The 72089-nt window shown below is 29.0% G+C and overlaps 6 protein-coding genes across 9 annotated transcripts; all 6 read left to right on the top strand.

The window, feature by feature from the left end:
- The first annotated feature begins 22870 nt into the window (after window positions 1-22870).
- On the top strand, window positions 22871-24312 carry LOC124920322 (phenylacetaldehyde reductase-like). Its single transcript, XM_047460787.1, has 4 exons — window positions 22871-23039; window positions 23135-23499; window positions 23577-23926; window positions 23999-24312. Exons 1-4 carry the CDS (start codon window positions 22907-22909, stop codon window positions 24153-24155), a joined length of 1005 nt encoding a protein of 334 aa, XP_047316743.1. The 5' UTR covers window positions 22871-22906; the 3' UTR covers window positions 24156-24312.
- Window positions 24313-29350: 5038 nt separating this feature from the next.
- On the top strand, window positions 29351-30705 carry LOC124912398 (phenylacetaldehyde reductase-like). The gene is made up of 4 exons (XM_047453015.1): window positions 29351-29570; window positions 29674-30035; window positions 30126-30388; window positions 30549-30705. The coding sequence occupies exons 1-4, from the start codon at window positions 29351-29353 to the stop codon at window positions 30703-30705; spliced, it is 1002 nt and encodes a 333-aa protein (XP_047308971.1).
- A 6392-nt stretch (window positions 30706-37097) lies between these two features.
- Window positions 37098-38350, top strand: LOC124912388 (phenylacetaldehyde reductase-like). The gene is made up of 4 exons (XM_047453005.1): window positions 37098-37230; window positions 37329-37693; window positions 37772-38034; window positions 38194-38350. The coding sequence occupies exons 1-4, from the start codon at window positions 37098-37100 to the stop codon at window positions 38348-38350; spliced, it is 918 nt and encodes a 305-aa protein (XP_047308961.1).
- A 9593-nt stretch (window positions 38351-47943) lies between these two features.
- Window positions 47944-48657, top strand: LOC124912380 (NAC transcription factor 29-like). Its single transcript, XM_047452995.1, has 2 exons — window positions 47944-48073; window positions 48155-48657. Exons 1-2 carry the CDS (start codon window positions 47944-47946, stop codon window positions 48655-48657), a joined length of 633 nt encoding a protein of 210 aa, XP_047308951.1.
- Window positions 48658-50416: 1759 nt separating this feature from the next.
- LOC124917566 (F-box protein At5g49610-like) lies at window positions 50417-54088 on the top strand. 4 transcript variants are annotated; one of them, XM_047457983.1, is made up of 5 exons: window positions 51064-51719; window positions 52484-52679; window positions 52860-52977; window positions 53101-53797; window positions 53834-54088. In XM_047457983.1, exons 1-4 carry the CDS (start codon window positions 51683-51685, stop codon window positions 53767-53769), a joined length of 1020 nt encoding a protein of 339 aa, XP_047313939.1. In that variant the 5' UTR covers window positions 51064-51682; the 3' UTR covers window positions 53770-53797; window positions 53834-54088. The 4 variants fall into 4 exon arrangements, with proteins under 4 accessions (XP_047313920.1, XP_047313939.1, XP_047313933.1 ...); XM_047457964.1 differs by adding an exon at window positions 50417-50588 and having other exon boundaries at window positions 51546-51719; window positions 52484-53797; XM_047457977.1 differs by having other exon boundaries at window positions 52860-53797.
- Window positions 54089-63253: 9165 nt separating this feature from the next.
- On the top strand, window positions 63254-66883 carry LOC124920321. The gene is made up of 5 exons (XM_047460785.1): window positions 63254-63408; window positions 64234-64548; window positions 64627-64828; window positions 65711-65939; window positions 66460-66883. The coding sequence occupies exons 1-5, from the start codon at window positions 63307-63309 to the stop codon at window positions 66686-66688; spliced, it is 1077 nt and encodes a 358-aa protein (XP_047316741.1). The 5' UTR covers window positions 63254-63306; the 3' UTR covers window positions 66689-66883.
- Window positions 66884-72089: the final 5206 nt, after the last annotated feature.

Below are 72089 nucleotides of genomic sequence, written 5' to 3'. Positions count from 1 at the left end.
ATTTGTGAAAACATATATGTAAATAAACTAAGAGGAGTTAATTATACTTAAAAGCATGACTAATATGTTAACTCCAAAAAAAAATAAATAATGAGAAGAATGTATTGAAAAAGTTTGTACCTTACCTAATGAGTCAGAAATTGTAAATTTATTCATTAATAAGACAATATAGTTGAAATAATATTTGAACATCTTTTTATCTCATTTCACACCAAATTGAAAACTAATAAAAAGATGCTTAAATATTCATATAAGTTCCAATGTCCACCTTTTTACAGTAAAAAGCTCCGGACACGTATTTATATATATAAATAAAGGACAATAAATTATACCTTTTCTAGTTTAGCGGCAAAAAAATGTGGATATACATAGCCTTTTAGAGATACTGAGTTCGAGTTTGTCATGTTGCAAGTTCGGTTTGTCTAGTTAATAATAATAAAACATAAATATTTCGTCTAAAAAATTATTTAGGATATCTTGAAAATTGACAAATTAATTCTCGAAAAATTTAAGTTTCTTACCTCAAAATCTATATCCAAAATTATTTATATATATATTATTTGTAATAATGTCTATTATAAAATAATTTAATTGTATTCTATTAAATTATTATAAAATTGTTATATTTTTTTATAATTTAATAATAATATTTTATATAAGAATACAAATTTACATATTTTATATTAATTATAAACTATTTATTTAATAAAAAAATTTAACTTAAAATAGAAATAAATTTATAATATACAAAGTTTAATAATTTTATTTACTTATCTGTTTTTAAAAAACTATAATTTAAAATTAATTTAAATTGTTGGTTAAATTTGATTCCTTATTATTAGTATTTTTAATTTAGAATTGTATATCTATATTATATACATGATAAATGTTTGAACTACTCTTTTCATAACAGGTTATAATTATATAATTAATTAATTAAATTTAATTAATTTGTACAAAATAGTTAATAAAATTCATGACTTCACAGTTCACACCCACAAGTTAATACAATATAATTTTTTTTAATAAAAAAGTTTATTCTTATTAATTTATATAGAGGGTTACAAATTAATAATTAAAATGACCAGTGGTTACAATCTCAATTATTTTTTGGTGGACTATCTGGTTGAAGAGAAATCGTCGAATTTTCACTGATCGTAGTCGTCTGATTCGTATCATTCATAATGTTATTATTATTATGTTTTCTGAGATTCATTCCGAAAATGCGGTAGAGTCCGTCGGGGGAGTTAATTGTTTTTCTCGAGGAGTTACGATTTCGATAACATATTGAGTACCGACATTTTTTATTTTTAGATTTTTGTTTTTGTTTTTGTTTTTTTATATACTTATTTTCTCATGTCATATTTTTTCCCTTCATTTTGAGGAGGTCGTTCTTCTGCTCAAACGATTTTCATCAATTTTAATATGCGTGTACCTTTATTAAAAAAAATACGGGAAACATAGAAAATGACAATATTACATCTTTTATTAAAATTTTTTTACATATTTTTCAAGATTCAAATTTTGCACTTAACTACGGATGACCATGCCGAATAACAACTCACTATAACTCGATATACTTCATTAATAATTCTACATCTTTACTGAATTAACACCCAAAATGTTCAGCTTACACCTAAAGATTCAATTTTTTTTTTGAAAATATTGTAACCTCTATAATCGAAACATGACCAAAAGCCAATAATAGATCTCAACATGTCCTTGATTCAATATCTCATTCATATATTTTTAACCACTAGTATCTAATTTGTTAAAGACTTTTTAAATTTACCCTCACTTTGGTAAGCCACCAACTAAATCTCAATCGAATCTCATCTCATGAGGCAAACCACCCATACTAAATATCAATCTCATCTCATGACATCACACACCTCTTATCCCTCCTCAAACCAATCATCAATCCTCATCTTGTGACTCACATATTTTCATATGCCTCTTTTATCCCCTCGACAAACTACCTACCAATCTTAGTCGATCTCTTTTGACTCGCACTTTTCAAATGTCTCTTTATTCCTCGACCAACAAACCACCCGATCGAATCTCATCTCATAATCTCAAACACTTTGTCAAACCAACCATCAATCATTATCTTGTGACTCACACTTTTTCATATGTATCTTTATCTATTGACCGACAAACCACCCGATTGAATCTCATCTCTTGATCTCACACACCTCGTCAAACCAACCATCAATCATTATTTTGTGACTCACACTTTTTATATGCCTCTTTATCCCTTACCAACAAACCACATGATCGATCTCATCTCCTGACCTCGTCAAACCATCCATCAATTTTCATCTTGTGACTCACCTCTTTTCCACCGTTAAAAAAGTGTGTCACCATCTTTCAAATATATAATTCATGTGCAATACATTATAAGACAAACTTGACATTAAAAAAATGACAAAACATAATAATAATAATAATAATAATAATAATAATACACAAATATTTTGTCTAACAAATTATTTAGGACATTTTAAAATTGACAAATTAATTCTCTAATCTTTCAAAATAATCATAATAATATACATATTAGATAACTATAAAAATTCCATCAAAATTCTATATCCAAAATTATTACATTAATTGCATAGATAATTTATTAACTAAAATACTAAGGGCATATTTAATACTTAATCCGCAATAAGAAAATGAATGTTTGGTTTTCCATTCAAGCTAGTTTCTACGTATATGCTTAGTTGATACATATATACTTAAAAGATTATTTTTAATTGTCTTATTACATCAAATAAATTTATTCGTAATATTTAATTATTAAAATTTAAAATATTTTAACAAAATAAAAATATCTATTAGCTTGTCATTTTGATATGTAATAAGAAATTCATTCATAAAATAGATTAAAATTACATCTTTAGATCAAATTAGAATAAAAAAAATTAAATATAAAACTTATTAATTATTATTTTTTCTCTTTTTACTTTTTTTTTAGGAAAAACTTAGTGTCATTTCATTAAAAAAACAAAATATGAAAAAATATACAAAAATTTAAGATCAGATCTAGACAATTTCTAGATTTGACAATAAAACAATAATTGAATTACAGACAACAACAACAATCAATTAGCGCCTATATCGTTTTTACTTTTATTCTACTTGTGACTTTCTTAAACGAAATATTTCATATCTGACAGAGCTTTCTATTCTCTTCATTCCTTTCAATTCCTCTCTAGGATTGAATGAGTGCATTTCCATCTGAAATTATATCTCTCCAAATATCTTTAGTGATTCTACTTCTTCCACTATGAGTTCTTGAATTTCATTCTTTCCAGATATTGTAGATTATTGCTCCAAAGTAGCATTTCAACACACTTACATAGAAGGATCTTGCTTTTACTTTATTCTCCATCCACTCTTGGATTTCTTCCCATATTTCTGGAAAGTTGATGATGTTCATGTTTGCAACATACCTCCTCCAGATTTATATTACAAAATAGCATTCCCTAAATAAATGCTTTATGCTTTCCTCAACTCCCGAATATAGGACACAGTCGATATCAGGAATGTTTATGTATTTTCGAATTCTGTCTTTTGTTGTCAACATTTTCCTGTATACCAGCTAGAGAATAAATTGGTGACGAGGAATAATCTTTGGAGACCATAGCACATTATGTCAATCTACCTCATGTTCTCTTGTTCTAACAATTTCCCATGCATTTCCTGTAATGAACTTCTCATTCTTTTCTGTTTTCCAGCATATTTCATCATTTCTTTCATTGAGTTTCTTCTGCCTCATTAGGTTTAGGATTCTATCACCTTCTGGAATACGCCTTAAAAGTGAATCACATTTACCTTCATAGACATCTCTAAATGAGTACTTGATATATTCTCTTCAAACTCTATTTTCTTGTGTTTCTTCTTTGAATATAATGGGAATATTATCCAACCAAGGATCATGCTAAATTAGTACCCCTCTTCCATTTTCAATTGTGATTTTCACCATTTGAAATATATCTTTTTTTTTTTGTTTTTAGGATCTTCTTCAGTTAACATGTCATTCTTTCATTTTAAAATCAACAAATTAATTCTCCAATCTTTCAAAATAATCATAATAATATACATATTACTTATTAGATAACTATAAAAATTCTATCAAAAATCTATATCCAAAATTATTACATTAATTGCATAGATAATTTATTGAGGACATATTTAATAAGTAATTTTTTACTCCGCAATAAGAAAATGAATGTTTGGTTTTCCTTTTTAGTTTTTACGTATATGCTTAGTTGATACATATAACCTTAAAAGATTATTTGTAATTGTCTTATTACATCAAAGAAACTCATTAAAATTATTAAAATTTTAAAATATTTTGAACAAAATAAAAATATCTATTAGCTTGTCATTTTGATATGTAATAAGAAATCCAGTCATAAAATAGATTAAAATTACATCTTTAGATCAAATTAGAATAAAAAATTTAAATATAAAACTTATTAATTATTAGTTTTACTTCAATTAATTACAAATTATTTTTATACATATTGGATTAATTAATTTATTTATATATTTTGTAATTGACTAATATACACTAAAGAAAATATTGGATTTGCGACAAAATTTATCGACAGAATTTTTGACAAATATATAATTTTTGACGTTTTTTCCCTATAAATAATTATTTTGCAAATGTGTGTCGCTAATACTTCGACAGATGGATATTTAGTCGGAAAGTTTTTACGACGTTTTTTTCTATATATATTTTTGCGACGGTATTTCTGATTACATTTTTTCTATTCCATTTTGCGATAGTCTACCACGTTATTTCTGACGAATTTGTTTTTGAAATTTTCTACAAAATAATTATTTTTATTATTTTTAGCACATATTTAATTTTAAAATATTTTATAATTTATTTTATTTACCAATTTTTTTATATTATTCACAAATAAATTAGAATAAATTTAAATATAAAACAAAATAACATGTTACATAACTAATCATTCATTATCACAAATATTATTATCAATAATTCATTATCACTAAATACATTCAAATTAAATTGTAAACCCAAAGTCATTAAAACTAAAACATATTTTATAATAAGTCTTATATCAAATGATATTTTTGAAATTATTTATATAAACACATTAATTCTTTTAGCACAAAATATATCAACGCGACTTATCAAAACTTCGATCCTCAAGCACATATCAACGACAAAAGAACTAAACTCGAAGCTACAATATTTTCCTGTTGTTCCAACATACCTGCAAAACAAAACAAAACAAAACAAAATTTTGTAATGAGCATCACTTCATTTATTCATCAATTAGATGAGCATATTTCAAAATGAGGCACCTCCATTTTGAGCATAGCCATCATACAAGATCAAGATCATGTATTAAGTTTCAAACCTCAAATCTTGAGATTAAGTTGTTCTACCTAGCGAGTCCTTGGGAAGTAAAAGAACATGGTCCACTAATATGCACAACCATCGGCATCAGTAGGAAGAACAACATGAAATAAAGTTTGTCTAACTATAATTGAACATGCAAATGCAAGGATAAAGTCTACCTTAAAGAGTCTTCATTCGAGGGGGAAAGAATAACTACTTTCGTTCGAGGTAAGAAACAAGATGTTACCATCTTCTCTAAGAGCTCATCAACATCATGCAAATAAATTCCAGATTGATCAACAACTATCTAAAAGTTTTTATTGTTGTCGGTAAAAACAATTAATTTAAAGAGAAATTTCAATAAAACTACTTAACCAAATTAGAACAAGAAATCATTGGAAACTAAAAAAAAACATTATAGCATCACATACCAATAAGACAACTTAGACCGATAACTACAACTTGTGATGATATAGATTGTAACACCTCCAACAGGCTAAATTGTATGACAAAAGTTGTTTTATAGCTTGTTGGACGTGTTACAATCTATATCATAACAAGTTGTAGTTATCAGTATAAGTTGTCTTAATGGTATGTGATGCTATAATGTTTCTTTTTTTCAGTTTCCAATGATTTTTTGTGCTAATTTAGTTTAAAATAATGTCGTTCGATTTGAAGAAAGAATTATCAAATATTAATCACTTATCTAATCGTGTTATTATCAGTTGCTAATCAACTTTGTTGGATGCTGCGCAAGACGAAATACTGGAAATAGAAGAAGATTTTCAAAAGTTTGAGCATTGAAGGAGTTTGATAGTTTATTCTTTGTATTTAGGAATATTATTGATACAATCACAAGGGGAAAATGAATGTTTTTTTTTTTTGGTATTTTCTTTTCAATTGATGAAAAAAAATTCATGGAAAATAAAGACATTTATTTATTTGTGCAAACAACAACACTTATCATTTTTTAATATTCATTACTATTTAAAAAATTACATATATATATTTATTTATTTTGGAATGTCTTTTATATATTAATTTATTCTGGAATGTAAATTATATAATTTTAAAAAATATTTATCATATAAAAGTTTAATAAATTTATTTAAAATAAATTTTATAATTAAAAAATATTTATTAATTTATAATTTCTTAAGTTATTAATTAGAAAAAACAAAATATTATATTAACATATATGAAATTATATTAGTTATTTTTAATAATTTTATATGATTATTATATTATTATTTCTTAATTTTAAATGTATATGTAATTTAAGGATAATAATGTAAAAATTAAAATATTATATTTAAAATATTAATGAATTAAAAAAATTATATATATATTTATTATATAATATTTAAAGTATATATTAATAAATATTTTTATTATTATATTTATTGATATTGATTAGATTTTAATAATTATTTATTGGCAATATAACCAACAAAAACAAAATTTAAAAAAAAAATGATTTTATTGAAAGTACTTGAGCTTTTGTTTTAAAATAATTTTAAAATTTATTTATAAATTTAAATTAGTTTTAAATATATATATTAAAATATATAAATATAATAACATTTAAATAATTTATATGATGTTATTTTAAATTTAAAAATTATATATATATATAATTAACAATAATATAATAAATTTAATTAAAACTAATTAAATTTTGTTTTCATATAACTTCATGTATTTCTTTAATTATTAACATTATAATAAATAAATAGAAAAATTACTTTTATATATTTATTTATTTTGGGATGTAAATTATATAATTTTAAAAAATATTTATAATATAAAATTTTAATAACTTTATTTAAAATAAATTTTATAATTAAAAAATATTTATTAATTTATAATTTATTAAGTTAATAATGAGAAAAAACAAAATAGTATATTAACATATATGAAATTATATTAGTTATTTTTAATATTTTTATATGATTTTATTATATTATTATTTATTAATGTGAAATGTATATATAATTTAAAGATAATAATGTAAAAATTAATTTATTATATTTAAAATATTTATGAATTAAAAAATTATTTATATATATGTATTTATTATATAATATTTAAAGTATATATTAATAAATAATTTTATTAATATATTTATTGATATTAATTAGATTTTAATAATTATTTATAGATAATTATAAAAAAATTTATAAAGATATAAATAATTATTCTTATTTAAAGTTGTTTGGAGAGATGCTTTAATCAACTGAGCTAATAGATTTTTGTTTGAAAATAATTTTAAAATTTATTTATTAATTTAAATTAGTTTTAAATATATATTATAATATATAAATATTATAATATTTGAATAATTTATAATATTTTATTTTTAAATTAAAAAATGATATAAATAAAATTAATAATAGTATAATAAATTTAATAAAAATATATTAGTTATTTTTAATATTTTTATATGATTTTATTATATAATTATTTAAAGTTAATAATGTATATATAATTTAAATATAATAATGTAAAGTTAATTAATAATATTTAAAGTATATATTAATAATTTGAAAATAAATATTATAGATTTAAAAAATCATATAAATAAATTTAATAAAAATTATATTTATTTTTTATATTTTTATATGATTTTATTATATAATATTTAAAGTTTATATTAATAATTTGAAAAAAAATAATTGTTTTTTATTGAGAGATGAAATGTATACTTCCTGCAAAACCAAATTAAACTTTTATTTTAAAATAATTAAAAATTTATTTATTATAAATTAAAAAATATATTTAAATATTTATAAATTAAATATAATAATGAAATATTAGTTTTAATATTTTATTTAAACAATTAAAACATTTAATTTAATAAAAGAAATTTTAGTATTTTAATTTTATACTTAGTTTTTAATTTTTTAAATAATTTAATATTATAAAATACATATTTATTAAAAATAACAAAACAAATTATACAATTTATTATATTTTATTATTTTTTTTAATATATATTTAACATAAACTATTTAAAAATATTTAAAAATTAGTCATTATCTGTTTTAAAAAAAGTAAATATATTTTTAGATATATGATTTTAAATGAAGTATGTGTAAATTATATTAATTAAAAAATATTTATTAATTTATAATATAGAAAGTTTAATAATTACAATAATATTTTTGAATTACATTAATATTTTGTAAATCTATATTTTTTATAAATATATTTTTGTTATTTGACAAGGTAAGGTAAAATAAAGACATTTATTTATTTATACTATCTTAATTTTGTGTTTAAAAAACAATAATTATCAATTTTTAATATTCATGACTTTAATTTTTTTTTAAATAATTAATTTAATAAAATAACATATCAATATAATAAAAATTCAATTAAAAATAAATATCTAGTAAAATAAATCCTTCTATATAATAAATATCTCATATTTTAATTAAATAATTCCATATATATATATTTATTTATTTATTTATTTATGTATTTTTCAAAATTTCAAAAATATGATCTAAAATAAATTATATAATTTCAAATTTTATTTATTAATTTAAATTAGTTTTTAATATATATAAAAATATATAAATATAATAATAAAAATATATATTTTCATATATAATTTAAAATAAATTATATTTATGGATAAATTATATAATTGTAAAAAATATTTATTAATTTATAATTTAGGAAGGTTAATAATTATAAAAACTAATTATACAATATTATACAATTTATTATTTTTTATTACTTTTCTTCAATATAAATTTAACAAAAATTATTTAATTATATAATTTAAAAAATAAGTGAAATATATTTTTTTGATATATGATTTTAAATAAATTATGTGTAAATTATATTAATTAAGAAATATTTATTAATTTATAATATAGAAAGTTTAATAATTTTATTTATTTGTTTTTTTTAAAACGATATAATTTTATTTATTTGTTTTTCTAAACTCTATAATTTAAAATAAATTATTTAAATAATATAATTTTATAAAATAATTTTTAATTTAAGTAGGTTAATAATAAAAATATATATTTTCATATATAATTTAAAATAAATTATATTTATGGATAAATTATATAATTGTAAAAAATATTTATTAATTTATAATTTAGGAAGGTTAATAATTATAAAAATATGTGAAATTATATATTTTAATTTTAATTTTAATTTTAATATAATATTATTAATTGACATGTATTTTAATTTTAAATATATATTTTAAGTTATATTTTAATTTATATATATATATATATATATATATATATATATATATATATATATATATATATATATATATAGTTTTCTTAATTACAAAATATTTTTTAAAACTATATATCTTGTCAATATTTTTGTTATTTTAGTTTATTTTTTATTTTTTTGTGTACTGTATTATTTATTCATTATTACAATATATTAAAACAAATTATTATTTTTAAAATATTAAATAAATCAATAACAAAATAATATTAAATTAAATCACTCAATAAAATCAAATAATTTGTTTTTATGTTAGAATTTTAATATACATCTCTTAAAATATTTTTATTATTCAATTCAAATTCAAATTTGAAAATGATATTGTTAATTGATATGATGAAAATATAATATTGATATGTTTTATAACAATTTTTTATTTTTATTTTTATTTGTTAAACTATTTATTTATATTTAAGACATTCTTCTTATGTTTATAAAAAAATAATTATTCTAGTTTAATTAATTTAAAAAGTTAGGAAATTGTTCACTTATTTTATATAAATTAGTTTTCTTTTTGTTTATAAATTATTTTGTGTAATATATTTTACTTATTTTTTTACATAACATAACCTGTGAATTAAAATTAAAAATAAAATATTCTTAACTTATATTTTTATAATTTAACATAACCTGCATTATATATTTTTTTGTAACATTAACACAATTTAGTCATTAACCGAATAATAAGATATTTTCATTAAACAATAATTAATTCTTATAAAAAATATAGAGGTGTCATTTATAACAACAGATTATTGTAAATTGATCCTGTTTTACAACCAAAAAAATCTACACAAATTTGAAGGTAACAAAAGAGGGAGGCATGTTCAGTTCAATGCAGTTATGCAGTTCTCAAATTGTAACAAATCATATAATAATAACAATAATAATAATAATAGATGAGAAAACAAAACTCAAACCTGGAATAGGATCTTATGATTAAGAATCATTAGACTTTGAGTAGAGTCTCGATGACTTCGAAAAAGAGTGGAGCTATTTCGGGGTGTTGGAGTTTGAAATATAATTGAAACTGTTAGGGTTTATGAGAACCAAGAAATTCTGTCTAAAATCACCTATCCCTACGATGGTGGAGTTAAAATTGACAACTAATGTTATTTATTTTTGCAAATTTAGACACTAGGTAAAAAAATTTACAAACATAACATTATATAATTTCAGTTTATCTAACCGTTTAACATTTTCTATAAATCTTACATTTTTAGTTGTTCCATCATGTAAAATTAAAGGAATGTTAGTAACTTTTCTATTTTCAGTCATGCAATTTAAGTTTGTGCAAATGTGGAAACTAGCACCACTATCTATAATCTAAAATGTTTATCTTTATAGATATTATGTACATTTAAACTACATGCATTAGTGAAATTACTAGTAGGATACATACTTTCATATTAGTTCTCCTTTCCCTTGTCTTTTACTTTTTCATCTCCAAGAAGTCCTTTCATGACTTCTTTAACGACTACAGCGATTTCAGAGCTATTAAATTTATCAGAAGAGGAGCTCTCTAGTTGTTCTTCACCAAACCAGAATGGAGTATTGGCTGCGTTAACAAAAACTTTAGCTTTTGAGTCACAATTTCCTCCCCACCAATTAGGGTATCCTATGAGTTTAAAACACCTTTCTTGAATGTGGCCTTCAGTTTTACAATGTGTGTAATACAGTCTTGATGACCCAATTTCTTTGACATTTTTCTCTTTTTGTATCCTCCATTTTTTTTATTTCTATCATTGTTTTGTCGTTTCTATCGTTCATAATAATCTCTTAATAAAATAGCAAAACTATATGGTTGATGATTCATCAATGAATGAACCTCTTTCTGTCTTTCAATACTTTGTATTATTGCATAAGTCCTGTTTAGACTAGGTTTATGATCCATTAGAAGGATTTGTTATCTTGAATTATTATAGTATTCATTCAATACCATTAAAAATTGTTTTAACTTGTTAGCAGAATCTAGTTGGATCACCAATTTCATCATCAATGATTGAACCTCTTTTTGTCTTTCAATACTTTGTATTATTGCATAAGTCCTGTTTAGACTAGGTTTAGGATCCATTAGAAGGATTTGTTGTCTTGCATTATCATATTATTCATTCAATACCATTAAAAATTGTTTTAACTTGTTAGCAGAATCTAGTTGGATTACCTATTTCATCATCCTACAACAACATGGTGTTCTTGGATCGTAATCACAACATGGTAAAGGTTCTAGTACTAAAAGTTCATCCCATAATTTTTTGACTTTTGAATAGTATTTCTCAATGGAAAGTGTACATTGTCGAAAATTGCTTATAACTTTTTAAAGATGGGAAGCTTGTGGGCCATTACTTTCTTGATATCTTTCTTTGACATCAATCAATAAATCTCTTGATATGGTTGTGGAAGAATAATTTGTTTTGATTTCTTCTAAAACCGTATTCAAAATCCACGATCTTACCAAGAAATCAACCTTTCTCCATCTATCGAAGCCGTCTGCTTCTTTTGGAACAACAAGTGAACCGTCAATAAACCTTAACTTCAACTTGGCTTCAAGGGCTAACCAAAGACCAATAAACCTTAACTTCTACTTGGCTTCAAGGGCTAACCAAAGACCACTGCTCCATCCGATGTAGTTCGATCCATTGAACAGTACTGTTGTGCAGATAATCGCTCCTGTATTGTTTGAGTTACGAATCTTAAATAGATCATTATCATGTCTCTTCTTTCCGGTCATCTTTCTATCTGGTGAATCGGGCGAAAAGTACCTATTGTATTTTGTTAATGACGAATCCGACGATGAGGATGAAACACTAGATGTATCATTTACCGCTTGAATATTTTCTTGATCTTCAAGAAAATCCCGCTCTGATACCATGAAATCTAATCAATTGAAAAAGTCTTGACGTTTCTGATATTAACCAAAGATGAATTAAGAATTCAGAATGTATTCACGATAATAGACAATTAGAACAGTGTTCCTTAATTATATAAATCTAATTTATACAATGATCCTTTAACTATATATATAAGTATATATAAAATTTTATTAAATTTTCTAATTTGACCTATTACAACTCAATAACTAAACATTACATAAATTATATATAATTCTTACATACATAAAGTAACTCACACTTTAATAAAAGTTGGGACATGACATTTCACTAATTTATATGTTTGGAATAATTTTTTACTAAAAAATATTTATATTTGTTCGTCTGTTCTATGTCATGTTCTTGTTTTTTTAAATCATCTTTTAGAGCATGGTTTAATCCTTACGCTTAAAATACCCCTATTTCATTCAATGTCTTATTTAAAAATATATATTACACTATTTGTTAGGACTCATTATCCTGACTCAATTTGTTAGGGTCGTTATTTAGGCTCTTTTGTTGCGTTCGTTTTCGATTTTTTGGGAGCATTTCAAGACAAGACTAAGATATGTCCAGTTATTGGAACAACGCGAGACGGGCCTTGATTTAGAAAGATGAAGGACCCAAAAGTTTAAGTCTCCAACATCAATTTAACTTCAATTTAATGTAATTTTAAGTGAAAAATTGTCTATTAAATTACACTAAGGTGTGTTTGGATGAGTTTAACTGAAATTCAAATTCCAATTCTACAAGAATTCAAATTGAATTACAATTGAAAAATTTATAAAATTATAATTCAATGTTTAATTTCTATGTTTGAAAAAGAATATATATAATAAAAATAATTTTAATATATATTATTTATATTGTTAAAATATTGGTTTGGCACAACCAATCAAGATAGTTCAAGTGTTAAAACTTTTGTCTAGGGTTTGAATTTTATCAAAAAGAATATTTGGTCCGACATGTTAACGTTTTAAATAAAAAAATTATGAGTTTGACATTTTAACTTCTTAAATAAATAAAAAAAGATCGGTTCAATATATTAACTTTGTAAATTCAAAAACAAAATATTAGTTTAACAAATTTGTTTCTTAAATTAAAAAAAATAAAAAAATATATATATATATATATTCAAAATGTTAACTTATTAAATTAAAAAATATATATATCAGTTCGACATTTAACATCTTAAATTTTAAAAAATTATCGATTGATCACGTTAATGTTACTGTAAATGATAAAATAATATAATATTTTGTTTGAAAAAAAAAATATTAAAATTATAATTCCGAACTAAAATGAATTGAATTGAGAATTATAAAATTATGTTAGTTTAAATTTCACTGCGATTTTATTTCTAATTCAAATTCATAATAGTAAATACTCTATCAAACCTAAGAATTTTTTAGTTATGGAGCATACACTTATAATAAACTCTACATGGTTAATTAGAGTTTATTGAGTTTTCTTTTTTTGGTTTTGGGTTTGGGCCTGACCAAAGTTATTTAGGTTTATTACCTGAATGTTTACCCTATAAATATGTGATTATTAAGGGTTTACATTGGTGAAGACAGAATTCTAGAGAGATAAAGTGTGAGGCAAAAACTCTGTATTCCTTCTTCTTCTTCATAGTAAATCTGGTGGTGGCTGAAGTAGATGTAGCTCAATTAGAGTGAACCACTATAAATCTGTGTGTTCTTGTGTTCTTCTTTCTTGTGTTTTTACAGATTGTTTTCAAGCTGGTAGGATTTGGGAGATACAAATCCTAACAACTGGTATCAGAGCAGCTAGGCTAGATCTGAGCATTGGAAATAATGGCAAGTGAGAATAGTATAGGACATGGGATTGGAAGATTTGATGGGACAGATTATGCCTTCTGGAGAATGCAGATTGAAGATTATCTCTATGGAAAGAAGCTTCATGTTCTTTTGAGTGAGAAACCAGAGAAGATGGATGAAGCTGAATGGAAACTCCTTAATAGACAGGTTTTGGGAGTTGTCCGATTGACGCTAGCCAAGACAGTTGCTCACAATGTAGCAAAGGAAAAGACCACCATGGGTCTGATGAAAGCTCTTTCTGATATGTATGAGAAACCATCTGCTAACAACAAGGTACACTTAATGAAAAGACTCTTTTATTTAAGAATGGTTGATGGTACTTCTGTCACTACTCATTTGAATGAATTCAATACAATTGTGAATCAATTGCTATCTGTTGAGATTGATTTTGGGGATGAAGTTAGTGCCCTGATTTTGTTAGCATCTCTACCAAATAGTTGGGAACCTATGAGGGCAGCAATTAGTAATTCAGTTGGAAATGCTAAACTGAAATTTGTTGAAGTTAGAGATCGTATTCTTGCTGAAGAAGTTCGTAAAATTGATTCTGGTGAAACATTCAAAGGTTATGCTCTGAATGTGGAAAACAGGGGAAGAGGTAATGATAGAAATTTCAACCGAGGTAAGAGCAGATCTATGTCAAGGAGCAGGAGGAGTCAGTCCAAGTCTGGGAGGACATTTGAGTGCTGAAATTGTGGTAAACAGGGTCATCTGAAGAGGAACTGCAAAGCACCGAAGAAAAACGATGATGATAAAAATGATGCAGCCAACGTTGTTACAGAATCTGTCACTGATGCGTTACTTCTGTCTGTTGATAGCCCGGTAGATTCATGGGTTTTGGACTCAGGAGCGTCTTTCCACACCACTGCTCACAAAGAATTAATGGAGAATTATGTGGCTGGAAACTGTGGGAAAATTTATCTCGCAGATGGTGAGCCACTGGATATTGTTAGCATTGGTGACATCAAATTGAAGATGGCAAATGGTTCTGTTTAGAAGATTAATAAGGTGAGACACATTCCAGGTTTAATGCGCAATTTAATCTCTATTACACAACTTGATGAAGAAGGTCACAATTTCAATTGTGGAAATGGTGCGTGGAAGGTGACTAAAGGAGCAATAGTTGTTGCTCGAGGTCACAAAACTGGAACGTTATATACGACTTCAACTTGCAGAGAATCAGTTGCTGCTGTAGTTGATGAGTCGAAGAACAGTGAGCTGTGACATTGCAGGTTGGGCCATATGAGCGAAAAAAGGATGAAAATTCTTTTGAAGAATGGGCAGATTCCAGAACTGAAGTCTGTTGAACATCAGTTATGTGAAACCTGCATTCTTGGAAAACAAAAACGAGTGAGTTTCTTAAAAATTGGGAAGGAGCTCAAGAAAGAAAGACTAGAGTTGGTACACACTAATGTGTGGGGACCTGCACCTTTTTTTTCTATTGGCGGATCATACTACTATGTGACTTTTATAGATGATTCAACAAGAAAAGTATGGGTTTACTTTATGAAGCACAAGTATGAAGTATTTGCTATTTTCAAGAAGTGGAAGGCTTTGGTTGAAAATGAAACAAATCAGAAAGTTAAGTGCTTGAGATCCAACAACGGAGGTGAATATATCAATTCAGATTTCAAAGAGTATTGTGCTGAGAATGGGATCAGTATGGTGAAGACTGTTCCTCGAACGCCTCAAGAGAATGGAGTAGCTGAAAGAATGAATCGAACATTAAACGAGCGTGCTAGAAGCATGAGATTGCATGCAGGGCTGCCTAAAACCTTCTGGGCAGAAGCTATTAATACTGCTGCCTATTTGATAAACAGGGGACCCTTTGTTCCTCTTGAATTTAGAATTCCTGAAGAAGTTTGGAGCAATAAAAAGGTAAACCTTTCTTATTTGAAAGTGTTTGGATGTTTATCATATGTTCATATTAATGAATGTGATAGGAGCAAGTTTGATCCAAAGTCTAATTAATGTTTTTTCATTGGTTATGGTGATATCGAGTTTGGTTATCATTTCTGGGATAATCAAAATCGGAAGATCATTCGTAGCAGAAATGTTATCTTCAATGAACAAGTTCTCTACAAAGATTGTGTTGGGAATACATCAGATGGTGATTCCAAGTTGGAAGAGACTGGTACAGTCGATTTGAGACAATTTTCAGCTGAATATATACCGGTTGTCGAAGAAGAACAATGTGTTGTTGAAGATGAAATCGTTGAGAACATGGCCCTAGAGGTAAATCAGCAAACACCGGTTATACAGTTGAGAAGATCATCAAGGAATCGAAAACCAGTTGAGAGATGGTCTCCATCTCTGAACTATATCTTGTTGACAGATAGAGGTGAACCTGAATGTTATGAGGAAGCAATACAATCTGATAAATCGATTAAGTGGGAGTCTGCTATGAAAGATGAGATAGACTCTTTGATGTTGAATCAGACTTGAGAGCTCACTGAGCTACCAAATGGAAAGAAAGCACTTCACAACAAATGGATCTTCAGGATTAAAGAAGAACATGATAAAACCATGAGGTACAAGGCAAGATTGGTTGTGAAAGGATTTCAACAGAAAGAAGGTATTGACTACAATTAGATCTTCTCTCCAGTAGTTAAATTGATGACAATCAGAACTATTTTGAGTTTGGTTGTGAAAGAAGACCTTCATCTTCAACAAATGGATGTCAAAACTGTTTTTCTTCATGGTGATTTAGATGAAGAGATTTACATGCGACAACCAGAAGGATTTGAAATCAAAGGAAAAGATGAGCTTGTGTGCAAGCTTCAGAAGAGTTTGTATGGTTTGAAACAGGCTCCAAGGCAATGGTACAAGAAGTTTGATAGCTTCATGAAAAGTAACAATTTTTTGAGGTGTGAAGCTGATCATTGCTGCTATATCAAAAGGTTTGATAAATCGTACATTATTTTTCTTCTCTACGTTGATGACATGTTGATTGCTGGAGCAAGCTTGTATGAGATTAACAAGCTTAAGAAAGAGTTGTCTGAAAAGTTTGCAATGAAGGATTTGTGTGCTGCTAAACAAATCCTTGGGATGAGAATTTTCAGGGATGAAGAAGTTCTCAAGCTTTCACAAGAAGAATATGTGAAGAAAGTTCTTAGCAGGTTTAACTTGTATGATGCAAAACCAGTTACTACCCCCTTAGCTAGTCACTTCAGACTATCTAAAGATCAGTCGCCTTCAACAGAGGAGGAGAAAAATTACATGGCCACTGTTCCGTATGCTTCTGCCATTGGTTGTATTATGTATGCGATGGTTTGCACAAGACCAGACATAGCACATGCAGTGGGAGTTGTTAGCAGATTCATGAGCAATCCGGGTAGACAACATTGGAAAGCAGTAAAGTGGATACTACGATACTTAAGAGGAAGTACGGGTCTCGCTTTGTGTTTTCGAAAGTCTAAAATGGGTTTAGAAGGATATGTTGATGCTGACAATTGTGGTGATGTTGATAGTAGGAAGAGCACAACAGGGTACATTTATACTCTGGGAGGTACTGCAATCAGTTGGGTATCAAAATTGAAGAAGATTGTTGCTCTTTCTAGTTGTGAAGCAGAGTATGTTGCTGTGACAGAAGCTGCTAAGGAGATGATGTGGTTACAACCCTTTTTGCGAGAATTGGGTCAAGACTACGAGGAAAGTGTGTTGCGATGCGACAGTCAGAGTGCCATTCATTTGGCAAAGAATCATGTTTATCATGGCAGGACGAAGCATATACAGGTTCGTTATCATTTCATCCGGTCAGCTTTAGAAGATGGAGTATTAGCTCTTGAGAAGATTCCCGGGAGTGAGAATCCAGCTGATATGTTGACGAAAACTGTGACAAATGAGAAACTGAAGTTGTGTGCAACTTCAGTTGGTCTTCTTTGTTAAGAAACCGAATGGAAAGCCACTACCGATCGAGAGATGATGAAGTTAGTCTCCAAGTGGGAGATTGTTGAGTTATGGAGCCTACACTTATAATAAACTCTACATGGTTAATTAGAGTTTATTGGGTTTATCTTTTTTTTGGTTTTGGGCTTGGGCCTGACCAAAGTTATTTAGGTTTATTACCTGAATGTTTACCCTATAAATATGTAATTATTAAGGGTTTACATTGTGTAGACAGAATTCTAGAGAGATAAAGTGTGAGGCAAAAACTCTGTATTCCTTCTTCTTCTTCATAGTAAATCTGGTGGTGGCTGAAGTGGATGTAGCTCAATTTGAGTGAACCACTATAAATCTGTGTGTTCTTGTGTTCTTCTTTCTTGTGTTTTTACAGATTGTTTTCAAGCTGGTAGGATTTGGGAGATACAAATCCTAACAAGAATTAGAATTAACTCCTAAATTCAAATTACATGTTATCAAACACACCATTATTTTATATTATATATTTTAATATTACATTATTAATTAAGACATTTTTAATAAAAAATAAATTTAAGAATTCAGAATTTTAACATTTTGCTACTCATTTCTTACTTTTTATATCAAATTTATTTATTTGAAAATAAATCTGAAAACTTTATTGATGGTATAATTAGCTTAAGAAAAACATAAAGTTATCCTCTCTTCCAGTCAAACGATAAAAAAATGTGGATATTTTTAGTCTCCCTGTGATCTTGGATTTGAGCCCGTCAGACGTTCAGTTTTGTTCGTCTGGTTAAATATCTCGTCTGATTAATTGATTAAGTATGTTTGCGTGTTATGTGTTTAATTCACGTGAATTAGTCGCACTCCGAAAGAAAAAAAAATCAAAGTTCTAAAAAAACAAAAATCATAAAGTTTAATTTGGTGGGTATTAAAGAGTAACTTTGGTTGTAAATAGCCCTCCTCAGGCAAAACGAAACTAAATATCATAACCCAAAGCTTCAAATCCAACACTTACAAGATCCACCATTAAAATTTCATAAACTTTTTTGAAAATTATAGAAATTTTGTATAAGGCTCTAAGATTCATTTCTGGATCATTCTAAAACTTTATAAGGAGTTTAGAAGTGTTCTCTAACTCACTGTAAGCTTAAATTTATATTGTAATTCCAATTACATATTCATATGGAAATTTTTATATTTTAGTTCAACTAGTTTTGAATACTACTTGATTGTTCAATTTCTTGATTTGAAAACGATTCTAAAATCATTTCAAAGCTTTATGTTGAAGCCAATTCGAACGAATCTACTTAAATCAAAAACAAACAGATTTGATTTTGAAATTTTCAAAATCGAGATATTTTAGCTCAAGAACAACGATTCAAAAAGCTTCCTAACATCTTTTAAAAGATGTTAGTAGTTTTGGATCAATTCCAATCGATTTTAAGTATGTTAACATAATACCAAAAATTCCAAAAAATTGAAAAAATTATGTTCTTCAATTGGTTAAAATCGACTGCTAATGTTCATGTTTTGGTCTTATTTGATTTTAACATTCATATGAAAGTTGTTAATAAGCTTTAATTGTTGAATTAATCCTAAAAAACCAAATTTTGAACTGGATCGAATGGAACCTTTTCCCGGTCAATTGATGCATAATGAAGATTTTAAAAATTATCCATAGGATTAGATAAACTTTCCCATGCCTTCAGATCGAAGGATGAAAGCTTCAATCAAAATCCCAAAACATGCACATGCCTTGATGCTGAAGGTTGAAGACAACTGGTGATCTTGACCTTGGCTTGGTTTTTGACCGAGAAACCAGTCACTCCCTACATCCGACCGAGGATTTTAATCTTGGTTTGGTTTGTGACCGAGAAAACCAGCCACCTCTACAGTCGACCGAGAATTCTCTCATTGTTTGGTTTTCGACCGAGAAAATCAACCCGCGTTTGTCTTCCGACCGAGAACTTTGTCTTGGCTTAACTTTCGACCGAGAAATCTAACCAAACATGGTTTTCGACCAAAGATCAGCGCGCACGACCGAGAAGTCCAACCACTGCGTTGAAAGGGCGCTAGACCTACATATTTGACCTGATTCGCGACCTGGACACCTACCTAAGGGTAAATTGTTTAGGGTTTTTAATTTCTAATTACTTTTCAACAATTAGAAGCCTATAAATCCGAAAAAATAGAAAATTATTTCAAAATATTTTTAGAATATTTTCAAAAAAAAATATTTTGATAATCTGTTTAAATTTATTTTTAATTTCTAACACCTTAAATTGATATTTTCCAAGTATCTTCCTCTACAATCCTCGACATCAATCGTAGGTACTAACATTTAAATATTATTTTATAATTTTAAATGCAAGAAAACATATACATGACTAGAACTTGAAAAATAATTAGTTAAATAATACGTAATAAAACCATTCCTCTAAACAAGTAGTTAATTAAGATTATATGAATTAGAGACGGATCTTTTTAACGGGTTCAGAAGATATAATGTGAAAGCACTTTTTCGAGTATCATTAAATATTGAACTCAATAGAATCTCTAATTAAATATACGTTTATATACGTATACAAATATTTTTATTTATTTTAAATTAAAAATTAATTGACGACTCTTTATTGAAATAAATAATTATTTTAAATTAATTACTTCTTATTAATTTAAAATAAAGATTTTTTAAATTAAATTGCAGTTTGATTATCTTTAAATTTAAAATATTATTTAAATTTAATTAATAATTAATTTTAAATATCAAAAACATATTTTATATAAATAGTTTTAAAGATTTAAAAACACACAAATTGATATTGAAATTTCTCAAATCTTAAGTTTTTCTGGAAAAAAGTTTTTTTTAGACGTTATAATTATAGTTAATAAATTAATTATATAATGAATAAGAGGAGAGTGAAATAATGTTAGATTGTGTTATTTAAATATTTCAAATCGATCAAATCCTTAATTCACTACTATTTATTGTAAATAAGTTTGCAACATTTTTTTTAACAAATTAGGTATCGAACATATTCAAATCAATCATATCAAAAAATAAAATAAATTATTGAACCCATACCACTTTTAAGTGACTCATTCATTATTGAAGATTTGAAAATTCACATTCAAAGAAAATAATAATAAAGAATTGTAACAGCTTGCAAAAATATCAAACAATCAAAGTAATTAATTGTTTATTAATAAGGAGACCAGAACATTGACAAAATGTGACAGTAACGAATTGAATTAATTGCCTTTGACGTTTAAAATTATATTTTCTTTAAAAAAAATAATAAAAATATTTTTTTTTAATTTATTAATTAAAATATTAAAATAATTTTTAATTTAAAAAATATTTATTTAATCATTATATATATTTTTTCATATTTTTTTAGTTAAGAAAAACTAAATTACACCTTATTATTTTTTTAACTTTCAATCAAGTGTTTTAGTCAGAATAACTTTTAACATTTTGACCTATAAAGTTTTTTATTTTTTTCACCCAACCATGAAGTTGGATATATTCATACTTTTTAAGTCATCTTATAAAAAAACAACACATATACAAAATCATCTCATTAATATTTTTAAAGATAGCAAACATAATTAATTTATTTAAATAATATTAATTGATAGTGATTTAAAAAAAATTGAATTGTATGAGTAAAATTTAAAGAATACAAAAATACAATGATAACATTATTATTTAAAAATAATAAAAAAATGTTTATTATTTTTATTAATAAATTAAGTGATGTGATTAATGTGAGGGTGGGTAAATTAAATTGGATTAATGTTAGAATTTTTAAAATTAAGTTATTTTTATATAATTTTGTTTAATATATATTATTGAAATTTGAATTATTTAAAATTATTTAATTAACTCTTTTAAGGTTTAAATAACAAGAATTTTAATTAAATTTAAAAAATATTAATTCTGAAAATTTAAGTGATAAGGTCTATGAATATAAATTAATAATACTTTATTATTATTAATATTAAAGATAATTAAAATGATATAAATAATGGTTTAATTTAATTTATTTTCTTCTAATAAACCATAAATTATTACCCCTTCAACTAATGAATTGATATAAAGATGTGCTTATTTAGATTTAGGTTATAACTTGTATTATTTAAAAAGTAATGATTTAAAATAATAAAAAAAAATATTTTATTAATAAATTAAGTGATGTAATAAATGACATCTTATTAAATCTGTTCGGTTAAGTTGGATTATTTAAAGAGTGAGTTATTAGAAAAAAATATATAATAATAAGAGATGATTTTAAGGAAATAATGTTTTTTTATAAAAAGATTCAAAAAATATTAATATATATAAATAAAATAAAATATAATAATTTAAAATATATAGTATTTTAGTATTTTGATTAATAAATTAAGTGGTGTAATAGATTAGAAAATAATGAAATAATATTTAATTTGGTTAAAAAAATTTAATAACCTGAACCATATCCGGCTTTAGATATCTATCTATCAATCAAATTTTTTAATAATAATAAAATTTTACTAAAAATGGATTTTGCCCAAAAATAAATATTTTTCAAATAACTCAAACTAAACAAGTTAAAAATAACCAAACAAGGCCGGGCCATGACATACATAAATGAATAATACCAACAACAAAGAGAGAGAGAGAGAGAAAGGAGATGACCGACGCCGGCGAAGGTGGAAAATCGACGGTGGTGTGTGTGACCGGAGCATCGGGATACATAGCTTCATGGCTAGTCAAATTATTGCTCCATCGTGGCTACACCGTCAAAGCCACCGTTCGCAACTTCAGTAAGTCCAATTCTAAATGAGAATTGAACCCGTGATTTTTTTCTCTTAGAAATAACTCTTAACACTAGTTTTAAATCTCGTTATTATTCTTCCAGAGGATCCGAAGAAAACAGAGCATTTAGTATCCCTCGAAGGAGCTAAAGAAAGACTTCACTTATTCGAAGCAAACTTACTTGAAGAAGGTTCATTCGATTCCATCATTAACGATTGCCATGGCGTTTTTCACACAGCTTCTCCATGTTTCTTCGAATCCAATGATCCTCAAACACAACTAATCGATCCTGCTTTAAAAGGAACAATCAATGTCCTCACCTCTTGTGCCAAATCTCATCATTCTATCAAAAGGGTAATCTTAACTTCCTCCATGGCTGCTATGCTCTTTTCTGGTACACCTCGTACTCCTCAAACTATTGTAGACGAAACTTGGTTTTCCGACCCACAAATCTGCAAAGACAACCAGGTATAAGTGACTTAAATTGACCTTAAATGATAAGTTATTTTTTGAGTGGATTGAAAATCTAATAAATTATCATGCAGCTTTGGTATATCTTATCGAAGACATTAGCAGAAGAAGCAGCTTGGAAATTTGTGAAGGAGAAAGGAATTGATATGGTTGTAATAAACCCGGCAATGGTTATAGGTCCTTTATTACAATCGACTCTCAATTTTAGTTGTACTCCAATTTTGAACCTGATAAATAATTCTGAAACTTATCCAAATGCTTCGTTTGGATGGGTTCATGTGAATGATGTTGTAAATGCTCATGTTCGAGCATTCGAGATTCCTTCTGCTAATGGAAGGTATTGTCTTACCGAGATTGTTTTTCATTACTCTGAGATTGTCAACATACTCTTTGGACTTTATCCTAAACTCAAATTACCAAACAAGTAAGTCAATTTGATTATGTTTTATGAGCATTAGCATATTCCATTAATTTATTTGATTTGGAATATATATAGGTGTGAGAATGACGAGCCATTTGCGCCAACTTTTATGGTATCGAAGGAAAGAGCAAGATCATTGGGTGTTGAATTTGTACCATTTGAGATTAGTCTCAAGGAAACCGTTGAAAGTTTGATCGAGAAGAAATTTGTCACTCTCGAATTTTACGATTAGTAAGGCCAGCCAGTTTAACATTTGTAACCATCCAAGATAAGCAGGGAAGAATTGTATTCTTCTCAGGCTCGATCAATGATTGAATCTCTCTGTCTTTCAATACTTTGTATCATTGCATAAGCTCGGTTTAGACTATATTTATGATCCATTAGAAGGATTTGTTGTCTTGCATTATCATAGTATTCATTCAATTTCATTAAAAATTGTGTTAACTTGTTAGCAGAATTTAATTGGATTACCAATTTCGTCATCCTACAATCCTACAACAACATAGGGTTCTTGGATCGCAATCACAGCATGGTAAGGTTCTAGTACTAAAAGTTCATCCCACATTTTTTGATTTTTGAATAGTATTTCTCAATAGAAAGTGTACATTGTCGAAGATTGCTTATAACTTTCTGAAGATGGAATGCTTGTGGGCCATTACTTTCTTGATACCTTTTTTGATATCAATCCATAAATCTCTTGCCGTGGTTAGGGAAAAATAATTTGTTTTGATTTCTTCTGAAACCGTATTCAAGATCCACGATCTTACCAAACAATCAACATTTCTCCATCTATCGAAATCGTCAGCTTCTTTTGGCACAACAAGTAACTTGGCTTCAAGGGCTAATCGAAGACCACTGCTCTATCCGATGTAGTTCGATCCGTTGAACACTGTTGTGCAGATAATTTCTCATGTATTGTCTGAGTTACAAATCACAAATAGATCATTATCGTGTCTCTTCTTCTGGTCATCTTTCTATCCGGTGAATCGGGTGAAAATACCTATTGTATTTTGTTGATGACGAATCCGAAGATGATGATGAAACACTAGATGTATCACTTACCGGTTGAATATTTTTTGATCTTCAAGAAGATCCGACTCCCATGAAATTTGATCAATTGAAAATGTCTTAACGTTTTTAATATTAACCAAAGATGAATTGAGAATTTAGAATGCATTCACGATAATAGACAATTAAAATAATACTGTTCCCTATTTATATAAGTCTAATTTATAGAAGGATCATTTAACTGTACAATTATATATAAAGTTTTATTAAACTTTCTAATTTGACCTATTAAACTCAATATCTAGGCATTCCTAATATTACATAAATTAATATATATAATTATTACCTACATTAAGTAATCACGACTACATGACATTTCACTGATTTATATGTTGGGAATAATTTTTTACTAGAAATATTTAGATTTGTTCATCCGTTTTATTTCTATGTCATGTTCTTGTTTTTTTTAAATCATCTTTTAGAACATGGTTTAATTGTCACGCCTAACTTATATCTATTTCATTCAATGGTCTTATTCAAATATATATATTTTTGAATAAGACAATGATATATATACTATTTGTTAGGAGAATTTATTAGGGTCATTAATAGGCTTTTTGTTATTTTGTAGAGTTCACTTTTGGATACTTTGTTTTTGATTGTTTGTTTGTCATATTAAAATTAAAATTAGGATTTGTCTAATTTTGATTATTGACTCTCCTACTTTTTTTTGGTTCTTAATAAAATATTATTAAACCATTTTTTTTTTAATTTATTTAATTTAAAAAAGTTAATTAATATATATTATGTAATAAAGTTTATGAATTATTTATATAATTATAGATTTTTTTATAAAATATTAATTGAAAAATAAATATTAGAGCAAAAAATTATTAACCCTCCAAATTGGCATGGAAGAAAAAATTATATAAGAAATCAAAATATCACAAAATTCTCTTTAAATATATTTTAAATGAAAAAATAAATTATTAAAGTAGTTTTTGATAATTTGTTATTTATTAAACAGAAAAATATATTTTTTAAATATAATTTAATCTTTAAAATATAATTATTTAAAATAAAATTAATATAAAAAGTTAATAACAATTATCTAAGTCAATAATTTTAACATGATTTTAATCAATATTTTGCATTATAATTTTATAAAAAAATAAAGTAATAATATAATTATAAATTATATCATATGTATTAACTATGTGTAAGAATTCAATTTATCCCACTTTGACAATTTGAACTCATATGTCATCTTTATTTGCTGCAAACAAAAAACAGTAATTTGTTTCTTCTATTTCAGATTCTAAATTATTTCCTTCAATATTTTCTTCGATTTAACAAGTTCAATTTTTTAACTAATATATATATATATAATGCTTAAATTTTTAAGTGTAATTATCTTGTACCTTGTAATTTTCGCCGTAATCCAACTCATTTTATTAACATTGTTATCATTAATTAAAGTATTAAAATAATTTTTGCTTAAAATAAATAAATTATTTTATCATTATATATTCATAAATTTTATCTTTTTATAAATAAAAAATACACACTTTCAAAATTATCTTCCACTAATATATTTTAAAATACAATAAAAATTATTTAAAAAAATCGCAAGTTTTATGTTTTCTTATCAAGAATTTAATTGCTTGTATGTATTATTTAAATAATGATCATGGGTATTAATTAAAAAATAAAGTGATTTTTTGGTCAAAATTTAAATAATATTAATATACGTTAATAACATAATTATTTTAAAAAAAATAAAAAATATTTTAATATTTTGAGTTGAATTTTTAAAATTCTAAGTTATTTTTATATAATTTTGTTTGATATATATTATAAGAAATTGAATTATTTGAAATTATTTAATAAATTATTTTAAAGCTTAAATAACAAGAATTTTAATTAAAATTTAAAAATATTAGTTATGAAAATTAAAGTGATAAGGTTTATTAATTTATACTCAACTTATTTGTTCCAACTTATTCACTAGAGAAACAATGTAGAAGAAAATGATATTTAAACACAAAATAAGTTTGATTATAATTTTGTATTTGTTTATTACACAAAATTATGTATCAAATTATTACGCAAATGTTAAACGCAAAAATTAAAAGTTGAATCAAAGGAACCCTAAGTGACTCATTCATAATTGAAGATTTAAAAAATATAATAAAGAATTGTGACAACTTGCAAAAATATCAAACAATCAAAGTACTCGTGTTTATTAACAGGACCTCACAAGGACAAAATGTGACATTAACAAATTAATTATCTTGGACCTTCTAATTCTCGCCTTAATGTTTAAATTATAGTTTTGTAACTTCATTCATCAACCAGGTAAAAGGACCGGGTCACTATATTACTGGTTCAATAGTTTAAATCAGTAAATTTCATATAATAATAAAATAATAAAATAATACAAAGATAATTTAAAGACCTAATATGAAATATGAATCTCAAAATCAGTCAAATTTTGGAAAAAAAAATAATAATGATAATAACTTAAAAGAAGTTAAAATAAAAGAGATTTAACTAAATTATGCGAGGAATAAGGCTTCAAATCAAACTACAACCTCCAATTTTTGGATAACTATGTTTTTATATGAAGAATAAATTAGGTTTAAGTTATGACTTATGATGCCACCTTAAATTGATTTTTAGTCTAGTAAAGCGGAATCAGCTGGTTCAGGTAGGAGGTGGAACTTGAGGTGAATGAAAGAGTTTGTCATTCTTAGTGTCTAGAACTAGAAATCGGTAATCTATCCACATGGAACTAGAAATATGTAAACCCAATGAGAACTAAAAATTTGGGAGAAGGAAACTGAGAGAGTGATAAGTGCGAAAAAAGAAATTATTATTTTTAAAAAAATAGGATAAACCCTCTGGGTTAACCCGGGTTGCCGGATTTTCGGTCCAACCTGCGGGTTGGCCGGGTTGAACTAGGTTGATTACATTTTCGGTTTTTCATCAACCCATCCCGGTTTGACGATCGGTTCACCTGGTTTGTTGGCCCGACCGGCGAATCGGGTTTCAAAACTATGGTTTAAAGAGAGTTGATAGTGCAATAAAGTTATAACCAAAACAATGCCACAAATTTGATGTGGCCTGTCACATGTGCAGGAGAGAAAAAAAATATTTTTTTTTGTCTAAATTCAATTTCCATTCATTGTTCTCAAATTATGTCTCTCTCTTAATTTTCTCCGAAGAAAATCGTTTCCAAATTCAAAACCCTAAATTTATTAATTTCATCTATACAAAATACAAAAAAAATTGCTGAAATGGTATGTTTTTCAGTTTGAGTTATGCAAAACATTCATTTATATTTTGTATAGTTAACCAACAATTCAGGTTTAACGAACCCTAAACCATTTTTATGTTCAGAAACCCAACAAAGACAGCGTCACAGTAAGAAACCCAAAAGATGAAGTAATGAATAAATCGTCCGTTGAACACAAAATGTATCATTATTTTTGTTGTTCTGCATTCCATATGAAGAAGTCGACATAGCCAAAATGTCCCGACCATAGCTATGTTTGGGATGTTCGAGATCAAAATGTCCCGAACATAACCATATTCGAAACATTTTAGTTTCAAACATCCCGAAGATAGCCATATTCGAAACATTTTGATCCCATGTTAGAGACATAATGTCATATTCGGAACATAGCCATTTTGGTTAGTTATGAAAATTGAAGTGATAAAGTCTATTAATTTTTATTTCATTTTTTAAAATATTATAAATATAAATTAATAATACTTTATTATTATTATTAAAGATAATTAAAAAGATATAACTAATCGTTTAATTTAACTTATTCCTTTCTAATAAACCATAATTTTGAATAATTTATTACTTCAACTAATGAACTGATATAAACATGCTTAATGATATTTTTTTTCACTCAATCTCTATAGCAATAACCATATTTTACGATTTAATCTTACATATATATATCTATCCAAACACATCAATTAAATAACCAAACAAGACACATGAGAGACATAGGGTAAGATTAATAATTTTTTTATTTCCATCTTATTCAGTTTATTCTAAGGTATATTTAATAAGATACAACTTATTCACTCCAGTTTATTAGTGAAAAAAAGAGAAGTAGAGAGAAAATTACGTTTACACGTAAAATATCCTGTAATAGATTATTACGCAAATGTTACACGTTCAGATTAAAAGACGAATCGATTCAACTTATTCGCTGTAGTTTATTCGTCGTAGGAGAGATAAAGAGAAAATTGTGTTCACACGCAAAACATATTCAATCCATTATATTCGTCGTAGAGAGAAAATTGCATTTACACGCAACATATATTGTAACAGATTATTACAAAAATGTTATAAGCACGAATTAAAATTAAAAACCGAATCAAACGGGTCATACATAAATGAATAATATCACCAACAAAGCAGCAGGCTTTTGTACAAATCTGCTTAGAACCAAACACAGAGAAAGAAAGACAGAGAGAAAGGAGATGACCGGTGCCGGCGAAGGTGGAAAACCGACGGTGGTGTGTTTGACCGGAGCGTCGGGATACATAGCTTCATGGCTAGTCAAATTATTGCTCCATCGTGGCTACATCGTCAAAGCCACCGTTCGCGACCTCAGTAAGTCCAATTCTAAGTGTGAATCGAACCCGTAATTTTTTTATCTCTTATAAACAACTATGATCACTTGAACTAGTTTTAAATCTCGTTATTCTTCTTCCAGAGGATTCGAAGAAAACAGAGCATTTAGTATCCCTCGAAGGAGCTAAAGAAAGACTACACTTATTCGAAGCAAACCTACTTGAAGAAGGTTCATTAAATTCCATTATTAAAGATTGCCATGGCGTTTTTCACACAGCTTCTCCATGTTTCTTCGAATCCGATGATCCTCAAACACAACTCATCGATCCTGCTTTAAAAGGAACAATCAATGTCCTCACCTCTTGTGCCAAATCTCATCAATCTATCAAAAGGGTAATCTTAACTTCCTCCATTGCTGCTATGCTTGTTGGTACACCTCGTACTCCTCAAACCATTGTCGACGAAACTTGGTTTTCCGACCCAAAAATATGCAAGGACAACCAGGTATACATAACAACAATTGACCTTAGAATGATGCTATTCCATGAGTGAATTGGAAATCTAATAAAGTAATTTATTTAATTTATAATGCAGCTTTGGTATGTCTTATCTAAGACATTAGCAGAAGAAGCAGCTTGGGAATTTGTGAAGGAGAAAGGAATTGATATGGTTGTAATAAACCCGGCAATGGTTATAGGTCCTTTATTACAACCGACTCTCAATTTTAGTTGTACTCCAATTTTGAACCTGATAAATAATTCTGAAACTTATCCAAATGCTTCGTTTGGATGGGTTCATGTGAATGATGTTGTAAATGCTCATGTTCGAGCATTCGAGATTCCTTCGGCTAATGGAAGGTATTGTCTTACCGAGAGTGTTTTTCATTACTCTGAGATTGTCAGCATACTCTCTCGACTTTATCCCAAATTCAAATTACCAAACAAGTAAGTCAATTTGATTATGTTTTATCATGTATTAGCATATTTCATTAATTTATTTGATTTGGAATATATATAGGTGTGAGAACGACGAGCCATTTGAGCCAACTTTTATTGTATCGAAGGAAAGAGCAAGATCGTTGGGTGTTGAATTTGTACCATTTCAGATTAGTCTCAAGGAAACCGTTGAAAGTTTGATCGAGAAGAAATTTGTCACTCTCGAATTTTACGATTAGTAATGCCAGCCAGTTTATCATTTGTAACCATCCAAGATAAGTAGGGGAAGAAGTGTATCCTTCTTGGGCTCAATAATACCAATAAAATTATATTAGGTTAAGTCAAAGAACAATTATATTTTAATGTTATTAGCGACGCTGTTAATCGCCGATATTATGCGTCGCTAAAAGAATATTGTGTTCACTTTAAAATCATAAAACTATTTCCATTACTTCAATTATACCTAAATGCAAAATGTTTTTAATCAAAAAAGTATCGGCGCAAATTGATGACGGAAATACGCAGCTATTATATGACTTTTAGCAACAGTTTACACATAAATTACTTTCGCAAAGTGGCATGCGAGGAAACAAAGATGGATACTACTGCCTTAGTCGAGATTCGGGCACAAAATAAAAAATATTAATACGAAGATTCCTGCAGCACATCGATCTCGAAGAAATTTCAGTCTAGCTGGATCTTGAATTCAACTACTCGAAAGCGAAACAGAGCCAACCCAATAACTCCACCTATTATTTCGTCTTTTTCGCCTAAGAATTCTAATTTTTAGGAGATCCTTTATTTTAAGTCAGGATTGATTGAGCGCCGCGTAAGTCCAAGTGAATCCATTTCTTTCTCAAATCTAACTAACCTAACCAAATTCATCGCTTATGACCGCATATGGTAGTCGTGTAGGTTCGAGAATCTGGGAGTTGTAATAGTAAGAGTCAGCCCAGGAATTTTTTTTTTTTATTTTCCCCAAGTCTAGTTAAAAAAGTAATTTAAAAAAATATATATTTTCTTGAAATTTAAACCATAACTAAATAAAAAATTTCAATTTTTTTCCTAAAACACTATAATACAACATTTTAAAAAAACAATAAATTTGAGAAGTGGGTTGCCCCTATCATGAAGCAAATCCACTTTGAAGTTGACTTATTCGCTCTGTCAATCGTCGGAATGTGTAGGTTAATTTGTTGGGTTTACTCAAGGATCGACCCTAAATGAACTTCCTCACCTTATTCTCTGGCCCTCTCAGAAGAGAGCCCTATGTAACACATCAAATAAGGTTGATTGTTACGTCATTATTGACACTGAAAATAGTTTTATCCGTTCTTAATATATGACAGAAATGCGCAGAAAAGGAACTACATACACTATATATTACATAGTTCTTGACTAACTTATTATTTTTCCTTAATTTAATGACATTATGAATAATTTGGTATAAAATATTACAAAGATTTCAAATTGATCTGTTAACTTTCTAGGAACATTTAGTTTTAGTCCTAAAACCTTATTTGAAAAAATAGTGTTTTATAAGAAAACATGTTTTTTATAATTTGAGATAATTGTTTATAGTACTTTTTAGATTTATACATAAAGTAACTCACGACTTTAGTAAAAGTTGGTACATGACATTTCACTAATTTATATGTTTGGGAATATTTTTTTACTACAAGAAAATATTTGTTTGTCTATTTTATTTCTATGTCATGTTCTTGCTTCTTTTCTTTTTAAAAAAAATCATCATTTAGATCGTTTTCATTCAATGGTCTTATTTTAAATATATATATATATATGCAAATTGCTTTTATCACCTTTATATATTTATATATTCATATTTTATTTATTTTACTTATTTTATTTTATTTAATTATTAAGTTTTTTTATTAAATATAATTAATTAATTTTTAATATTTTTTTAACTTTATTTATTTAATTAAAAATACAAAATATTATTATTATTATATTATAATTATTTAAAATATATTAAATATTGAAATGTGTACTAATTTAATAAAATATAAATATTTAATATTTTATTATATTAATTATATATATATATATATATTAAAATACTTTATAATATTTTGTTTTTATAATTTACGAAGTTAACCTATCGAAATGATTATTTTTTTAATTTAAGAAATTAAAATGTTAAACCGATTTTTTTTTTAATTTAGGACGTTAGCATGTTGAACTAATTTTTTTTTAATCTAACTTAGACGTATTTATTTCTTAAATTAAAATATATATAATTGTATATTTATAATCATTTAAAATGTTAACTTAGTAAATTAAAAATATATATTAACATCCTAAATTTAATATATATATATATATATATATATATATATATTAATAACTTAATCGTGATGTAAATGTGTTGTAAATGATAAAATAATAAAATATTTTATTTTGAAAAAAAATATATGTTAAAAAAATAATTCCGAATTAAAAAATAAAATTAAGAATTATAAATTTATATTATATAAATTACTCTCCAATTCTATTTCAAGTTCAAATTCGAATTAGAATTAATTCACAAATTCAAATTATATTCAAATTACATGTTACCAAACACACTATTAATTAATTTTATATTATATATTTTAATATTGCATTGTTAATTAAGATATTTTTAATAAAAATTGAATTTAAGAATTAAAAATTTTGACATATTGCTACTCATTTCTTACTTTTATATCAAATTTATTTATTTGAAAATATATCTAAAAACTTGATTGATGGTTTGATTAGCTTAAGAAAAATATAAAGTTATCGTCTCTTCTAGCCTAACGATAAAAAGAGGTTGATATCTTCAGTCTTCCAATGGTCCTGAATTCGAGTCTATCAGATGATCAATTTTGTTCGTCTAGTTAATTGATTAAGTTTATTTGCGGGTTATGTGTTTAATCCGCGTGAATTAGTCGTACTCAAAAAGAAAAGAAAAACAAATGTTCTAAAAAAACAAAATATATAAAGTTTAATTAGGTGGGTGTTAAAGAGTAACTTTGGTACCAAGTATCATAACCCGAAGATTCCAATCCAACACTTATAAGATCCACTGTTAAAATTTCACAAGTTTTTTTTAAAAAAATTTAGATATTTTGTATTAAACTCTAAGGTTTATTTCTAAATTATTCCAAAACTTTATAAAGAGTTTAGGAGTGCTCTTCAACTCATTGTAAGCTTCAATTCATTTTTTAATTCTAATTACAAGTTCATATGAAAGTTTTTACATTTTAGTTCAACTAATTTTTAATATTGCTTGATTGTTCAATTTCTTGATTTGAATATGATACTAAAACTATTTCAAAGCTTTTCGTTGAATCCAATTTGAACGAATCTACTTAAATTAAAAATACCCAAATTTGATTTTGAAAACTTTAAAATCGGGATAGTGTTCTTAAGCTAACAACGATTCAAAAAGCTTCCTAATATCTTTTAAAATATGTTAGGAGTAGTTTTCCAATAATCGATTTTAAGTATGTTAACATAAAACCAAAAATTCCAAATATCTGGAAAAATTATGTTCTTAAATTGGTTAAATTGACGGTCAATGTTCATATTTTGGTCTTATTTGATTTTAACATGCATATGAATGTTGTTAATAAGCTTTAATGGTTGAATTAAATCCTAAAAACCAAATTTACCCAAAAGAACTGTTTGGATCTAATGGAACCTCTTCCCAATCAATTAATGCATGAAAGATGTTAAAAATAATCAATGAGATTAAATAAAGATTCCCAAACCTTTCAGATTGAAGGATAAAAACTTCAATCAAAATCCCAAAACCTGCACATGCCTTGATGCTGAAGGTTGAAGACAACCAGTGATCTTGGCCTTGGCTTGGTTTTCGACCGAGAAACCAGCCACTCCCTACGTCCGACCGAGGATTTCAGTCTCGGTTTGATTTTTGACCGAGAAAATCAGCCACTTCTACAGTCGACCGAGAATTCTCTCATTGTTTGATTTTCGACCGAGAAAATCAACTCGCGTTTGTCTTCTGACCGAGAACCTTGTCTTGGCTTAACTTTCGACTGAGAAATCCAGTCAAACATGGTTTTCGACATAAGATCAGCGCGGCCGAGAAGTTCAACCTCTACGTTGATCGGGCGCCCACACCCGCATATTCGACCTAATTCGCGACCCGGACACCAGCCTAAAGGTAAATTGTTTGGGTTTTTTAATTTCTAATTATTTTTTAACAATTAAAAGCCCCTATAAATCCGAAAAAATAGAAAACGATTTCAAAATATTTTTAAAATATTTTAAAAAAATTATATTTTGATATTTATTTGAATTTATTTTTAAATTCTAACACCTTAAACTGATATTTTCTAGGAATCTTCCTCTACAATTCTCGACATCAATTATAGATACTAACATTTAAATATTATTTTATAATTTTAAATGAAAAAAAACACCTAATGACTAGAACTTGAAAAATAATTAGTTAAATAAAACATAATAAAACCAAATTTTCAAACAAATTGTCAAAATTATATGAATTAGAGACTGATCTTTGACGGGTAAAGATGTATAACGTGAAAATTCTTTCCCGAGTATTATCAAACATCGAACTCAATAAAATCTCTAATTAAATATACATATACGTTTATATACGTATGCAAATATTTTTATTTATTTTAAATTAAAAAACAATTAACGATTCTTTATTCAAATAAATAATTCTTTTAAATTAATTATTTTTAATTAATTTAAAATAAAGCTTTCTTCTAATCAAATTATATTTTGATTATCTATTAAATTTAAATGATTATTTAAATTTAATTAATAATTAATTTTAAATATCAAAAATATATTTTGTATAAATCATTTTTAAGATTTAACGATACACAAATTGATGTTAAAATTTCTCGAACTTCAAGTTTTCTGAAAAAAAGATTTTTAGGCGTTATGATTATTGTTAATAAATTAAGTATATAATGAATGAGAGAAGAGTTAAATAATGTTAGATTATTTAAATAATTTAAACGGAATAAATTATTAGTTCAGTACTGTTTATTATAAATAAGTTGTAACACTTTTTTAAGGAATTAGTTGTGAATATATTGAAATCAACCGTATCTAAAAATAAAATTATAGAACCCAGGCCACTTTTAAGTGACTCATTCATTATTAAAGATTTGAAAATTCACATTCAAGAAAATATAATAAAGAATTGTGACAGCTTGCAAAAATATCAAACAATCAAAGTAATTAATTGTTTATTAATAAGAAGGCCCCAGAACAAGAATAAGAACAAAAATGTGACAGTAACAAATTGAATTAATTGTACATCGTAACTCTCGCCTTTGACATTTAAAATTATATTTTCTTTAAAAAAAGAATAAAAATAAATTATTTTATTTCTTTTAATTAATTAATTAAAATATTAAAATAATTTTTTTTTAAATATTTATTTAATCATTATAATATATATATTTATATTTTTCTAAAAAAAAAACAATTGTGAGAGGGAATTTTAAAAGTAAGCAATAAAAAAATAACAAAATTTCTCAGTATTCTCTCTCATCTCTTTTGTCTTTTTTTTCAATCGTGATACATTATTTTTTTTATTTTTTTTTCTTTTTCCCAAAATCCCTCTATCACTCTTCTTTCTGAGGTAGAAAGAATTAAATTACACTGTATATTTTTTCCAATTTCAATAAAACATTTTGGTAAAAATCTATTCTTTAATATTTTGATCTCTTGTTTTTTTTGCTGAAACATTAGTTTGTATATATTCATACTTTTTAAGTGTCTTATAAAAAAAACAAGGCATCTTCACAATCGTTCTATTAATATTTTAAAAAATAGTAAGCATAATTAGTTTATTTAAATAATATTAATTAATAGTGATTTTAAAAAAATGATTTTTATGAGCAAAATTTAAAGAATAAAAAAATATAATGATAATATAATTATTTAAAAATAATAAAAAAATATTTAATATTTTTATTAATAAATTAAATCATGTGATTAATGTTAGTGTGGATAAATTAAGTTTGATTAATGTTGAATTTTCAAAACTTTAAGTTATTTTTATATAATTTTGTTGATGTATATTATTAAATATTGAATTATTTGATATTATTTAATTAACTAATACTTTATTAAATATTATTTTTTGTAAATACTTTATTTAATTATTTGATAAATTAATAATACTTTATTATTAGTAGTATTGAAGATAATTAGAATGATATAACTAATGGTTTAATTTAACTTATTTTTTTTAATAAAACATAATTTTGTATTTTAAAAATATGATCGGTAATAATTTAAAAAATTTAAATTTTAATAGAAAAAAAAAAGAGTAAACGATGTTTGGTTAAATTAAGATATTTAAATAATTCAATCAAACTGATGATTTATTTTTTATCTTTCTAAAGCAAATAAACTGAATTTTATATAACCGTATTTAACCATCTAGATTCTATCGATTAATCTTTTAAATAATAATAAAAATATACTAAAAATAAACATTTTCAAATAACTCAAACTAAATAAGTTAAGAATAAGTTATAACCAAACAAGGAAAAACATACATAAATGAACAATACCATCAACAAAGCAGCTTGGCTTTGTACCAAACACACACTCTAGAGAGAGAAAGGAGATGACCGGCGCCGGCGAAGGTGGAAAATCGACGGTGGTGTGTGTGACCGGAGCGTCGGGATACATTGCTTCATGGCTAGTCAAATTATTGCTCCATCGTGGCTACACCGTCAAAGCCACCGTTCGCGACCTCCGTAAGTCCAATTCTAAGCGTGAATCGAACCGTAATTTTTTATCTCTTATAAACAACTATGATCACTTGAACTAGTTTAAAATCTCGTTATTCTTCCAGAGGATCCGAAGAAAACGGCGCATTTAGTATCCCTCGAAGGAGCTAAAGAAAGACTTCACTTATTCGAAGCAAACCTACTTGAAGAAGGTTCATTCGATTCCATAATTAACGATTGCCATGGCGTTTTTCACACAGCTTCTCCATGTTTCTTCGAATCCGATGATCCTCAAACACAACTCATCGATCCTGCTTTAAAAGGAACACTTAATGTCCTCACCTCTTGTGCCAAATCTCATCATTCTATCAAAAGGGTAATTTTAACTTCCTCCATTGCTGCTATGCTCTTTTCTGGTACACCTCGTACTCCTCAAACTATTGTAGACGAAACTTGGTTTTCCGACCCACAAATCTGCAAAGACAACCAGGTATAAGTGACACCAATTGACCTTAAATGATGTGTCATTTTTTTTAGTGAATTAAAAATCTAATAAATTATCATGCAGCTTTGGTATGTCTTATCGAAAACATTAGCAGAAGAAGCTGCTTGGAAATTTGTGAAGGAGAAAGGAATTGATATGGTTGTAATAAACCCGACAATGGTTATGGGTCCTTTATTACAACCGACTCTCAATTTTAGTTGTACTCCAATTTTGAAGCTGATAAATAATTCTGAAACTTATCCAAATGCTTCATTTGGATGGGTACATGTGAATGATGTTGTAAATGCTCATGTTCGAGCATTTGAGATTCCTTCTGCTAATGGAAGGTATTGTCTTACCGAGAGTGTTTTTCATTACTCTGAGATTGTCAACATACTCTCTCGAATTTATCCCAAACTCAAATTACCAAACAAGTAAGTCAACTTGATTATGTTTTATGTGCAATAGCATATTCCATGAATTTATTTGATTTTGAATATATATAGGTCTGAGAATGACGAGCCATTTGCGCCAACTTTTATGGTATCAAAGGAAAGAGCAAGATCATTGGGTATAGAATTTGTACCATTTGAGATTAGTCTCAAGGAAACCGTTGAAAGTTTGATCGACAAGAAATTTGTCACTCTCGAATTTTACGATTAGTAATGTGTGCAAGTTTATCATTTGTAACCACCCAAGAAAGTGTATCGTTCTCGAACTCAATAATACCAATTAGATTATATTAGGTAAGTCCAAAGAATAATTATATTTTAATGTTTTATCGACGTTATTAATCGTAGCTATATGTGTCTCCAAAAGAATATTATGTTCACTTTGTAATTATAAAACTACTTCCAACTATTTTTATTATACCTAAATGCAAAATGTTTTTAATGAAAAAAATATCGGTGCTAAATTTATGACTAGTTGAACTATTGTCGCAAAGCGGCGTACAAAGAAGCAAAGATGGGTACTATTGCCTTTATCGAGATTTGGGCACCAAAAATTCTCGACACCAAAAAAAATTAATAAGAAGATTTAAGCATCACATTGATCTCGAAGGAATTTTCAGTCCAGCTGGAGATTGAGTACAATGACTCGAAAGCGAAACAGAGCCAAACTAGTGGTTCCACCTATTATTTTGTCTTTTTTGCCTAGAATTCTGTTAGATATTGTGTCTTGAATTAATAGAAATATATATATATATATATAAATGATGCTACAAATAAATTAATTAAATATAATATTATAAAAACGAAATCACCAGAATACAATGTTAATTTGAGGCATGTTCTTAGCACATTTCTCTTAAAACAACTCCACTGTCTCCCCTGTGATGGAGCTTATCGCAGATGGATGTCTCTCAGGGTACATCGAATCTAGTAGTGATTCAGCATTGGAATCATTATGCAATGAACTTGACAAAGTATCTGAATCAATCACCGTGTTTCAATGAAAATACGACGAGTCAAGAACTCGAAAAACACTCGATTTAGTAAAAAAAACTCGAAGAACACTCAGTTGAGTGAAGAACTCGAAGAACACTCAAGAAAAAAAGAAAAAACCTTTCGAATTTTAAGCAGATAATAAAATGAGTGAAGAAGAAATATGATATATTTTTAGAGTTCCAACATGAAGGGGATATTTATAGCTGGAAATTAAACCATCACAATAAATTCATTTATCAATCCAACGGTTGATAAATTCATCAAACGGCTGTCAATCCTAGAATCTTGACATATCAAGACTTTTGACATTCGATCTTATCCATTTGCATTCGATCTTATCCACTGACATTTAATTTTACCAAAATTTAAATTTAAATTTGTTATAAATTTATATTTATTTTGATTAAATTATATGTAATTTATTTATCCAAATTTATATTTCCATTTAATTAATGGAATTAGTTTAAAATTCCAACAATCCCCCACATTAATGGAAATTGAAAGATTAACCTAGTGAAATGTTCAATAGTTGAATCCTACATAGGATAGGTAGGTGTAACCCTTTGAACCTTCTTTTATGAAAGTATATATAACTTTACTAGCCGATTAGTATACTCGATGTCTTTGAACTATTCTGTCATTTGTGTAAACGATTACACACTTTCACATAAATTCTTCCTGATACATGTCAAGCTCTCATGGTTGTGTCCGTTTTGGCCATGGAACACGCGTCTGGTTCTGTGGGAGGGTCTAGAATTGAGTCGTGCAATTCTTTCAAAGTGACTCACTTCTTCCTCACATAGGTGATCTATTTGCTCACAAAGTACCATTAAAAGCAATATGTTTATCCTCGTTAAAATATATATTGTTTCGTTATAGGACTAATCCTCAAAATAAACTTCAAAGTCAGTACAATTAGGTTGTCCCATTTAACCTAGTTTTGGGAATCTCCAGTCTGCATAGGTTGAGTTTTCTTTTGTACCAACTTATAGTAGGCTCGTGTCTTCAAAAGACTTTCAAACTAACTCTCTATTTAATAGTTTGGTTAATGGATCCACAATGTTATCCTTAACTAATATAGTCAAATGTGATAACTCTATTAGAGAGTGCAGTCTAATAACATTATGTTTAAGACGTGTACGTCTAGATTTGTCATTTACTCTAAGTTTGTCTAATTTCATATCATTATCACAATAATTAGAAATTTTCTTTTAGACAATCTTGGAATATCTTCTAATAAGTATAATCATTTATACATACTTATCATTTAAACATTCTTTTGTGAAAATATTGTTTACTTGGCAACTAGTAGACACAATGTCTTTGAACTATTATGTCTTCGTATAAACGATTATATATTTCACAAAAAATATGTTTTTCGTTAAAAGATTGTCACTCATATAGTTGCACTTTTAATTGTAAACATATTCACTTATAAACGTAAAGTCTTTCATATCACTTTATCATTTGATAAAAATATGATACCTTGTTAGTGCAACTCACGTACTTAGTGGATTTAATCATTTTTATCGTAATTTCTAACAATAAATTTTTTTGTATAAATACACATAATGAAATAACCACTTTCATTGTCTTTATAATATACACAATTATCACATTTATTAACTTATCAATTAAAATTAAAATAATGATAAAAAAATTTCATATCATTATTGTAAACATTGTTATAAGTCATACAAAACTTTACAAGCCAAATTTTCTTTATTAATTCATTTCATAAAATTTATTTTGAAAATATTTGTTCTTCAGATTTGTATGAAAAAAATATTAAAGAAAAACGCGTCTCTTGATTTCAATTTCTCAAAAAATCAAATTGAGCACCAACTAAGCAAATTTAAACAAAACATTTTTCTTGTTATGTTAAGTTGCAAAACTTTATCTTTTACAGAAAACATATTTCTCTAATAATATATCATCATTTTTCTTTATTGTAACATACACAATAATATTTTGTGTTATTATCAATCAAAACATTTTCCCCCATAATCGTGTTGATACCTTTTAAAATACACATCTATGTTAATTAAATTCAAAATTTTTTTAATCAAGAGATTGTCATACAATTCTTGTGTTATACTTATCATTAAATTAATTGTATACATATTCACTTGTAAACGTAAAGTCTTTCATATCACTTTATCATTTGATAAAAATATGATACCTTGTTAGTGCAACTCACGTACTTAGTGGATTTAATCATTTTTATCGTAATTTCTAACGATAAAAAATTTGTATAAATACACATAATGAAATAACCATTTTCATTGTCTTTATAATATACACAACTATCACATTTATTAACTTTTCATTTAAAATTAAAATAATGATCAAAAATTTTCATATCATTATTGTAAACATTGTTATAAGTCATACAAAACTTTACAAGCCAAATTTTCTTTATTAATTCATTTCATAAAATTTATTTTGAAAATATTTGTTCTTCAGATTTGTATGAAAATAATATTAAAGAAAAACGCGTCTCTTGATTTCAATTTCTCAATAAATCAAATTGAGCACCAACTAAGCAAATTTAAACAAAACATTTTTTCTTGTTATGTTAAGTTGCAAAACTTTATCTTTTACAGAAAACATATTTCTCTAATAATATATCATCATTTTTCTTTATTGTAACATTCACAATAATATTTTGTGTTATTATCAATCAAAACATTTTCCCCCACATTCGTGTTGGTACCTTTTAAAACACACATCTATATGAATTAAATTCAAAATTTTTTTGATCAAGAGATTGCCATACAATTCTTGTGTTATACTTATCATTAAATTAACTAGCATTTAGCCCGTGCAAGCATTTGCACGAGTAATAATATAAAAAACCGTGAAAAAAATTACTGATAACATTTTTAATTTTATTTTTAATCGTTTTAAGTTTATGGGTGGGTCAATACACAATCCGATCTAAGTATCCATTTACTCAACATCATTATATATATATAGATTAGTTAGTTAAAAAGTTGAACTTATATTAATGTTAAAACGTCCAGAGTTTATCAAATTTGGTGTTAAATTTAAAATATAAAGTCTTTGTAGTCTAGTTGGTTAAAGAGTTGTACTTGTTTTTGTTAGGTTGCAAGTTCGAAACATACCTCTAGCATTTTTAATTTTATTTTTAACCGTTTTAAATTTAAAAACGGGTCATCCCGCAATCAAACCCAAGTATCAAAATTAATCACAGCTCTCGACCCGGCAATTCAGACACTTTAAAAATTAAGCATCATTATATATATATATAGATTAGTTAGTTAAAAAGTTGAACTTATATTAATATTAAAACGTCCTGCGTTTAACAATTTGGTGTTGAATTTAAAATATAAAGTCTTTGTAGTCTAGTTGGTTAAGGAGTTGTATTTGTTTTGTTAGGTTGCAAGTTCGAAACATACCTCTAGCATTTTTAATTTTATTTTTAACCGTTTTAAATTTAAAAACGGGTCAACCCACAATCCGACCCAAGTATCCAAATTAACCACAGCTCTCGACCCGGCAATCCGGACACTTTAAAAATTAAACATCATTATATATATATAGATTAGTTAGTTAAAAAGTTGAAATTATATTAATGTTAAAACGTCCCGCGTTTATCAAATTTGGTGTTAAATTTAAAATATAAAGTCTTTGTAACCTAGTTGGTTAAAGAGTTGTACTTGTTTTGTTAGTTTGCAAGTTCAAAACATAGCTCTAGCATTTTTAATTTTATTTTTAACCGTTTTAAATTTAAAAACGGGTCAACCCACAATCCGACCCAAGTATCAAAATTAACCATAGCTCTCGACCCGGCAATCCGGACACTTTAAAAATTAAGCATCATTATATATATATAGATTAGTTAGTTAAAAAGTTGAACTTATATTAATATTAAAACGTCCCGCATTTATCAAATTTGGTGTTAAATTTAAAATATAAAGTCTTTGTAGCCTAGTTGATTAAAGAGTTGTACTTGTTTTGTTAGGTTGCAAGTTTGAAACATACCTCTAGCATTTTTAATTTTATTTTTAACCGTTTTAAATTTAAAAACGGGTCAACCCACAATCCGACCCAAGTATCCAAATTAACCACAGCTCTCGACCCGGCAATCCGGACACTTTAAAAATTAAGCATCATTATATATATATATATATATATATATATATATATATATATATATATATATATATTAGTTAGTTAAAAAGTTGAACTTATATTAATATTAAAACCTCCCGCGATTATCAAATTTGGTGTTGAATTTAAAATATAAAGTCTTTGTAGCCTATTTGGTTAAAGAGTTGTACTTGTTCTGTTAGGTTGCAATTTTGAAACATACCTTTAGCATTTTTAATTTTATTTTTAACCGTTTTAAATTTAAAAACGGGTCAACCCACAATCCGACCCAAGTATCCAAATTAACCACAGCTCTCGACCCGGCAATCTGGACACTTTAAAAATTAAGCATCATTATATATATATATATAGATTAGTTAGTTAAAAATTTGAACTTATATTAATATTAAAACGTCCCGCATTTATCAAATTTGGTGTTGAATTTAAAATATAAAGTCTTTGTAGCTTAGTTGGTTAAAGAGTTGTATTTGTTTTGTTAGGTTGCAAGTTCGAAACATACCTCTAGCATTTTTAATTTTATTTTTAACCGTTTTAAATTTAAAAACGGATCAACCCACAATCCGACCCAAGTATCCAAATTAACCACAGCTCTCGACCTAGCAATTCGAACACTTTAAAAATTAAGCATCATTATATATATAGATAAGATAACTATTATTGTGAATATTTAATTGAATAAATTATTCATGTATAATTTTTATACAAGAGATTAGAATGCTTATTCATATATAAATCATCCTTCACACAATCTCCTATATAAGAAACTATAATATTTGAATCAATTAAAATATTTATTTCAACATATTATTTTTATAAAAAAAAATTAGAATATTTAATAAAATAAATATTCATCATAATGTCACATGATTTCTACAAAAGAAATCATAATGTTTCAAGCATCTTTGGTCGCTTGAACATTTATTTTTGGTTGCACGTTTGCATCTGATGATATCGGCACATATGCCACATCATTTCTAAAATCAATTAAGATTTTCCCTTGTAAGATCAAATCAAACAAGATCTTATTATTGAGATCTAGAATCAAATAGGCTCTCTATTAATACCGCATAATTATAAGTCTTTTTGTTTACTCTTTAAATTCAACCTACACAACTCTTCAACTTCTTGGTCTCCAACTTTATCATTATTACGACCTTCTATTTCCTTTGATTAGAAGAATTATTTTTTCTTTGACTCAACTCTGTCAACAAACAAAAATACACACGTTTAAAAATATATCATGATAAAAATGTAGTATATAAAATAAATAAATCATCTGTTTTTAGTTAATATTCATCATCACACCCTCTTATTAATTATTAATTTATTATTTTAAAATGAAACTATATGTTTCAATTATAGCTAATTTTAGTTACTATTAATAAATATAAATCTCAAATATCTGAAAATTTAAAACTAATTTTTTAATTTTTAATTATTTTTTATTTATTATTAATAATAATTTTAGTAACTATCAAATTTTAATTAAAAAGAAAACAATTTATTTTTTTCTAAATTATTTTCAATATAATGTTTGTATATTGAATATACAATTTTTCTTGAGAAAATTTATATGTCAACCTTATAAAATTAAGGTTTCACAACCCAAGAAAAAAATGTTAATAATTGACATATATATTCGTGTATAATAAAACTTATCTTTATTATTAATTGATCCTTTTTAAGTTAAATAATTTCAATTTGTCGAAATGAGCTATCATTTTTTTTGCAACATCGCAATTCGTATGTCTGAAACATCAAAGACAAAAAGCACAAACTACTAAATAATTTAAGAATATGAAATTGTTTTAAGATTGTTAGATATCGTGTCTTGAATTAAGAGAAATGTATATATAAATGATGTTATTAATAAATTAATTAAATACAATATTATAAAAATGAAATCACCAGAATACAATGTTGATTCGAGGCATGTGCTTAGCACATTTCCCTTAAAACAGTTTCACTGTCTCCCCTTGTTTTGGAGTTTATCGCAGATGACTGTCTCTTATGATACAACGAATCTAGTAGTGATTCAGTACTGTAATCACTACGCAACGAACTTGACAAAGTACCTGAATCAATCACCGGGTTTCAACGAAAATACGACGAGTCAAGAACTCGAAGAACACTCAATTTAGTGAAAAACTCGAAGAACATTCAGTTGAGTGATGAACTCGAAGACACTAAAAAAACAAAGAAAAATATTTCAAATTTTAAAGAGATAATAAAATGAGTGAAGATGGGATATTTTTAGAATTCCAACACGAGGGACATATTTATAGCTGAAAATTAAACCATCACAATAAATTCATATTTATCAATCCAATAGCCCATAATTCAACCAACAACTGTCATTCATAGACTTTTTGATATTTTAAGACTCTTAGCATTCGATCTTATCCACTAATATTAAATTTCACCAAAATTTGGTATGAATTTATATTTATTTGGAATAAATTACATTTAATTTATTTGTCCAAATTCTCATTTCTATTTAGAAATTAGCTTATAATTCTAACAAATTCTTCCTATGTTAGGAGAACCTCATAAGTAATGTCAGGGCGCGTAAGTCCAAATGAATCCATTTCTTTCCCAATCTAACTAACCTAACCCGGATTCGTCACTTATGACCGCAAATGATAGTCGTGGTAGGTTCGAGGATATGATGGTTGGAATAGTAGATGAGCTTCCTCACCTTATTTTTTGGTCCTCTCCACACTTAGGAACAGGGAGCCGATGTAACACATCAAATAAGACTTTCATTTTTATAGCATTATTGACAAAGGACATTTCACTGGAAATAGTTTTACGAAAATACACAGAAACTACATACACTATATTACATATATCTTGACGATTTTATTATTTGTTCTTAGTTTAAGGACATTTACCATTATAGAAGCCATCTCTCATATTTAAGCGATGTAAGAATAATTTGGTATAAAATATTTCAAAGATTTCAAATTGGTTTGTGAACTTTCTAGGAACATTTAGTTTTAGTCCTAAAACTTTATTTGAAAAAATAGAAAACATGTTTTTGTATAATTTGAGATAATTGTTTATAGTACTTTACCTAAAGTAACTCATGACTTTGGTAAAGGTACATTTCACCGATTTAGTGAACAACTTGATTTATATGATGGGAATAATTTCTTACTAGAAAACTTTTATATTTTTCTATGTCATGTTCTTGCTTTTATTTATTTTTTATAAATATCTTCTTTTAGAACATGGTTTAATCGTCACGCTTAAAGGACCTCTATTTCATTCCATGGTCTTATTTAAAAATATATATAATTATACTATTTGTTATGGGTCATAATCCTGACTCAATTTGTTAGTGGTCATTATCCTGGATTTTTTTTTAATACTAATTGGGAGCATTTCAAGAAAAGCCTAGGGTGCTTTTAGATGTGTTGAATTAAAATCTATAATAGTTGTCCATTTTTAATGTTTGAAAAAATTATAAAATTATAATTTAATTTTAATTTTTATGTTTGAAAAAATAATATAATAAAAATAATTTTAATATATACTATTTATATTATTAAAATATTAGTTTGACATACCTAATTAAAATACCTCAAATTTTAAGAGTTTTGGTCTATGTTTCGATTTTTATTAAGAAAAAAATATCGGCATGTTAACTTCCTAAATGAAAAAAATATCGGTTCGACATTTTAACTTCTTAAATAAAAAAATATTGGTTCGATATGTTAACTCTCTGAATTCAAATAACAAAATATTGGTTCGACTTATTTATTTTTTAAATAAAAAATATATATTGGTTCAAAATATTAACTTATAAAATTAAAAAAAAATATATATAGTTTCAAAAATTTAATATTTTAAATTAAAAAAAAAAAAATTAATGAATCACATTAATTGTATTGTAAATGATAAAATAATAAAATATTTTATTTGAAAAATTCATAGAAAATATTAATATTTGAATTATAATTCCAAGGTAAAAAAAAAATTGAATTGAGAATTAAAAAAATATATTAGTTTAAATTATATTGTAATTCTAATTCTAGTCTTAATCTTAAAATCAAACTTAAGAATTAAAATTAGCTCCATAAATTCTAATTCCAAATCCAATTTTATTTCTATGATTTTCGACCCACCTTATAATTGTATATTTATATTATATATTTTAATATTACATTGTCAATTAAGATACTTATAATGAAAATTGAATTTAAGAATTTTGACATTTTTGTTACTCATTCTTTAGTTTTATATAAATGAATTGGATATCTCTGGCTTCCCGGGGTCTTGGTTCGAGTAGTGAAACGACAGCTTTCGCTTGTCCAATTAATTGGTTAGCCTCCCCGAAGTCCTAATTCAGGCTCGTTAGATGTCAAGTTGTTTATCTTTTTCAAATTATGTAATTAATTCACGAGAATTAATCGCACTCTAAATTAGAAACGGAACTCAGAACCCGGACATAAAAAAGATCAAATTGATAAAAAAAAAATAATAAAATAAAAAACTGTTTTATCTAAAAAAAAAGTGATTTTTTTTTTTTTTAATTAAGTGGGTGTGAAAGTGTAACTAATTAACTATACTTACATCCAATATTCAATATTCCAACTGAAATATTTTATGATATCCAATATATATAGATAGAAAGATAGAGAAATAGAGTTAACTGGTAAATCAAGAATGGCTTTTGAAGTTAGTGATTTCGAACTGATTCATAATTTCTTGACAAAGAAAGTCCAGGACGAGCCATTGCCACATAATAACATTCAGAATGTCATCTTCTATAATCATCAACCTTCTCATTTAGCAAGTAAAGAATCCATCTCTTCATTGTTAATTTCTTGTTCAATTTCTTTAACTTTTTATAACCTTTTTCTTGTTTTACTAACAGAAACATTCGAGAATACCAAATCAGAGAACTGTGAATGTTACTTCTTTGCAAAAGCAACTAGGAAGCTTGGCAAAGGGAATGGAGCAATTCGTAAAGCTAAGAACGGTTATTGGAAGGTTATCGAAAAAGACACTGCCATAACGTTTGGAAACGAAATTATCGGGTATAAGAAACCGTTTGTTTTTTATAAAGGTAAGCCGTCTAAAGGGTTGAAAACGGAATGGGCTATGTTTGAATACAGACTTCACGATATTCGTCCAAAACTCAAAATTCAAGATTACTTCAAGAAGAAGGATGAATGGGTTTTATGCAAAGTGTACAAGAGAAGGGAATTGGTGGCGAAAAGACTTACTAAACGCGAGAAAGACAGATTGAAGTTCAGGGGAGTGGCTAATACTTACAATCTTTGGAATGGAAACTATCGTGTAACGAGAAGGATCGACTTTGAATACGATACCTATAACAAGTACAAAGGAGGGTGTGGTGGTGGTAGATGGATCTAATCTGATGCATGGCTAGATATTGTTAGTGATTTGATTTGATTTGATTCTAACTGTGTAATTGTAATTGAATAATCAACATTTTTTCTTTGCTTAATCAATAATGAATGAATGACCAGAAAGTTAACCAATAATTTACCTTAAGAAGCACTGATTCTTCTTCAATAGAACCAAAAACCCTTTTCGCGATTTATTATTCTCCATGTTGATGATTCTGCTCTATTGAATCAGACTAGCACAATCAAAAAAGGGGAAAAAACTCGATTTCTTAATTGCAGAGTTAGCCATGTTTACCATTTTTCTCTGATAACTTCCATGGCTAATTGATGGGAAGTCTTGTTTTGGAGCCTTGCAAGTTGATGATGCCACTGTATATGTATTAGACATTCTCATTTGTCAATCATTTGTTGTTGTTCTTCAAATCCCTGAAAAGAAAAATGTCAATCACAAATTCTGAAAAAAGGAAGATAAATTCAGATATATGATGAATTAATTACCAAGAGGGATTGTAAAGGTTCGAAATTATTCCGTAGAACAAAGATTCTAGAAGCTTCTCAAGCTTCTGAATCTTGACTTTTGATTGGGGACATAAACCATCACCAACAAGCCCAAGGTCAGCCAATATAAGGTCTTACACAACCATTGGGACACAGACAGTAACCCTTATCACTATAGATTCCTTGTATTTGAACCAACCTGAAACAAATCCAGAAAGGCTAACATAAATGGGCTAGATTATCAATAAGAGATTTGCGAATCGACAACACGCATTCTTGGTGAAAACTAGTGGTGGCAAGAATTCCACATTCAGCTCCAATCATTGCAAGAGGGCAGCATTGGCAATGCAGGACAAGCCATTGCAGTGTGATGTGTTAAGTGGATCCCCATTTCTTGTTTGCTGACATTATACATAAATATGTAGTTTTCAAATAATCTTACCAAGCATGAAGGATATCACACAAGACAATGTTCTGGTTGGGTGAGATTCTCACATTCAGATTATATACTTCTCAATAATTTCATGAGAACTAATAGTTCTGGCAAATCTAAGAAATTATGATCCCTTTTCAAACTGGTCTGCAAGATATATATATGTCTGTTTGGAACCTATCCACAAGGATTCTTTGTATGTAGCATAAATTAGTATGACTTTAATCCACGTCCATCCCTCCATGTTATACTATTGATAGCTGGAATGAAATTCAATAACTTCACCATTTTATACTTAAACTAATAATATTTTAAATTCATTCATATAATTTTTTAGTTATATTAATTATATATTTATATATAAATTATAAAAATAAATCGTAATAGTCAAGTGTTCATTATGTATAAGAAAATCGAGAGTTCGAATATTTATCGACAATAATCACTTTGTAAGTGATTAAAAATAAGGAGGAATGATAGGGAGCATGACTTTGGGGGAGCGACTCGTACAACGAGAGTGACCTCGCTGTTATACGAAAGTGACATCGCTGTTATACAAACGAGGTCTCTTTTGTATGACAGCGAGATCACTTTCGTATAACAGCGATGTCACTTTCGTATAACAGCGACGTCACTTTCGAGTCGTTCCCACAAAGTCGTGATACCAATCATTTTTCACAAATAAGATTTTTGGTTGATGGGAGTGAAATGATAAATTTTTTTAGTCGTAAAAAAATTTACACAAATTTCGCTAGTATTATATAAAAGGGCACCGCATAATTTATTTATTTTTATATAGATTACTGCCTTCAAAAAAAATGTTTAGTCTAGATAGATCGCTAGAGCGATAAAGCCATTGATGGATGTGATTCTTTCATGATCACTTTCCATACCAGCATTGATAGTCATGGATTACAGTAGTCACGACAACGGTGTAGAACGAATCAAGCCACAGCTCTGCGTTTGCAAGCGGCGGAGTCGTCGTCGTCGCCGTCGTCGTTCCGGTGAGCGATCTCTCCAATTTCTTTCATTTTTTTATCTTGATTCTCTGATATTGTTCTCATGTACTTCTTTTCGTGACTGAAAGATGGTATCTGGAAATGGGTGACCATTTTTTTCGATAATGACCACCAAGTGCTCGATGAAATGCCGTGGAGAATAATAAAAAAGAAAATGGTATGAAAAACTTATAAATTTACATGCTTTAAGCACTAGAAAAGGAAATCTGAACCTTTAATGCTTATTTGTCTAGGATTAATTCCATGCCATCAGGTTTTGTGGTTAAGATATACCGTTCTTCAAAATAAGTTTGTCATTAGGTCACCATTTTATGTATAGTTCCAGTCTAGGGGTATTTGAATTCTGATAATTTTATGTTTTACAGATGAATCTTGTGTGAAATGTTGGAAATAGAGAAAGTTTCTTGATCTTTTATCATCAATATTTCAAGTATACCAACAAAACATATAGAGCAATAGCATTTGGATTAGATACATGGAGATAAATTTGTTCACAAATTCATCTTTTATACTAACTAATGCATGAGGAATGATGATCATCTAATTTGATTAATTTACTCTAATCTAGGAGGGACAATCAAATCGTGGTTGTGAAAGTGTGTTGAAGGATGGGTAAACATCTCTTTTTTCCTTTTGGGAAAATAGTATTTGAAGTAATTAGGATGATACAGACAGTGTTTTTCTCTATAAAGGAAAGACGAGGTTGAGGCTCTGGTGCAAAAATGAGAGAAATCTTTACTATTTTCACTTTTGTGTTGCTTCATTGCATTTGAATACTGATGAAGACAGAAAAGAGAATAGATTAGGTAGATAATTACCGTATTGATGTTGAATTTTTCCATTGCTGGTGACAGCGAAGCAATCAATGCATGCAGTTGAAAAAGAGAATTTTTTTTTTTGCCAGAACAGCGCCCCACCTACAAATGTTACTTCTTTTTGAAGGATTGCCACAATCTACGTCCAAAAGAAAAAGAAAAAGAAAAAGTTGCTGAAATGTGTGGTCCTTGTTGTATGGTCTTACGCCAGACGCCTTATATATACCCGGAGGAACTGATGGTGATTAGAATTGTGTGAACACAATGAGGCAAAGTCATCTCCTTTTAGGCGATTCTTCAGGTATGTCTCATCTTTCCTAATTTGAAAGCTTTTATTGCTTTTCTGTAATGTTGTTCTGTTTTACTTATCTGGTTCAAGAAGCGACTTAGGAACTGATGATTCGGTTATTCTCTCGATATATGATTTTTTGCTGTTGAAGCTTCTCAAACCAAAGGAAAACATTTTTACAATTGGATGAATTATAGTAAATTGATTTCTGTAGGTCTCTCAAAGTCATTGGCAGTTGCGATAATGATAAGATTCGCAACCCAACAATCTCGACCCATTAGGGTTTCCGCGAGCTTCTCTAAATCTGGCGGTTACACGTGCAGAGAATATTTGGTTAAGAATCTGCCTTATTTCTCTAAATGTGTTTTGCCAGATTTAGAATAGCCGGCGGAAACCCTAATGGGTCAATAGTGTTGTGCTGCGACTTTGATTTGTGCTAATTCTTATTATTATCTTTAACAATCAAGAGAGCAATACAAATGTTTAAGATGGTTTTGTTATTGCAGCGATATAATTTCAAGCAATTTTTTTTGGTTTTCTGCTTCTAGTATTCTCATGGCCTGTTTATATGGCAGATTATAATTAGATTACAAAATTTTCAATAATCTTCCATATATTTCTCTTTTAGAGGAGCTGACATAAATCCTAGTGGGTCAGAGTGTTGAGCTACTACTGAGAGATGGGCTGAATCTTATTATTATCTTTTACAATCAACAAACTGATACAAATGTTCAATTTTCAAGCAATCATTTTTCATGTTTCCTGCCTAAAAACAGGACAAAACGATACGAGAGCGAGGAAAATGGATGACAAGATGAAAAGAGGAACAAGTCTAAGTCAAATTAATGACGACGCTATGGAGGATATATTCTCTCGTTTGTCAGCAAAGGAGATATCCATAAGCAAGTGTGTATGTACAAAATGGAATGGCATCATGTCACACAATTCATTTATCCATCGCTATTGTCAAAGGTCAGATTCTATCTCCGGTCTCTTTCTTCAACAACATGAAGAGATTGGCGATCCTTTTGTAAAACCGGTCTTTCACTTTCCTCTAGCAACCAAAAATCCACAGATTCAGACAAAATTTCTGGACTTTCTTCCTGAGAAAGTGTACATCATGTCTTCGAATAATGGGCTCCTTTGCTGTAGGAGCTTGGTTGCTATAAATAAACTTGACAGACCTGGTGGAGCAGAACAAGGAAGCATTCAAGACGGATGGTATATTCCCAAAATTTACGTTTGCAATCCGATAAGCAAGGAGTTTATTGTAATTAACCCTTCAAAGTTTGACCATGTGGGTAGAAACATAGGATTGACTTTCGATCCCGTTAGCTGCAGTTTTCATTTGGTAACCATCGATTGCGATAAGAATTTGGATTTATCTTGGCAGTATTCGTTCACTGTCTTTTCGTCGAAAACATCCAGTTGGAGAATTTTAGATGCGGTTTTCAATTGGGATTCACCAATTCATAGAAACAAGAATGTTTTCGTTAATGGAATTTTCCATTGGCTGGCGACGAATCACCGTGTGATCACGTTTGATCTGGAGAAAGAAGCTGTTGGGGTGGTTAATCTACCGGGCCCCATAATGGAAGGAAAAGGCTATCACGGAGTTTGCATTGGGAGCTCGGGAGAACGCCTGGCTTACATAGTTGTTCATCCTTTGGAAATCCGAGTTTGGATTTTGAAAGATCACGGTAAATCTGAGTGGTTTCTTGAGAATCAGTTGTCTTTGGATCAGTTTTACGAAGAAAACAAGTCGCTGTTGCATCGTCAGCTGTTTCTTCTACTTACTAAGGATACGATTAATCCTGAGACGAAAACAAATGGTTCAGTTAATCCGCTTGCGTTTGGTGATGACGTTCTTTATATGGTTATGAACAGGTTCATGTACTCTTATGAGTTTAAAACTAGACATCTGAAGAAACTTTTTCTTATGGATGGGACGAAGTGTGATATGTCTCTATCGCCTACTGCTGTTCCGTATGCTGCTAACTTGATTGCCATGGATTTTCTTAAGGCGAAACCGAGAACAGGTAATAATGGCGCAGATAGTTAGTTGGTTGAAGAAGTAGAACAGAAGATTGTCTTTTGTTTCATTTGTGTTTTTGTTTTGTTATGGATCTTTTAGTTTGCTTTAAGGATGTGCTTGTTGAAGACATACAGTTACTTATTTCTATGAATCACATTTCGTAGACTTATTTGGTAAAGGATTGTTTTTGTTGAAAATTTGTCAAAAGTATTTTCTTTTATCAGGTTCCTTTAATGTTGTATTTTTATGATCATGCCTTTAAAATCTTGCTATTCTAAAGAATACTGATCTATTCTTGTTAACTTAAAAAGTTAACCACAATTTATTTTATTTTTATACTATATATGAACTATTTAAAAAAAAAAATTCAGTTTATAATTTATTTTTGTTTCAACTTTTTTATTCAATAAATTTGAATATATATATATATAATTACTTTCTAATTTAAGATATTTTATGAAATTTTTTTATATATAATAACATTTTTAACTAACTATTTAATAAATAATTAAAATAAAAACTTAATATATTTAACACAATATTTGGGGAAATTTGAGGAAATGACCCCAAAATAGTGTCAAATAGCCGATGGTGCGGGCCCAAGATTTTTATAGCGCTGGTGACCCCCAAATTTTTTAATGACCATTTTACCCATGCGTCACGCACCCTCCAGGTGCGTGACGCACCCCGAACCCTATAAAGGCTTAATTTTTTTTCATTTTCGTTTCAGTTTCTCTCTCATCCAGCCCCTTTCTTCCCGTCTTCTCCGCCGTGAAACCCTAATGGTGGCGGAGAAGATTTTCTCTTCTTTCTCAGCGATGAAGAACGAATCGAAGAGGCACCGTCGACCATGGCACCATATTCAACGGCCTATAGCTTCGAAGAACATCCAATGGAGACGAGTTTGCACAGCGCTGAGGATTTCGAACAAATTGACATTTCATTCGGCCATTCCACTATATTTTGTGTTTATTTCGTTATTGTTTGTTTCGTGTTTGTTTGTTCCTCATTGATTCGCTGATTCCTTTACTGATTCGTTGAATGCAGATTGTTTGTTTGGTAGGATGCGTCACGTTGGATGCGTCAAGATGGATGCGTCAAGATGGATGCGTCAACATGGATGCGTCAAGATGGATGCGTCAAGATGGATGCGTCAACTCGGATGCGTCAAGATGGATGCGTCAACTCGGATGCGTCAAGTAGGATGCGTCAACTCGGATGCGTCAACTCGGATGCGTCAACTCGGATGCGTCAACTCCGATGCGTCAACTCGGATGCGTCAAGTAGGAAACGATGCGTCACATTTATTTTTATTTTATATAAAAACCCAAATAAGCCTCGACCACTATTCATGCTCTCTCTCTCTCTCTCGCACCCGACGACGCACCTGCCTCGACGACGCACCTGCCTCGACGTCTCTTCCTGCTCGTCTTCGTCTTCATCTTCTCGTTCATTCATTGACTTCTTGAGGTTAGTTTTAGTTATGTTTGTTTATGTTCATGTTAGGTTTTAGGGTTGGTTGCTTCTTGTTTGCAAATGGTTCATTCATGGTTTATGTTAGGGTTTTAGGGTTGGTTGCTTCTTGCTTGCAAATGCTTCATGCATGTTTTATGTTATGTTTTTAGGGTTGCTTCTTGCTTTCAAAAAGTTCATGCATGTTTTATGTTAGGGTTTTAGGGTAGGTTGCTTCCTGCTTTCAAACGGTTCATGCATGTTTTATGTTAGGAATTAGGGTAGGATGCTTCTTGATTTCAAATGGTTCATGCACGGTTTATGGGTTGGGTTGCGTCAAGCAGCTGCGTCAAGCAGCTGCGTCAAGCAGCTGCTTGACGCATCTGACAGTTGTTTCTAGCTATTTTGTCGGTTGCTTTTCTTCTCGTTTGTTTATATTTGTTGTGAAATGTTTTCTCAAACATTGTTGTTTTTCTTTTCCCTTTGTAGATGGCAGACTTCACGGTTCATGATTTTCCTGGTAGGATTTCATTGAAATCTGTCCTAGCCTTGAAAAAAGTATCTGATAGGTTTGAAGCGCTGGGTCTTATGGAGAGGGCTCTAAATTCTCAATTTCAGTATTTATTGAGAGGAGTCCCAGACTTGTTGTTCTCAGGGACCATTTTACATCAGTTGCTGGTTCGGAAGGTGAAGGCCAATTTGAATAGGATGATTTTCAACTTTAATGGGGAGGAATATACTTTTGGTCTGAAAGAGTACGCATTGATTACAGGCCTCAACTTCGACAGATTGCCTGAATACAAAGATGAATGCCGAGGTTGTCCACCCTTGCTGATAAAATATTTCAAAAGGAATACGTCAATTCGAATGATGGATTTGGAATCTATATTCATGAAATGCACCGATAAGGAAGATGCATGGAAGATCGGGTTGATCTGCTTGATTAACCAGTACCTCTTCTCATATGACCCAAAACGGCTTTTAAATCTCAAAATCATCCATATGGTTGAAGATGTTGAAGACTTCCTCCGATTTCCATGGGGGAAGGTGTCCTTTAGATTCACCATGAGGGGTCTTGACCAGGACATGAAACACCACAGGTCCGTATATATGTCCAGGAAAGGGAGTGGAGTTACTAATTCCTTTGCTTATAACGTGTATGGGTTTGTACTAGCACTACAAGTGTGGAGCTATGAGATCATTCAAAACTTGGTCCCTAAATTCGCCACAAGGAAAGACGTTGATGGCCCTTTTCGCCCAAGGATACTGTTGTATCAATCGAAAAGGAAGAATACATTTCAGGAGATGCAATCTGCCTTTAACAGCGCTGTGTTTTCTAAGATGCAAGAGTCCTCCGAGGAGACGAGTTTGTACAGTGGGGAGGATTTTGAACACATTAACAATTCATACGATGATTTGTTTGAGGGAGTTACTGATGGGGGAAAAAAGAGAAAGGCTGATGAAAATGTTGCTGAAGATGATGATGATGAAGATGTTGATGAAGAACCTACTACTGTCCAACCTTCCAAGAGGAAGAGAAATGTTGAATATGATGATATATCCCCCCCAGCAAAGCAGCCATCAAGCGTCGTAGCCTGCGTAACATGACTCCCCCATCCGCAACTTCAACACCTCCATCATCACCTCCACGTGAACCTGCACCGGCATCTCATGTTCAGATAAAGGATGCCGAAGTGATAAAGAAGGATGTCGAGGAGATAAAGAAAGATGTCGAAGAAATCAAGAGAGACATAAGAGACATCAAATTGAATCAACAAATCTACTTTACGAGGTTTGAAAAGATGATTCTCAGTTTAAGCAGCCAGTTCGCCAGCCATGTCACCAACCAGGTAATTCTGTTAGAGCTTTCTGTTTTTTACTACTTTATGTATTTGACGCGGCTGCTTGACGCAGCTGCTTGCTTGACGCAGCTGCTTGCTTGACGCAGTTGCTTGCTTGACGCAGCTGCTTGACGCAGCTGCTTGACGCAGCTGCTTGACGCATCCTTAATTTAAATTCTTTTCACTTTTGTAGCAGGAGCAGAAGGAGAATGACATCGGTCTGAATGACAATCGTGACAATGAAGAGGAAGAAAAGCAGAATCATATTCGTGTTGAAGAAGAGGAAGAAAAGCAGATTGACATTCGTGACGAAGAAGATGAGAATGCCATTGGTCTGAATGACATTCTCGATGAAGAAGAGGAGCAAAAGGAGAATGAGAAGGTTAATAATGTTGAATTGGAGCAAGACAATGTTGAATTACCAGGGGAGAAAGAGGATGTTGAGGCTGTTCAACCGATAGAGAATGTTGAGGCTGTTGTCGAGAAAGAGGCCGTTGTCGAGAAAGAGGTCGTTGTTGAAGAAGGGGAGAAGAAAGAAGAAGGGGAGATTGAAGAAGAAGGGGAGAAGAAAGAAGAAGTGGAGAAGAAAGAAGAAGGGGAGAAGAAAGAAGAAGGGGAGAAGAAAGAAGAAGTGAAGAGAAAACCGATTCAAAAGACTTTTAAGAAGAAGGTTGGGAAGAAGAAAGACCAAAATGACGAAGATGAACTGGAAATAGTGAATACTCCTCCTCCTCTTCCTAAGAAAGTCGTATTGGTCACGCGAAGGAATAGGAGGCCGAAGAATGATCCAGATTTCACCGACCCCAATCTGAAACAGCCCAAGTTGAAAGATCCTATCACCGTCAATCCTCTTCTAAAATATGACGATCAACTTCTTCATCAATTGCAAACATGGCTTAAAGATCCAAACACTGACAACAACAAAATTGAGCTCCATACTATATTAGGTGATAAGGCATTATTTCGCAGAATGCTAAAAAGGTTCACCTGGCTGACTGATGATGTAAGTAATATTTATGTTAGAATAATTTTAGATTTGCAGATTGTATTTTAAATGTGTTTCTCTTGTGTAGGAAATCGATGCAGGTTGCTTCATTCTGAGAAGAAGAGCTTGGGTATATCCAAAGACATATAAGAAGAACTTCTTTATTGGAGATTGTTGGCTCCACACCAGGTTCACTGCTGAGTACGCTGCGTTTAACAAAAGTCGTATTGAGTTTGACATTGACAACTTCTTCGAATACTTCTTGGGCGATGAAAGCAAGTATAGGAATAGTTGGAAAGTATGCGATGATATATATATTCCTTTGAACATCAAAGACGTCCACTGGGTACTTTGTGTTGTCCGTCTACAGCAATGGCGCGTAGACGTATATGACTGCGATCCTGGATGTTATGCTAATCTTGATGAGTTTGTGCTACCGATGTGCCAAATGATTCCGGTTATATTTGACAAGGCATTGCCTCTAGAAGATAAACAACGATTTCCAATGCTCAACCCTGATTCCGTTTTGCCATACACAAGACGTCCAGAGTCAGAAGTTCCCAAAGCAACAAAGAGTGGAGATTGTGGTGTATTTGTACTTATGTATATTGAGTACTTGACTGCAGGTCTGAATCTATCAGAAGTGACCTCAAATGAGATGAAAGCTTGGAGAGAAAAGTGGGCAGTGAGGTTATTTCATGGTATTGTAGATCCATAGGTTATTTATGAAACTTTTGTACTGTACTGATATCAAATTTGGGGTTATTAATGTTAATCTCAAACCTTTGTAATATGGTTGATTTAATGATATAAAATGTTGTTTATGATATATATGTTATTGTAATTAATTAAATGCCTGAAGTACACAGTTATATAAATCATGTCTAATGTAATAGGTTCTGCACTAATGTAAACCATGTTTCGTCAAGCAGTTTCGTCAAGCAGCTGCGTCAAGCAGTTTCGTCAAGCAGCTGCGTCAAGCAGTTTCGTCAAGCAGCTGCGTCAAGCAGCTGCGTCTAGAAAAACACTTGGTAGAAAAACCCTGTCCCTGTATTACATTCACCAGAATATACCAGAAAACAACATTAACACCATTAACAATACAATACACTTTACTGAATCCTTGAATCTTGAATCCTTGATGCAAAAACAACATTAACACCTCCACACAAGACATTTGGTAATAAGTCTAGAAAAACAACATTAACACCACAACACAACACTAACAAGTTCATTCTAAGCTAATGGCTCGTAAGATTGAGTTGATGGCTCGTAGAGCTGAGATGAGGGCTCGTACAGTTGAGATGATGATGGCTCATTCTGCTGAGATGATGAGGGCACATGCTGCTGAGATGATGAGGGCTCATGCTGCTGAGATGATGATCTTGCTCTTGCGGTAGACGGTGCAGGCATCACTGCTTTGCATGTTGCTCTATTATGTCCTAGACCTCCACATGAACTGCATCGTCTCGGGACCTTACGGACCTCACCTTGGGATGTCCTACGTTTAGTTTGTGGCCGACCTTTCTTAACCTTCACAGGTGGTTTTAGACACACGCGTTGTTTGATAATATCGGGAAGATCCCAATTCTCTTCATCACCAACCGGATAACATGTCTCCGCATATGCATTCAACCAAGATACAGTTGTATAATACCTATGAGAAGGAAAATAAAACGATTAAAAATAGGTTAAATAAATAAGTTCAAAACGATTAAATACCTTGAGCATAAGTCGTAAGGAACCACATTCCTGTGACGGGCAGCAGCCAGTGCATGTGTACAAGGAAGACCGGAGACTTCAAATACCCTACAAGTGCAGTCCTTGTCCTTCAAATTGACTTTATAATGTGCCTCATTATCATGCACATACAACTCAAATCGGTTAAGGGATGATACGGTATAGAATCTTGCTTTCTCAAAACCATCACATAATAACTTTTCATACGTTGGAGATAAAAATTCTTGGTGGTTGGACACTTTTTCTCTTCTATCATTAAACCACCCTTGTAATGTTGTTCTTAAAAACTCAAGCATTGCTGAAATTGGATACTTTCTGGCTTCCCTGCACTGACTATTCAAACTCTCTGCATAATTGCTTGTGAGTTGATTGTATCGTTTACCGGGGAAATATGCTCTACTCCATCTTTGAAACCCAATCTCTTCCAAATAGGCAGCAATCCTATGATCTTTAACCCTGATCTTGTCAAAAAACCGATTAAATTGGGGGATAGTGTACGCACGAGAAGCCAAATCAAACTCGACATGACAATTATCAGTTTTGAATTTGGCATTAATATTCATCTTTATGTGATATGTGCACGCACCGTGGTCTGCTTCTGGAAAAACAGCACACAAGGCATTGGCTATACTTGGGTGTCTATCGGATACGAAGACGAGATCATCAACTAATCCAATTGCTTCTCTAAGTTTTTGCATGAAATAAGTCCACGAGTTATTATTCTCTGAATCAACAACGCCAAATGCAACAGGATACAGTTGCTCATTGGCATCCAATGCAACAGCCACCAATAGTTGACCTCCCACCTTGTGCTTGAGAAAACTTGCATCAACACACAATACGGGACGACAGAAGGCTTTGAAACCCCTAATTGAGAGGCCTAGAGACATGAACATATATTTGAAGTGCCCGTGCTCGTCTGTCTGAATATCTGTTATGGTACCCGGATTATTCTTCTCCAACATGTATAGGTATGAAGGCAATTTTCCATAGGAATCCTCTACCGTTCCTCGCACCGCCGTTAAAGCCGTTTCCCTTGCCCTCCAAGCCTTATTATAAGTCAAAAACATCCCATAATCTGACTGCATGTCTTCAATTATTTTTTTAGGCAAGTGGTTATGGTGATGGTCCATGTACTTACCCTTCATGCACTGCCCAATAACCCATGCCGGTGTTTGCATTTTTTTTTCCGGCCTCGACAAAACTGAGCATGAGTGTTGTCGATTGAATTTCCGAATCTCAAACATCTCGGAAAACTTACCTTTCACAGCACGTAAGCTCCACTTGCATGTCTCATCCATACATTTCACAAACCAAAGATGTTTTCGAGACTTTTTCACTTTGAATTCAAAATGATAAGTCATCGCATATTTATATAGCGTCAGTTGAAGTTCTTTTTTAGTATCAAATAACGTACCGACTTCCAATACGGTTTCACTAGTTAACGCCAATGCAAATGAAGGGTCTGTCGGTGATACGTCTGTAGGGTCTGTCGATGGTGTACCCATTGACGCTCTTGCACTAGATGGTGTACCCATTGACGCTCTTGCACTAGATGGTGTACCCATTGACGCTCTTGCACTAGATGGTGTACCCATTGACGCTCTTGCACTAGATGGTGTACCCATTGCTCTTGCACTAGATGGTGTACCCATTGGTGTAGGTATTGACCGGTGCGGCGTGCGTGCAACTGCTGATGCAGGACTAGTAGTAGCTTGGAAATCACTAACCCGTTCATAATTAAAGTCAATAACGCGTTCATGATTAATCAGTTCATGATGAGCCCGTTCATCTTCTTCTCCTCCTCCTTCATTATCACTTTCAAATAAAATCTGTTGAGAAACAACTCGAGAAACTACGCCGGGTATACTTTTTTGAGTAATGATTGGTAGTGTAGTATCCTGACTTGGGTACTTCTCTACTAATGAGACACAAAGTGGTGACGAAGACGACGAACTTCGACCCGATATCAACCGTGATAAATACATGCCCACATCTTTATCTCCCTCAATAACAACAGGGGGAAGTTTTGCAGAAGGATCATACATGACTTTAATCACTAAATCATATGCAGACTTTTGCACGTTAATCGTCTCATAGATTGTATCAACTAATTGAGCAAATGTAGTACATTGAGGTATATCCATGGTTTTGCATGATTGTGCAGAGAAAGACCTGGTACCATTGGCTGCAATTTGCCACTCTCCATTGTACACAACAAATACGTCAGCAAATACTTCAGCTGCAATTGAAAAAATTATAGTATCAATCGAGAGACACCGTAACAATGAAATGCAAGTAATAGTTATAAATGGTCTGGGGTGCGTTACGCAGATGCGTAACGCAACTACGTGACGCAACTGCGTTACGCAACTACGTGACGCAACTGCGTTACGCACCCGGTTTCCGCCGCGACGGTGGCATTCCACCTGCTCATTCCCTAATCACTACAGCCTAACAACCAAAGCAATCCAAGCGATAAATGAAGAAGGAGAAGAATACCTGTAGCAGCAGAAAGAGACATGGTGAAGGAAGAGAGGATTCAGCCGTCGTCTTCGTCGGTCGGTGGTTGGGTTTTTTAGAGAGAAGGAGGAGAAGGGAAGTGAAGAAAGAGAAGAAGAAAGAAAGAATGAAAAGAACTGATATTTTTTTCCTTATATAGTAAGGGCATTGTGGACTTTTCACAATGCCCTCAGGTGCGTCACGCAACGGGAGGGTGCGTGACGCAACGGGGGTATTTTCGGCAGAAAAATGTTTGGGGGTCACCAGCGCTATAAAAATCTTGGGCCCGCACCATCGGCTATTTGACACTATTTTGGGGTCATTTCCTCAAATTTCCCCAATATTTGTGTTATGTCTTTTTTATTAATATTTTACAAATATTAATTATTTTTATAAATATATATATAAATAAATTTATAAAATATACTTAATATATATATATATATATTAAGTATATTTTATATATAAGTATATATATATATATATATAAACATCAACAATAAAAAAATTAATGTATGAATCACTGCATTTTAAAATAAATTATTAATTATTCTAATAAATATTTATATATATATAATAAATTCGTTATATATTTTTTTTAATATCAAAACAAAAGTAAAAATAATTAACATATTTAGCACGGTATTTTAACTTGTTTTAAATATTTAATAAATTATAATTTTATTATAATTATACTATTTTTATATAAATTATTATAATATTAAGTTATTTTAAATAATATAAATAGTAAAATGATTAAAATATATTAAAAATCTAAAAAGTAAAATATTGAAAATATTTAAATCAAAAATATATTTTTATGGTGTTAACTTATTATATAATATTGTAGTTTAGACATTAATATTTAATAAAATACAGATTTTGTTGGAAAGAAAAAAACTGTATATTGTTGCGGGCGGGTTTTTCGATTCGGACGGTTATCCTATTTAGTCGGGTCTGCTCTGAAACATGCCCTAGCTTGAGATATTGTTTGGAATATACGAATACAATACACAGTAACGCACTAAAAGAAAGAGAGAGAAAATGACGAAATCGGGTGCAGAGAAGAAGAGGGTGAGGCGATCCGCAGGGGCAGCAACTCTTAGTGGCGGCAACAAGGATTCCAATAGCGATGCGCCTCCTAGGGTTTGTCTTTCATTGTTCTTCTTTTCTTTATGTATGACAGTTTCAGTTCTTGATATACTTCAATTGATGTAATTCATAGTTGTAAATTGTAATTTAAAACAAACCCATTGTTCTTGAACGATTGTGATGCATTTGGGTTTGGTGATACTCTCTTTTATTTGGAAAATGAGGTTTTATTTTTTACCTTAAATGATCAATTGATGTAATTTATAGTCGTAAATTGTAATTGGAAACAAACCCATGTAATGCATTTAGGTTTGGTGATACTCTATTTCATTTGGAAAATGAGGCTGTGTAAACCCACTTGACATTCTTGATTCCATTGTTCATACTTTTATGAGATTGATTGTTTGATCTATCGTTGTGTTTGTTGTTTACATTCATGCATGTGAATTTTAATAGGAAATTGATGGTAACCGAAGTGGATCATGGATTTTAATTGATGACATTCTTGATTCCATTGTTCATACTTTTATGAGATTGATCTATGGATAGTTGTTTTGTTGTTTACATTCATGCATGTGAATTTTAATAGGAAATTGATGGTATCCAAAGTGGATCATGGGTTTTAATTGATGACATTCTTGATTCCATTGTTCATACTTTTATGAGATTGATCTATGGATAGTTGTTTTGTTGTTTACATTCATGCATGTGAATTTTTAAAGGAAATTGATGGCAACCAAAGAGGATCACAGATTTTAATTGATGATATTCTTGATTCTATTGATTTTGCTCATACTCTCAGTCATTCTTGATTTGTTGTAATTTCATCTCTTATGCTTCATGATTCTCTGAATCTGTTTTAATTCACTAATTTTTCAGAAAGGAGCAGTCAAGAAGGATGTATTTCAGCTGTTTGCCGAGAAGGTTAGGGATAATAAAGGCCTTGAATCTAGGTGGGCAGTTTTACAGGAAACTCGTGTGGAATATTTCAGAGGAAAGGATTTTGTTAGCTTCTTGAAGAATCAACCTGATGTCAAGGAAATATTAGAATCAGATAGAAACCTAGATGTAGAAGACATAGCCAATATCTTGCTTGAAAAAAGGCTGTTGGTTCGCTGTGATCGTGTGGTGAAAACTGTTCGGCCTGGGAAGAAGAAGCTGTCCACATGGCCTGCACACTTGGAGATATTTCCAGTAAGTAGTTTTTTTTAAGGAATTGAAAATCTTGTATAATTGATTTTTCCTTTCTTGATATATTGGTATTGTTGATAGGATCAAATATTTTCTGAGCAAGATGCCTTCTTTGCATGGACATTTGCAAAACGGCATCCATTGTGGCAAACTCTTCTATCGTTCTTCTGGCCAGTGCTGACACTGGCGATATGCTTGTTTCCAGTATATCCCCATCAGGTCAAGCTGCTCATTCTCTATTCATGTGCCGGACTGTTGTTAATGATACTTAGCCTCCTCTTATGTGAGTTTGATCCATTCTTTTTCTTTTTTTCTTTTATTTACTTCTCTTACCTTGTTTCTTTTCATATTATACCATAACTATGCTTTCTTATGTTTATCTGTTGAATTCTTTTGGTTTTACGTCTGCTTTCATATAATTAAATTTTGCCTGTAAACAAATATCTTGGTTTCATGCTTTATTACTTCTAATCATGTAAAGCTTGTTTGATGTAGGTTCTTTTATTAAACCATTTTTTTTGAAGAAAATTATTTGTTTGATGAGAGTGGATTATTTGGGTTAAATAACTAGAATATCCTCTGCATCTAATATTTAAAATGTTAAAAAAAGTAAAGAGTATTTTTGTAATTTTGTTGATGATTTGATTGTTGAAGTGATTGTTGTTGGGAAAGGGGTTATTTGGATTAACCCTTCATCAAACAATGTCGTAATCAGCCAGAGTGATCGATTTGCTATGCACTTGTTTCCGGGAGTATCATTAGATTAAAAACTAGCTCTTACTTGATGAATGTTAGGCTTTGTATGATCTTAGGTTAATTGAATAACTAAGTGGTTATTTCTAAATAATCTTGTTTGCTAATTGAAAATCATATTATTTAGGGGTATTTAGAGATTGTTTGGGTAAAAGGACATTATGGGTATAAATATAAATTGAAAAAATATTTGAAGTATTTTGATTTATGATTTGAATGTCATTGGTGAGTAGATTGGAAATTAATCTCAAATAACCCACATCAAGCAAGGCTGAGAATTCAGCAGTTTTTTCCCATCTTTGGTTTTCTTTATAGTTGTATTTTTGGTTCATGATCTGAATAATACCATATGTATGTGGTTATAGAATCTTATTCTCCCATCTTTAATTTTATTTTCCTCTTTTGTTGGCAGTTAGAGCTGCAATCTTTGGTGCTCTATATATAATTGCGGGAAAGCGTGTGTGGTTTTTCCCGAATATCCTTGCAGAGGAAGCGACTCTTAGTGAACTATTTAGATTTTGGCCAAACAGAGATGAAGAGGAGCGGCCAAAGTTTACAGCAAGGCTATTCTACTCTGTTGCTGCTTTGTTGGTGATCTTACTTCTAAGGCACCATGCCCCTGATGAAGCTGCCAGAGCCAGGTTTGTGATTGATTGCCTTTATATATATTAGGGTTTGTTTGATATTGGGGGGAATTATCTAGAAAACAAATATAGGTTATGAAATCAAAAATCTTTTTGTTGTTGAAAATTGGGTTTTTGGGTTAATTTACTCAAATGTCCTTATGTATTTAAAATTTATAAAAACAAATAAAGCAAGGGCATTTTAGTGTTTTTGTTGATGAAATTAAGTGATTTGATAGTCGAAAGGATAGGAGGTGATATGATCAAAATAACCCAAGATCTAACAAGCTCAAAGGGTTATTATCCTATCATGTATCACTTGATTCACTTCACATCGACCCAAATACCAAATTTCCCTTGCTCTATTTTTTTATCATTTTAAATATACGAAGGATATACCCAAATAATCCATTCTTTCATGAAACAAAGTTCTTTTTCAAATAAACCAACCCATACATAAAACAAGATCTTGTTTTTTTGGCAATTATCTGCTAAAATGAAATGAAATGCTCGAAATTAAGAGGAATCGTGATTGCAGGTATCAGAAACGGGTCTCAAATATCATTGATGATGTTTTGGAGTGGTCTCCGAGTTTAGCTTTGTCTGGGATGATGGATAAACAGCAAACCATCGTCAACCAAACTGAGCCCGTGAACGGTAGTGACGAAGACGAGTCTAGTTCTGCACATGACTTGACTGAAGAAACAACAGCTTATGATGAAAATATTGAAGAAGTGGTGATTGAGGAAGAGGACAGAGAATCATAAGTTTTTGGGGATTGTAATTCCTAGACCAACAAAACATTAGAGGTTTTTATTTTTCATTTTTTTGAAGGATTTATTGAAAAAAAGATGTTTCACATTTTGTTTTTTTTTTCTTCTTTAATTGAGAGAGTGTATAACAGTGTAATCAAATATATAGAATCCTTTATCTTCTGAATAATTTCTTTTCTTGGTTTGATTGTTTTGTATTCATATTTTGATTGAAACAACACCCACTTTTCTTCTGAGTGGAAAGAGGGTTGTTGGTTGGTTGGTGAAGAAGAACAAAAGTGGAGACAAGAAGCTGTTGCTATTTTTGACCCAAAAGAATGAAGAAGAAGAAGATGAAATAAAGAAGTTGGGTTTAGGAGAAACCTCGGATTCTAGAAAAGTTAAGGGTCTACCCACCCAACCACCATAATTTTGACCATGTTTCTTTCTTTTTAAGGACTAGTATTAGGGAGAAGGGGAATGCTCATTAATTGGTAAAAAATAGATATTTTATTTAACTTTTTGATAAAAAATAAAAATAAAATAAATCACTAAAACCCCTCAAGTAACCAACAATTAACAAGCTCTTAGATGTTTAAAGTGGGTTAATCTTAACAATGTTTATGTATTTTATTAGTATCTTTTATTTAAATTTTGAAAATTATTTAAAGTTATTGGCCAAGGGTCTTTTGGGTTTTGTTTGAACATTTTGTTGGATAAAAGAGTAATTTATTTGACTTTTTAATTATTAAATATTTTTTATTTAAATTTAATAAAATATTAGTATTTTATTTATTTTAATTGATGAAATAATTGATTTTGATGGTTAAATTTTTTTTTTAAATGAGAAAATCTCAAAACAATTTCAATAAACCACGTCAAACAAGAGGCTTGTTTCGGATGATTTATTTAAATTATTCAACCGAATCAAAATCATTTCACTCTCATTTTTAATCATTAAATCATTAAATTTATTAAACTCAAAACATTTCTAAATGGAATCGAACCCGTAACATTTTGGTCTCTTAAACGGATTTTTATCACTTTACTACTTTGGTGAAATAAATTTATTAATCAACATACTAAAATATTATTTATTTATAATTTTTATTATTTTATTTTATTATTATATATTAATATTCTTTAAATATTTTCATCAAAATAAAAATTTCTACCACTTCAAAATCATTATTTTTAAATAATTCATGTTAATAAAAAAACTTGAATCCGAACAAACCCTAGTTTGCGGTAAAACATTATACTACTTCCTTTTGAAAATTCAAACTAGGCTTACATTTTAAATTAATATTATTTATTTTGTAAAAGTAAATATTTACTAAAAAGACGTCAATCCATAGGACACACACCCTCTAAACTATAACCAACCCTCATTCCAAGAATCAATCTCTTTCCATCCACACGTGCACTGTTCATAGCTCACGTGTTAGAGGGATAAATTTATTTTTTTAATTATTATTGACAAATGTATTAAATGTATCATAATCAAAATTCATTTTTCACTTTGATTTTTAACATTCTTAGTTATCCTTTAATTTATCGTTACTTTTTTACTTTCATATCATTTGAACACCAATCAAAACAAATTATATGATTAGAACATAGATAAGCTCTAAAATCCATTAGAAATTTGAGGATTAAATATTTTATTAATAGTAATTAACACAAAAATGAACCCCACAAATTGGTTTAATAAACCAACAAAGCTAATTAATTAAGGTGGCACAATAAGCGATAAATTAAAGCTAAAAGGGTACACCAAATTAAGTAGCTAGTCTAATCTTTGAACTTAATTTGCATATATATCCTTTTGATTTATCCACACATGACCCATCAACAATATTTTTTTTCAAATTAAAAACTTTGATAAAAAGAGTACAATAAATTACATAAAGAAAGAGAATCGATAAAAAAAAAATAAAAAATTGAGATATTAAGATAGTAATCAGGCTAAAATTACAAGTATTGGCCATCAAAAGAATAGACATAAAAAAACAACTCATACCCTAATAATAATCTCCTATAAAGTTTTCCTAACCAATATTGATTTTTTAAATGCCTATTATCTTTAGGGAAATGAGTATAATCTTCTCTATACATTTCATTAAGTTTGAAGTATATCAGTATTTATTTTAAATGGTTATTCTACATATATTTTTGATTGAAATTACTTATTATACATTTATTTTTGTTTAAAATTGATTATTTATACATTTATATTTGTTTAAATTTACACTCTAAATATCTTAAATAATTTAAAATATTGTAGAATCGTTAAAATGTGCTGAAAATATGCATAAATTTCTCTCATATATGTTATCAGTGGCGAATTCAGAGCCAAATTTCAACGGTGCTCCAAAATTTATCAAGTATAAATTTTGTTACTATACAACACTTATATAAAAAAAAATAAAAGTACAATTAAAATTGATAATAATAAAGATACAAAATCACGGCGATACTAATAAAATATTTATCCTTTTACAATTCAATTACTACTAAACGTACAAACCAATTGAGACAATTGAGTTTTTCGGGTGTTCATTTGTTGAAAATGTTGTAAAATTTGTTCATTTTCAATTGTGGAAAAAATCTCCTTCTCGATGTATACTACAAAACTGTCGTTCATCCAAAATAAACATTGCTTCAAAAGAAAGCGTGTAACATCCAAAGCTGATATTAATCGAGTGCGGTACGCAATCTCCATTACGCGCCCTTGTGACAGTAGCAAATGTGACAGACTTTGTCTCTAATTTTGAAAAGTCTAAAGTTGTGTTCGTGCATTATTATGAATACTAGCTACACCACCAACATGCCTATTAAATATTTCCATTGTTTTTTTCCAATTACTTATTCCTGAATTAGTAAATGCATTATCTCTAACTCGACATCCTGTGTGAGAATTTATAAAGAGATATCACCAAAAATAAAATGCAGCATCTTTTGAAATGCTACACTCTAACCATGGAAACATTTTAAACCAAGCATCTTGAAAGCTCCTATGCTCTATACCAAATTATTTTTTAAGATAACTATGACCAAATGGTTAACAAGGACCTCTAATCAAATATTCTCTTCGAATCTAATCTCTAATAAAAATATCAAATTCATTAATCGGTTTGCGTAAGTCCTGGATCATTAATAACCTCATCCAGGTTGAATTGAACGCAAGAATGTTTCTTCTTATTACTTTCTTCGTTAAATTTTTTAAAAGAGTCAATATTTCATTTTAAATATTTCTCTATTATCTATATTACAAAAAATAAACACAATAATTAAATAAAATCTATCAAATTTTATTAATGTTTATTATTTCTTAATTGAATGATAGTTTAAAAACAAAAAAGAGGAAATACAACATTTGAAATCCCTAAGTTCTAACTAATTTCAGAATTAATCTAATAATGAAATACATAATAAAAATAAAAAAAATCTTATGTTCTGAGAAGTAAATGGAATAAATGGATAAATAATAAAATATAGAACATATGAAGAATAGATGAATAATAACATAAACCTATAACCTATGCTATGAAGAATGGATGAATAATAACATAAATCTATAACCTTATCAATTACCAGAGATCAAATCAGTGTGCCGTCTCCAAGATCGATGACGAAAGATTTCAGGCCGGGGCACTGGGTTGCCTAAGGAGAGTCTATAAACCTAATTTAATTCTGAATTTATAATTTATATGGTTAAAGGTTTTGAAATTAGCCTCTTATTTATTAAAAATTTTAAATAAGTTCTTAATTTTATTATATATTCAACTTTACCCTTAAATAATTAATTTGTATAAATTATACCCAAACTTTTCACAAAAGTCAGAGAGTGTTTAAGCCCCTTCTTGCACCCTTATATTCATTTTTTATATTTTTCTAAGTCCTACCGTTGACAAAGCTTTCATATTCGTTTGAAATGACTTCTTCAACTTCTTTCTCAAACGACGACGCATGTTGCTTTGTTCTATTTACAGACAACGATGCTGCAAACTAAGTCAACGACGAGTTTATTACTCATTCGTCTGCTCCATATTTAGATATTGTATATTTATGTTGTGTCTTCAAAATCATCTCTAAAATATAAAGAATATTGATGTTGAAAAAGAGGAAGATGTCCAATAGGATTACGAAATATAAAATATGATATTGTAATATAAAAGCAGTAATATATTTGAATTGGTCGGCTAGACAAGCTTTACACATAAAAACGGTTTATCTCCTTAGTCATAATGAATGTACGTAATTTGATTTGAAGATAAAATCAGTTTAATAGTTAAAATATACTCCAATCAAAATTTGATAAACACAACAACATAGTTGAAAATTTAGGCGATTGATGGTTTTTAAATTAATATCAAGAGGGTTAAAATTTCGATTAAAGAATAAAATTGTTTATACTTGGAATTATATACTACTTAAAAGGTTTAATTATACATATTACCATGTTATCATTCATGAATTAACAATGATATTTTTTCATTCAACTCATAAACACTATACTTGAACAAATGAAGTAAATCAAGAGGCGATATATAATTAACCATTACACCTTATATCATGATTATCATCCAAAACAAGTTATCTCAAAACAATAACTTTTTATCACATTGAAGAATTCTTAGAAATTTCAATATTTCAAAACAAACATGACCTAACCATATGAGAACATGTAGTTGAGATGGAGAAAATGATTAATTACTATCCATCACATAATTTTTCGTACAATGATTACTGTCTATTTAGATATATAATAATCCCCAAAGTATATACATGATGAAATTGTATGATTTAAAAGGAGATGGAAGCTTTATGGAGTAGGTAGATAGTGTTTGTTTATTTCAATTTGGAGACATTAATGATTTCTCCATTCCTTATTTTGTGGCATGGGCATGGTGCACCTCTAAAACATGCTACTTTTCCATAAAGGTATGTTTTGTAATTACTTTAATTATTGATTCCTCCTCATTTTATTTTTTTCATTTTAAAGATATATATAGACTTTTTTTATAAACATTTTTTTTTGTATAACACAGGAATTACAAAAATAAATGAACGTTCCTTCTAGTTTTGTGTTTGAATGTTTTGAAAATTTAGAGACTTTTGTTGTTCACGAAAACAAGAATTGATCCAAAATGGTTGTTAATTGTTAAGGATATAGGAAGATAGTGACTTAAATGAAGTAATGATCAATTTTGATGTATTATAACTTAGTTTTTATACATTTTGATCTTGAACAACTGAATAGGACACTCAGACTTAAGAAATTGAGACCTACATGAAATTGATTCCGGTGATTGAAGGTCGACTACACGACAAAGGTTAACGAGGCTTCTTAACCATATCTATGAATGACTATGATCTCTAATTATGTTTGTTCAAACTAAGAAATTTTGTC

The sequence above is a fragment of the Impatiens glandulifera genome, chromosome 1 (genome assembly GCF_907164915.1).
Source record: "Impatiens glandulifera chromosome 1, dImpGla2.1, whole genome shotgun sequence".
Lineage (NCBI taxonomy): Eukaryota > Viridiplantae > Streptophyta > Magnoliopsida > Ericales > Balsaminaceae > Impatiens > Impatiens glandulifera.
Note: the sequence above shows the minus strand (reverse complement) of the source record. Positions and strands in the feature narration are given on the sequence as shown.

What these genes read in the sequence shown, in the direction of transcription:
- LOC124912388 (XM_047453005.1), top strand. Translation starts at nt 37,098, where the DNA reads ATGACCGGCGCCGGCGAAGGTGGAAAATCGACGGTGGTGTGTGTGACC. An exon ending in AGCCACCGTTCGCGACCTCC is followed by an intron (nt 37,231 to 37,328) that starts GTAAGTCCAATT and finishes TTATTCTTCCAG; the next exon opens with AGGATCCGAAGAAAACGGCG. An exon ending in ATTCCTTCTGCTAATGGAAG is followed by an intron (nt 38,035 to 38,193) that starts GTATTGTCTTAC and finishes GAATATATATAG; the next exon opens with GTCTGAGAATGACGAGCCAT.
- LOC124912398 (XM_047453015.1), top strand. Translation starts at nt 29,351, where the DNA reads ATGAATAATATCACCAACAAAGCAGCAGGCTTTTGTACAAATCTGCTT. An exon ending in AAATATGCAAGGACAACCAG is followed by an intron (nt 30,036 to 30,125) that starts GTATACATAACA and finishes TTTATAATGCAG; the next exon opens with CTTTGGTATGTCTTATCTAA. An exon ending in ATTCCTTCGGCTAATGGAAG is followed by an intron (nt 30,389 to 30,548) that starts GTATTGTCTTAC and finishes GAATATATATAG; the next exon opens with GTGTGAGAACGACGAGCCAT.
- LOC124912380 (XM_047452995.1), top strand. Translation starts at nt 47,944, where the DNA reads ATGGCTTTTGAAGTTAGTGATTTCGAACTGATTCATAATTTCTTGACA. An exon ending in TCAACCTTCTCATTTAGCAA is followed by an intron (nt 48,074 to 48,154) that starts GTAAAGAATCCA and finishes TTTTACTAACAG; the next exon opens with AAACATTCGAGAATACCAAA.
- LOC124917566 (XM_047457964.1), top strand. Translation starts at nt 51,683, where the DNA reads ATGAGGCAAAGTCATCTCCTTTTAGGCGATTCTTCAG. An exon ending in CCTTTTAGGCGATTCTTCAG is followed by an intron (nt 51,720 to 52,483) that starts GTATGTCTCATC and finishes GCCTAAAAACAG; the next exon opens with GACAAAACGATACGAGAGCG.
- LOC124920321 (XM_047460785.1), top strand. Translation starts at nt 63,307, where the DNA reads ATGACGAAATCGGGTGCAGAGAAGAAGAGGGTGAGGCGATCCGCAGGG. An exon ending in CACACTTGGAGATATTTCCA is followed by an intron (nt 64,549 to 64,626) that starts GTAAGTAGTTTT and finishes TATTGTTGATAG; the next exon opens with GATCAAATATTTTCTGAGCA. An exon ending in GATGAAGCTGCCAGAGCCAG is followed by an intron (nt 65,940 to 66,459) that starts GTTTGTGATTGA and finishes TCGTGATTGCAG; the next exon opens with GTATCAGAAACGGGTCTCAA.
- LOC124920322 (XM_047460787.1), top strand. Translation starts at nt 22,907, where the DNA reads ATGACCGACGCCGGCGAAGGTGGAAAATCGACGGTGGTGTGTGTGACC. An exon ending in AGCCACCGTTCGCAACTTCA is followed by an intron (nt 23,040 to 23,134) that starts GTAAGTCCAATT and finishes TTATTCTTCCAG; the next exon opens with AGGATCCGAAGAAAACAGAG. An exon ending in AAACTCAAATTACCAAACAA is followed by an intron (nt 23,927 to 23,998) that starts GTAAGTCAATTT and finishes GAATATATATAG; the next exon opens with GTGTGAGAATGACGAGCCAT.